Genomic DNA, 72,089 nt, shown 5'->3' with positions numbered 1-72,089 from the left:
CAATCAAATAGCAGTTACAGTATCCTCTGCCCAAGTATCTCAAGGCAGAGGAAGAAGCCGAGGCTGAAGCACCTACCGAGGAGTCCCTCGAAGCTATAGAGGTAGTCCTCGGAGACCCTCAGAAGGTCACCTACATTGGCTCATCTTGCACAGCCGAAGAGAAGGAAGCATTGATCAGGGTCATTCGGTGCAATTCGGATGTCTTTGCCTGGGATCACTCGGACATGGTGGGGATCGATTCTACGGTCTCATGCCATAGTTTGAGGGTTAACCCAGAATTCAGGCCAGTCAAGCAGAGTCACCGACGGTTCGCACCTGAACGGAATCGCATAATAGCCGAGGAAGTAAATAAACTATTATAAGCAGGATTCATTCGAGAGGTGCAATACCCACAATGGCTCTCAAATGTAGTAGTCGTTCAAAAGAAGAATGGGAAATGGAGGGTATGCGTAGATTATACCAACCTTAACAAAGCTTGCCCAAAAGATAGTTTCTCTCTACCCAAGATTGATCAAATGGTGGATGCTACGACAGGTTATGAGAGGCTCACATTCCTCGATGCATACTCCGGCTATAATCAGATTCCCATGAATCCTGAAGATGAGGAGAAAACCGCTTTCATCACAGAAACGGGCACTTACTGCTACAGAGTGATGCCCTTCGGTCTAAAGAATGCCGGAGCCACCTACCAACAACTTGTCAATAAAATTTTCAATAATCTACTGGGGAATACAGTTGAAGCCTATATCGATGATATGGTGGTCAAAAGTATACGGAAAGAGGACCACCCGAAGCACCTCCAAGAGGTCTTTGATACTCTCAAGAGGTACAATATGAAGCTGAACCCCACCAAGTTGTAATACCCCGTAATTTTAAAGAGTTTATTTAAATTTATTTTGTGTTAAGTTAATTCTCTAATGTGTAGATTTATTCACCTTTTAATTATATATGTTAAATTATTTAATTAATTTTATTTATTTGTGCATGTAATATTGATTTTTTTGTTCTATATATTATAATAATTAGTTTAGACATTTTATTGGTTATGTTTTAGATTAATTAATATTATTTAATTAAAGTATTTAATTTGTATTATATAATAATAATAATTATAATTATAATTATAATTATAATAATAATAATAGTATTAAATCAATGTAATGATGAAAAATTAAATATTAGGATAGAATTTCATTTACTATGGTAGAATGGTAGATCAAATAACTTGACTAAGATTTGCATTGCCTTAAAGCCATATAGGTGGGAATGTTGAAAGTTAATGTAAATTTAGATATTTGTATTATATATATTATATAAGTTGTATATATATATTAGTTAGCCAACTTACCCTTAAGGCAACTCACTTAAGTTAGAAAGCTTAAAAATTATAGAGAGCTATTTTATAAGAGTGAAAGGAAAAGAGAGAGAGAAAGAAGCTTGGACCGGTGTAGGCGATTTTACCCGACTACGCGCAACAGACGGATTTATTTTAAATCCATAAGGCAAGTTGTTATCTACTTTTCCCCTTTGAATTCATAAATTATTCATTTAATTTATTTCGGGTTTTTAGAGACTAGAAACCATGCTAGGAATTTCATTAAATTAATTTTTTAGTTTATTAAAATAATGATATTTTAATTATTAAAGAGGTTAGATAATTATTTATTAGCCTATGTAATTAAAATATAGCTAAAAATAATTATTTAATGCTTTAGGGATTTTTTTTAGAATTTTCTAAGACTTTTCGGGAATTTTTTGTAAATTCCGGCGAGACTCCGGCGAAGTTTCCGGCCACCGGCAGTGAGGAAGGTGACCGGAGTGATCCGGCGTGATACAGCGCACAAGGGTTACTATGCGCGTGCATCAGCAGCCGTTAGATTTAATAGCAATCAATAGATCAATTGCATGTAACGCAGAACATTGTATATCGATGTACACGCATCAACAGCCGTAGGATTAATTTAGGATCAGTAGATTAATCCAGTGCAGCATGCCCACGAAGAATCGGTACAACCGACCAACCAGCACACGCCACGTCCGCAGGAACCATTAGTGCGCGCGTGCACGCGCGTGGCTGATGCCAGACACGCGTGGAGGCGCGTGTGCGCGCGTGAGAGAGTGGAAAACATAGGGCTGCGCATGGGGGAGCTTAGGCGGCGCGTGGGGGCGCGTGAAGGGCCCTGTCAGCTGCTGGAAATTACCAGAATACCCCTAGAGCCTGTTTTGTAAATTCCAGAGCCTTAAACTTGGATTTTTAGGTACTGGGTTGGTATTTACGGGTTTAACGGGCCACAAAATTATTATTTCAATACCCGTTAATTATTCTTATGGCCAATTAGTCTTTTCTAAGCATTTATTTGCTCGTTTACAGTACGGATATTAATGTGTTTTATTTAACGACATTGTTAAATATAGATGGTGTTATTATTTTATTAAATGGTATTAATCATTGCTTTAAAATTAAATAATGTCATGGTTTTCGTCATATAAATTATCCATGTTATATTATGGGATGTTTATACTGTTAATCATATATAAACCATGATTATTATGCTGTGTGCATTTCAGAGAATAAATGGATTGTTTAAATTATGTCGCATTTATATTATATGGATGTGTTGCCCTATAGAACCATGTGAGCTGGCTAATAAGTTTCGACTCATTTATACCTTATGCATTCGTTGCTATAGACAGATGTGTGGCTGTCGGGGTATGTGGTTTAATATTATTGGCATGTGTTGCCTAATTGACATGCTCAGTATGTTTAGTAATATTATTGGCATGTGTTGCCTAATTTATATGCTCAGTATATTCATCAGTACTTTGAGAGGTGTTATCACTGTGTAGTTCGTTATAGTCTGTGTTGTCAGTACCATGCACCATGTATAATAGCTGATTTGTAGGGAAAGGCGACACTTAACCACCTAGTGTGAGTCTAAGTGATCACCGTCTATTCTGGTTGAGGTCATATTATACATTGGGTAGTTCCCTTAGGATGTATACAGATATAGTACTCGTCCGATTCATAATGATTAATTTATTTGATTCTCTGATTTGGATCATAGTAGAGAGGACTTGCTCGTGGGGTTGACCCACCATTGTTGTTATTTCAGGATATGGTCAGTACCCGTTCCAAGGTTGAGGTTAGCAGTGAGGGACCACCATCCGAACTCATCTACTCTTACGATCCAGTTCAGGGTAAAAGTTTTATGTATTACTTTAGTTTCAGCCTTTATTTACTTTTGACGTTGAACTCTCCGGTTTATATTTAGGGATCCTTGACATAGGATTTCCAAGTTGTAATAGAGTACTGTATTAAATAAAGGATGGATGGATGTTGTATTATTTAGTGTTCATTTCCTGTCTAAATTCTTTTATTATCATCATTTTGTATTTCATGCTTGTATATTGCCAATTGTTTTTGATATCCTTCGTTTTTCGTGTATAAGCCTGATCAACTTATGCGTGGAAAATGTTGGGGGTGTCACACAAGTGCTCCTTCGCCGTCTCGTCAGGACAGTTCCTCAGGCACATCGTAAATAAAAGAGGAATAGAAGTAAGCCCAGCTCAGGCAAAGGCACTCATACAGAACCAAGAGCCAAAAACCCGCAAGGAAGTGCAAGTTCTAACCGGCCGAATTGCGGTTCTCAGCCGGTTCATATCCCGATTATCTGATAAGTATAAACCTTTTTTTGATGCTATTCGATCCAAAAACAAAGATATGTGGGGACCTCAGCAGCAGGAAGCTCTCAATCAATTGAAAAGCTACATGACAAAACCCCCAATCCTTTCTGCTCTAACTCCCGGAGACACTCTCATCCTGTACTTGGCAGTATCAGTTGTAGCAACAAGCGCAGTGTTGATCAAAGAAGGAGGCAAGGTTCAGCACCCAATCTTTTACACAAGCAAAACGATGACGGATGCCAAGACACGGTACAGCAAGACGAAAAAGGTAATCCTGGCGTTAATTTATGCCAAGAGGAAACTTCGACATTACTTCGAGTCTCACAGCATAGTGGTACTTACAAATCACCCTATACGGGCTATCCTAGCTAAACTAGACTTGTCTGGTCGAATTACAAAATGGGCTATTGAATTTAGCTCTTTTGATATCACCTATGCACCGAAGGTATCTCACAAGGGGCAGTCAGTAACGGATTTCCCACTAGAGTATGAAGATCAATCTGAGGAACCGACACTTTAAGAGCCATACTGGGAGTTACGGGTTGATGGCTCTTCCAACCAGAAAAGGGCAGGGGCCGGGATTGACATCACAACACCCGAGGGTACCAAGCTGCAGCAGTCAATTTTGCTAGATTTCCCAGCTACTAATAACGAGGCCGAGTATGAGGCGTTACTTGTCGGACTTCGGCTAGCTAAACAGCTACAGGTATGGTGTTTAAAAGTTTTTAGTGACTCACAGCTTGTGATCAATCAAGTGACAGGGCACTATTATCCCAATGAGGAACGTATGAAGTCATACAAAGATGCTGTAGAGAGTGCCATCCCGGAGTTCGATCAAATCAAATTCCATCAGGTACCACGAGATGAAAATGCTGAAGCAGATCGATTGGCCGCACCCGCATCATCTTCAGACGAAGAGTTGATTCGGCTTGTTCCAATCGATGTTCTCGAAGAACCCAACATTAATCCCCGGCAAGAGGTGATGGTGATCCCGGAAGTTCCATGCGAGCCATGCTGGATTGATCCAATCGAGGCCTACCTCAAGGAGGGAGTTCTCCCAAATCAAAAAGCTGAGGCAAGGAAGCTTAGGCTTACCGCGGCTAAGTACTCAATCATCAATAACCAGTTGTACCGAAGGTCATTCTCCGGTCCTTATCTCAAGTGTTTAACCCCTACTGAGGCTCTCACAATTCTAAAATAAATTCATGAAGGAGATTGTGGAAATCACTCGGGAGGAAGATCCCTTGCACACAAAATTCTAACCCAAGGTTATTTTTGGCCATACTTGGCTCGGAATGCCGAAGAATACTCAAGAAGATGTGACAAGTGTCAGCGCCATGGTACAATAAAGCATCAACCTGCCGAAGGTTTGCACGCCATGGCTAATCCATGGCCGTTCGCCCAATGGGGGATTGATGTAGTAGGACCGTTACCCAAAACCATGGAAAAAAAGGAGCATGTGCTTCTGGCTACGGATTACTTCACCAAGTGGGTGGAAGCTGAAGCCTTCTCTAGCGTCACCCACGAAGAAGTAAAGCATTTCATTTGGAGTAACATTATTTGCCGGTTTGGGGTACCAAAAGTCATCGTAATAGACAATGGTAAGAACCTCGATAACAGAAGTACAAGAAAGTTCTTTAGCGAACATGGAATCCTGCAAAAATTGGCTGCAGTTAGTCATCCACAAGGCAATGGGCAAGCTGAAATAACTAATCGCACGATATTTGGGTGCTTAAAGAAAAAATTGGAGAAATTGAAGATAAAATGGTACGAGAATCTCCCTCAAGTGCTCTGGGCATATCGAACCACTCCAAGACGACCCACGGGAGAAAGCCCATTTGCTATGGCATATGGATCCGAAGCTGTCATTCCTACCGAGTCCATGATCCCAACCCTTCGGACATCCTTGGTACTGGAAGGGAACAATGAGCAACAACTCGAACATAGCCTTGATCTTGTGGACGAAAGGAGAGATGCAGCAGCAATTCGGCTCGCGGCATACCAACAGCAGGTGTGTAACAGTTATAACAAACGCGTCAGATTCAGGAGCTTTGTGGTAGGCGATTGGGTTTTGAAGCAAGAGACAGCTCAGGTAAAGAAACTGAAACCTAATTGGACCGGACCTTACAGGATTACCGAAGTAGTGGGGAAATGAGCATATCGTTTGGCCGAAGCTGGCGGACGTCCCATTGCGCGTCCTTGGAACGCAATACACCTTAAAAGGTATTTCCATTAGTTAAGTTTGTCAATTTTGCTGCAAATTCTTCACAAATAAGGCTGAGTATGTCCACAATCAGCCAAACTTTTCTTTATTTTGCTTCTATATTCAGTACAACTCTACTCTATTTATTTCTTTCTATAAAAATGGGGGTCATACTACTCTATGATTATGCAACTTTTATGCATGCGTCGCATTAGGCAATTTTTATGCATGCCAAGTCGCACTATGCAATTTTTATGCAATTAGAAGCAAGCTGCTAAAAAGCATTCGTCACAATGATTTTTAAGAAAAATAAATAAATAAACATGAGTTGTGGCCTATGCTTAAAACTTTCTATCCCATATTGACAAAAAAGTATGTGCTACATTCTGTTATATATGGGAATATTCAAATAGTTAATTACGGTGTAAGGAGGGCCCACTGGTATTTAAGGCTGTCAAGCTCGATACCAGAGGCATTCCTTACACCGACCTTTTTGACAAAATTTGTCTATATCCCACATCGGATAGAAATAGAAAAGAAATGCGGTTCATATATGCGTGGTCCACAACATTTGGTTGCCAAGAAGGGAGTATCAGTGGAGGAAGAAAGTCTCCAAAGTCAACATATAGGAAACTTCACAGCCACTGTTACTCGCTTTCTTGGCCTCTTATCATTTTTGAATCCTCGGCCTCATGATAAGTTGTTTGAGAAAAAATATAAACAAACTTCCCCTCAGGCTCAGCGCCGGGGAGTAGTTCATTCGCCTCGGACCCTAAGTGTCTGGTTCGGCAAAACCTCCCCTCAGGCTCAGCGCCGGGGAGTAATTCATTTAACCTCCCCTCTGGCTCAGCGCCGGGGAGTAGTTCATTCGCCTCGGACCTTGAGTGTCCGGCTCGGCAAAACCTCCCCTCTGGCTCAGCGCCGGGGAGTAATTCATTTAAACCTCCCCTCTGGCTCAGCGCCGGGGAGTAGGTCATTCGCCTTAGACCCTAGGTGTCTGGCTCCGCAAAAATCTCGCCTCGGACCCTGAGTGTTCGGCTCGGCAAAAATCTCGCCTCGGACCCTAAGTGTTCGGCTCGGCAAAAATCTTGCCTCGGACCCTAAGTGTCCGGCTCGGCAAAACCTCCCCTCCGGCTCCACGCCAGGGAGTGTTTAATTCGCCTCGGATCCTAAGTGTCCGAGACAGCTTCGGACCCTAAGCGTCCTATTCAGCACTATTCTTCCACGACTCAGTGCCGAGGGACAATTCGCCTCGAATCCTAAGTGTCCGAGACAGCTTCGGACCCTAAGTGTCCTATTCAGCAATATTCCTCCACACTCAGTGCCGAGGAATAATTCGCTTCAGACCTCTGGTGCCCGGATCAGAACTCTTTCCTCCGGACTCCAAGTGTTTAATACCCTGTGGATGTGGATATATCATAAGTTCATCATTATCCACCCCATATCAGGAACACACGAGAAGGAAAGAGTATGTATACGTCTACTGCAGGCAAGTCAAAGGCAAGGAGAGTTCACTTAGCAATTAAATCATTGTTTATATGAATCATCCTGAGATATCAACTAAACTGTTAAAAGGATCTCCTTCTTCCCACCATCCTTGCTTTTTCTCGGATAGCATAAATCCGAAGTATAAAGACAATGTGTTTTGTTTGTCATAAAAACATTACCAGTCAGAAAAATATGAACAGTATCAAAAGCATACAGCAAAAACAAATCAGGTATTGAAAGCCTAAAGCAAAAAATTATATTCATTATCCCAAACATACTGTCAATAAAAACAAAATACATGGTTCTACTTCCTTTTCGGATCGAAGGGAGTAGATTCAAAAGCATCCACTACAGTAGGACTTGGGGTAGGAGGAATTGAAGCCGCAGGGGCAGAAGAGCTAGGAGTACCCTTCAGGTGCGCCTTCACCATCTCGGCAAAGCGGATTTCAACTTCCAAAACCTCTGGCCCTTCATCATATGGGAAGTGCACCCCCACCTGCTTGTCAAAAGCGTCCGGATCCATCGTCCTAGGGCCTGAGCCCTGATTATAGCCAGACCGGAACGCTTAGCACTAGCTAGGTGTGCCAAACAGGAGTAGCGCCCCTGCATTTGCTTCCCCCCCTTGAAGCAAGTAGTAAGAGCCTCGGTCAGGCGTTGAACTTCGGCCTAAAGAGAGTCCACCTTAGCCTCAGAGGCAGCCAACTGCCTCTTATACACATCCTTGGCTTCAGAAGCTATCTACAGATTGGTAGAGGCAGTGGTGGCTCTTTTCTCCGCATTGTCAAGATCCTTTTCCAGCTTCTTGATGGAGAGGGATTTGGCTTCAGCAGTGGCGCAGAGGGCCATGGTGTGGTATAGACTCTGTATAACAGAGGAACAAATATGAGCATAAATGGAAACATAAGCAAGCAAGAGTAACATAATTCTGAAGGAGCAATGCGAACCTCTATAGCCCGGACCGGGACAGAGGGGAGTAGTTTTTCCAACCCCATTTGGCTGATGGCTTCCTCGTCCTTTGGGAGCCACATCCCTCGAGCCACCGCCAGTGCAGCTGAAGGGTCTGTGATCACAGAATCCCCTGAATGCAGGACTGACTTGTCAGCCCTGGTGAAGGAAGGAGTCCAAGGAGCCCCAGTCTCAGCCAGAACAAATGCCCTGACTTCATTTTCAGGTTCGGCCTCTCCAGCCTTTTTCCCTCTGCTTTTAGAAGGGACCTTGCCCTTGCCAGAGGATGGGGGGTTGAGGCGAGATTTCTTCATTGGTGGTTCCTCAGCCTCCACCTCACCCTCAGTAGATCTAATAACGACCAAGGGTTGGGCATCTTCAGCTTTCTTTTTTGAAGCCTCAGCCCTCTGTATCTCCTCCTCAGTCATGGAGAAACTGTCAAAGGATGGTAGAGACAGATCCATGAGGTCTGCAGCAACAGCACTGGAGGCAATATCCTTGAGGTTTGAAGAAGTTAGCAAGTCCTCGATAGGCGAGGGGTCACTCTAGACTCGTTCCTCAAGAAAAGAAAGTCTGTTCCTTGCTGCGGAGGATGGGAATGTAGCTGAAAAAACACCAAGAAACTCATAAGTACGGCGAAACATTAAGACTTGGCAAGGAAAACAGCCAGAACACTTGGTATGAAGGGAGGTTAAGTATTCTATACCTAATTTCCCGAACTTGCGCGGGATGGGGAGCGTAATTGATTGGGGCACGAACCATTTTCCTTTAACTATAACCATCCTTTCTTTCCACTTCTTTTCGGATGAAGGAAGGTTCGTGCATATCCTCTGATAAAGGGGAGAGGTAAAAAAGAAGCGACCAGGCTCGGTCCCATGCTTAGATATACTGTAAGTAAGCAGAAGGTCGGCAAAGGTCAAATCCAGAGCCTCTAATTTTCGGCGCACCAACAGTGCCGAAAGGATGCGAAAGAAATTAGGATTTACCTGAAGGGGGGCAAGACCTAACTTGTTGAAAACTAAATGATAGAAGGGATGAAGAGGGAACCGGAGGGCGTTAAGATGCCCTACCGAAAGAAGCAATTCACTCTCTTCAATTCCCTCGCCGGAGGTAAAATCGGCACCCTCGGGATATTCTGCAATTTCTACTCCCTCAGGAATATCAAATTCTTCCATTACCGAAGCAATAGAGAACTTGATGCGGCGAATAGAGATGATTGTTTTCCTCTCTTCATGAGTAAGAACATAATCAGAGCCTAAGGTGGATGTCTCGGCTGGAAGGGGGGAAGTACCTAATTGATTCAACGAAAGACGATCTGTAGAAACCCTAGGAGGGGGAGCCCTAATGCGAACGGGGGAAGATGAAGGTGTGGATTCAGAATCCCCAATGTCTATACGTTCGAGAGTAGATGAAGTACTCATAATGAAAGATTGAAGAGAAAGATGCGAAAAAAAACTAACCTGACAAAGCGATTGAATGAAGAACGCAGAAGTGCAGCAAGGGCGAATGTAACTCTAGCAAAATCTTGTATGACGGAGTAATAATGAAAGATCTCGAACCGTTTCTGAAGCAAAGTAAAAAACCGGTTTCAATTCCCTCTTTAATAGGAGCCGTCACTCAATTAAAAATGAAATTTGGGGCAAAGTGTGGAGGGAAAAAAACTTCCTCCAATAAAAAGCGCACACGTCATCACTACACATATCTACATTCCAAGGACATATAAGGCCCATCATGCTCAAGCCCAAATTGAGGGTATTTATAGCCCAAGCCCATTGTTATTTGTCCTCCAACCTCCATCAAGGCCGAATCAAGAGGTCATCAGCCCAACTTGTTAATATTTAACATCCAGTCCGTTACTCAAGCCCAGCCGGATCAAAATATGTTCAGCCCAGTTATTCAAGAATGCACAAGTCCTACCAGTTGAAGGATTTACCGTAGAAGGAAAATTCTGAGATAGGAAGTTCTGTACAAGGCAAGTTCTATGTATGGAAAATTAGACAATGGAAAGAACTCTATTAGTAAAGAATGTTTATATAGAAAGAATTGGAGGGCAAACAACGCGAGTCCTACCATAATTTTACAATCTTTTGTATATAAATAGAGGCTTAAACCTCCAATAAAGGGATCAAGCAATTCTACGCTTCTCTATACACTATTCTTATTTATTCTTATTATTTTTGAGTGAGTTATTTGATTTTTCTCAATTATTATTGGTTGAGCGAAATTTTGCACCTACAATATAGAACTTGTATTTTCCCAACACTTCTTTCTCTCGGTATTTCTAAGTCATCAACCAATAATTATGAACATAGACGTGGCGGCGTCCCTATGCCATAAGTGGGGTTGAGTTTTAGAGTCTTGAACATTTGTGTAAAGATAAAAAGGACTCTGATTGACATCTACATGCCATGAGTAAAGTTCTGAGTCTTTTATATTTGTGGACAGAATTGTGAACTGTAAAGTGAGAGAATTCTACAACATTAAAGAGTTAATTAGTAGGAATTTTTAAAAGAGAGAATATTCTAAAAGAGTAGCATGTTTTGTAAAGAATCTAAATATCTATGTAATTTGAAAAAAAATTCTAAAGAGAGTAGTTCTTAATCATTAATTGTGATGAATACAATAAGACGATATCTATATGTAAGTAGTGCCAAAGGATCCATTAGGGAGGAGGCATCTATTTGAGGAGTGGAGGTCTAACAAATCATTAATAATAAATCCATTATTTTCTCTATCTTTTCAAGCAACTGCTGACAAAGATTTTGTTACTCTAAATATAAATATAATGTCTTCATGCACACTAATGTGGTGAGTTATGTAATTGATTCTGTCTTCAAATAGTTGAAATCATTTTCGACAATTTAGCATTAAATGGCAAATCCAGATACCAAATTCATCATTTGCTGAATGATATAAGTAAAAATTTCTGAAAAGTTTTCAATATAATGAAAAATGAATGTGAGAAAATATTATTACATTTCAATACAAAGTATATGTTCACTAAATTGTTTAATTTTAGTAATTAAAGGCCATACCACATCTGAATATATACTCTATATTTGTCATGGAACAACAGCTCTCTGTTGAGATGAAAATTGCTCACGATTAATAAAAAAAAATTGTAAAAAATTCATTTTTAATTGAAATATGACAAACTAAAATTCTTTAAAACAGTTTTTAGAATAAAGAATTATTACAATGCTGAAATTAAACAGTATGATGAACTTTGGCCATGGTGGTAATTAATTTATATGGCCAATAAAATTTTGAGGCCTTGGTTTTTAGAAAATGAACTCATGAATTGACAAAACTAAAAAGTTTCGTAATTTTTTAATGTCGGAAAGTTGGTCAAATAAATATATAGACTAGTTGAAGGGGTGCTTTATATTGCAGTAAAGATTTCCAATGCCTTTGGAGCTAAAAAAAAATTAGCTGGTTTGTCCAAGGACTAGGTAGTAGAAGACTTTTCTAAACACTTGTTAGCTCTTTTACGCCACTTGCATAAATTCCATTGTCAGACCATATCAACCATGATTGGTCAGCAGAAACTTCTTAATTATTAAGGTTTACATCTCATTATTAATAACGACTTATGAAGGTGGTTGTGGAAAACAACATAACTATCTGTGTACCATATGATCCCACCCTAGGCGAGTTCCTAAGTTTGAATCGTTCTAAACCAACTCATTGACCACGCAATGAAGTTCCAAATCTTTTGGTGTCCTAATTTCTATTTTCCAATATTTGAAAATTCAAATTCAATTTTAAAATTCAATGCAGATCTAGGTATATTAATTCTCGAAAGGGTGATGATATTCAGGTTCCAAAAATGGCCTCTGGCGCTCCAAATCTTGTTCTCGCAAAAATAAAATGACAAAAAAGCCACTTATTTGTTTTCACCCCACTCTCCGTATCAGCTCCTCTCTCTCCCTCGATGCATCTTCTATTTCCCAAACAAAACCTAACGGATTGATCTATATTCATCAATAATTTATTTTCCTCACTCTCCTTCCACATGTATGGGCAATTATACCACTTTCCTCTCTTTCAATCCGACATTGTCATATATATCCGGTGTTTGAAAATTTTGTGTGTTGAACGACGTTTTCCACTACTAATACTACTACAATTTTTTTACACTAACAACAAACACACTTATACGCTTACTTTTACTCCTATGACAACTTAAAGCCTCAACCTTCTATTTAAAGAATTGATAAGCGAAATTTCAACACGTACGAGAATCTCTACGTGCTAGCAATTTGAAACACTATAAAATTGAGAGCTGAGTTCTACAGCCCATTTCATTTATCTCGTGCCAAAAAAATTGATTTCACTCTCAAAAAGGGTGAGGAGTCCTCTCTATGTGACACTGTACTAATTCTATTTATTCTATGGTGGGCATTGTTTTTAGCAGGCGGATGGACTAAGAGAGAGGAAAAATAGAGTCTAGAGACGATGGTGGAAAGGGTAGATTGTGGAGGAGGAGAGAGTAGAGAGATATATATATATATATATATATGAAGTAATCAATTAGCTCTAATTTGGTTAGGTTGAGACATCTCTGTAATTGGATTGTCTTCAAATGGGCGATAGGGGTATTTTTGTCATTTCAATTTTACAAGAATAAGGTGACAGTCAGAAAAGAAGCTAAGCATGTGCGTAAAACCCTTTTCACATTTAACCAGATGAGGAGAAAAGGCCAAACTGAGATAGCAGCTATAAGTTCATAACAAATGAACTTGAATAACAATTATAACGTGACAACATAACTTAGTTTTACGATGTTTGTATGTGTGGATCCCAGGACGTCCGATATAAAGTTCCTTTAAATTACTTTATTTTAGTCAATTTTATTATTATATGTCAATATTTAATAGGCTAATGATACCAAACATATTATCATTACAACAAGTGTAATTAAGTTTTTTGTCCTTTTGAAGCCAGGAAGGACACTTGAGCACAAATGTGAACAAACAAATGTGCGAGGGGTTGCTAGTGTGTTTTTTGACAATATAAATAATAATAACAATAATAATGTTAGTGTTTTACTATTATTTTTGTTTTATGAGATAAAAAATGTTAGAAATTAAATTAATAAATACATGGAGTCGAAGCTTGACCCTTTAAATTCTACGAAAAACATTAATTCACTGAATTACGAGGAGATTTTCATAATAACGTTCGTACGTGTTCTTCAAAAGTACAAACTAGTATTCAAAGTCTACAATTTTTTTAACTTTAGATCTTCAGTAATGTGACAATTAGTGTGATTGATGGGTAGTTTTAGTAGTTGCTGACCTTATCTGCCCCTCCACCACGTTGACCCTCCCAGACCTTTATATTATAGTACAAACCTTATGTCACTATAAGCGGCTTCTTTACTCTGCAAATACATCGTAATAAAATGGTTGAAGTTTGGTTAACCTTTCTCTTTGTTTTGGCTTAAACTATTGGCTCACTAAACTTCCCTTCCCTATGATGTTGATGCGTTACTACTCCGGATCCTCTACCTGCAAGTGTTTTACTTTACCGAGTGGTACTCATCACTTTCACGTATGCGCAATCACACGTCAATATGGTCAGTGATAGAGTTAAAAAATTTTGTGAGCGGGGCGGTCTTTTAATTTGTGAAAACAAGGGTCTATTTTTATATCAATATAGTTTTTTCCATTAAAAAAAAAAAAAAAAAAAAAAATTCAATGGGGGAGAATTGTAATTTTAGTAGAGGTATCTTCATAAATTCTAAAAAATTTGAAGTTAAAATGCAAAAATAAATATTAATCTAGTGGGGCAAATTGTAATTTTGTGAGGGTATCTTCATAAATTTTAAAAAATTTGAGGTATAAAATGATAATATAAAAAAATTCAGTAGGAGTGAATTGTAATTTTGTGAAGGCATCTTCATAAATTTTAAAAAATTTGAGATATAAAATAAAAATATAAAAAATTTAATGGAGGCACTGGTCCTATGGTAGGTCCGTGCCTAGATGTGGTGTGCATTGATTGTTGGATGTGGTATAGTACTGGTCATGTAACACATCTAATGAAATATATATATATATATATATATATATATATATATATATAAATTTATGATATAATTAAAAAAAATAGATAAATAAACTACTTTAAGGTGTCCTTTATATTGCAGTACTTAGAGATTTTCATTGCCTTTTGAGCTAAGAAATGAGCTGGTTTGTCCAATGGACTAGGGTATATAAGAGAATGCTCATATAATAAACTGGTTGGCACTTTTACACCATCAACCTCACTTGCATGATTTCATTCCCAAATCACATCAACTAAGAGTAATCAACATAAACTACTTAATTATCAAGGTTACATCTGCTTGTTTATAATGACTTTTTGCTTAATTGACTAGGCAAAGGTGGTTGTGGAAAGCATTGATATATATATATATATATATATGTGCGCGCGTGCCCGAGCTAAAATAATGTTATTAAGTCGTGAGTTCTTCTTTATAACGTTGGATTAAATAATTTATTAAATAATTAATTTAACTTAACCATGTCTCAATCTCAAAAATAAATAAAAAGAACTCAACTCTTACCACTACATACTAGAGAGATATTGCTATCATTATATAATTATAATATTTATTTGCATTAATATAATTTTTTTTAGACAATAAATTATTTCATGGTCTTAACATTATTAGTCCCTATCTAATTATAAAACTACACATAAATAAATGTGTTAACCTTATGTCATTCTTGATTTTCTATTTATATATTATTTCGTAAATGAACTGAACCAAAATGAACAAGACTAATAATCTCATAACTATGTAATAATACATAAACTTACCATAAAGTCCACCAATCGTGATGGTCCCCCACAAATTTATTTGTGCCTTTGTCACAATATTGCGAGTCAACACCAAATATATACTTTTCTTTTTTATTACACAAAGACCATGTGGTGGTGGTATTTGTGGCTTTCACTACAAAAATCAGAGGAAAGGTGTTGCCTCTTTCCACCCGGAAGAATTAACAGCAATTTTGTCAATTAGTAGATGATATTTTTTTATAATTTGTTTTTATTTCTTTTTTGTAAGAAATTATATATTCGTTATAACGGATGACATTTATAAGGGGTGGAAGAGAAAAACTTAAATATTTTTATTTTTAGTGTAACAATGATATATTTTTATTTTTAGCATATCAGTGATATATAGTATCACACGTTAATTAAGCACAAACATGATATTCAAATCTATTTATTTTGTCCTTAACTTTAACTTTTAAAATTTTTATCTATAATAGATAAGTTCAAAAGTGAATTTCATCCACTATATCAAATAGATGAAAATCTTTAACCATACAAATAATTTTGAAAATTCGATTTAAAAATTATTTTTCAATCATGAATGCATCTGTTTTGGTTGTTGCATTTATTAATGCTTAATATTATATCATAATTTAGGTTTTTCACATTTGTGTTTTCATTGGAGGTATCATCCTTTCCATTTCTTGTTTTTCACAAATAGTGACAAGATATAGATTTAAAGATGGTTGTCAAGCATAAAATGCAGATTTGGGTTTAATAAAAGACCCATTATAAAAAACCAAAACAGTATTATATTTATTTATTTATTTTAATCCACGGTATTAACAAAGATTGACTGTTGACGGTAGGTTAAACTGATATCTTATAAATATATAATATATATTGCGTATAGGTTCTCACAAGCTATACTAAAAGTCTAAACAAATACTGCCAAAAATAACTATATAACGGAATTTTAGTAACAGTCAGGAGTTAAAGTCATTTAAAATTGAAAGAAAATTTTGGGAATAAAATTGAAAGAGATGGTTACAAAGTGGAAATAGATCCTCCCCATTGATTTCATTATGGCTTTTTTTTTTTTTTTTGCTTTTTTTTTTTTTTACAAAGAAAGAAAATTAAAACAAAAGAAGAGAGCTGGAAATTGAAAAGAAGTGAATTCTTTGTGTTTTTTTTTTCCCTGTACCCTATACTCAAATAACAAAACATTTTAATATTATTTTCATTTTTTTCTTTCTCTTTTTTGTTTTTTACGCGTCTCGTACGCGTACATAATAAAGATAAAAAAAAAATATTTACTTCTCCAATAATACATAACCACGTGGCACAAAAAAATTAGTCCCCCATCCTCTCATTGGTGAACGGTTAAAAACCCTTCCCCAAAAGCTCAAACCCCCAGTTCCACTCTCTTTCTATATAGTATTCAATATTCGTATATATGTATAATAAGTATAATATTTATATATATAGACTCTCTCACACACAAACACAGAGTCACGCATTATTATTACTTGTGCACAACGAATCTCTCTGAAACAGAGAGAAGAAGAACAAGCGTTTACCCAGATCAACGCTCAAGAACATGAGTTACTACAACCAGCAACAACCTCCCGTCGGTGTCCCTCCCCCTCAAGGTAACTCACCCTCTGATCTTGGATTTCTGTGTGTGTTTTGATCGGCCTGATATTTAATTTGAATTGGGTTTATTGGTTTTCGTTCTTGAATGTTGTTCGATTGGATCTGATGGAATTCGATTTTGTTTTCTTGGTTTTGTAGGTTACCCTCCAGAAGGGTACCCGAAGGACGCCTACCCTCCACCAGGGTACCCTCCGCAAGGGTACCCTCCCCAGGGCTACCCTCCTCAAGGGTACCCTCCACAGTACGCCCCTCAGTACGGTCAGCCTCCCCCTCAACAGCAACAACAACAGGGCAGCACTGGGTTCATGGAAGGATGGTATGAACTAATCTACTTTCTCTCTCTAGAATTGCTTCCCACAGATCTGTATTTACACATTTTAGAATTGTATGGTTTCTGTGTCAAATCATCAGTAGGTCTTAGGAGATTTGATTTTATATGATGACTTGGATCTGTACGTTCTGAGTTTTTTTTTTCCGAGATCCTGACGAGTGGAATGAACCCGTTTGCCGGCGCACGCCACGGTGGCGTACGGCACTGGAACGCCGTCAAGAACGATGCAGGGTACGGCTGTTTTGGTTGAGTTTCCGGAAATACCCTTGTATTGGTACGGCGTTAGGTTTGGTTAGGAGGATATTTTGGTCATCTAATTTGGGCCGGATATATAGGGTAGATCTCCGATATTTTTTAGGTTCCTAATTTTTTTTCAATAAATTAGTCTTTTTGAGGTTATTTATTTGAAGAAAATAATTTAATTGTTAGGAAATTTTGTTTGATTGACAGTTTTGCAAAATTAATTACTCCAATAGTATATTTTTGGGGGATTTGTTATTATTTTATTATGTTTTAGGGTTTGTTGAAAATTAACTTTCAATTAGAGAAGTTCTTGGTTACTCTTGGCCTTTCAATTATTGGTTCGTTTTGATGAGGAGATGTGTTTATTTTATTTTTTTAGAATTCCTAAAAATTAACTTCCAATTAGAGAACAAATCATGTTTTTGGTCACCCTTTGACCTTTCAATTATTGGTTTGTTTTGACGAGGAAATGTGTTTATTTATTTTTTAAAAAGTTCCTTAAAATTTACTTCCACGTAGTGATATGTTCTTGGTCACTCTTGACTATTCAATTATTGATTCGTTTAGATGAGAAAATGTGTTATTGCTAGTAAGGGATGTGTTGTCAATCCAATTTTATCTATTGGATGAGTTTGATCTTGTGATTGCCGACCGAAGCATTGAGAATCACTATGGCTTTGTATGATTCTGGTTTTGTAAAACAATTTTCAAACATTATTAAATTCAATCATGGGAATTTGATATTTGAACCGATAATTTAGGCCTAAAAGATATCTAAGGGCACAAAAGCCGCCCTGCCGGCCTTGAAGTAGTAGCCGTGTTCTTATAAGATTCGTTTCGTTCGTCTCGTTCGTCGTTTTTTTTTTCTTCTCTTCGATGATGATGATGTGCTAATTGAATAATCCGAATACCAATGCAGTTTGGCTGCTCTATGCTGTTGCTGCCTCCTTGACGCATGCTTCTGATGAGCATCCTCTGAAGTGAGCAAGTTTGGTTGATGATGATCCAAAAGGGCAATGCAAATATTGATTTCTCAGGAAGTAACACATTGAAAGGGTTTCTTTCTGGAGTTTCATTTTCTCATTTTACCTTTCTTAAATAATTGAACAATATTTTACTTTGAAATGTACCCTTTGACTTCTCTTCCTTTGTCATTTTAGGTATGTAAATTTGTGAGTCTCTCTTTCTGTTCTATGGAAAATTGGAAAATTAAGCATTTGGTGGACAGCTTTTATTGTCTTTTTATAATTTCAAAATTGATTGTGTGTTTTGTTGTTAATGGTGTCATTAATGAGTTGGATATGGTTAACATTTTGGTCATAAAAGGCTGGAGAGAAAGTGGATTATATTCTCTTTTCCTTTTTGTCTGCCATTAAAATAAGGGTTGGAGTATTCCTTACGTTTAGTGGTGGTGATATGCTTTTTTTTTTTTCTGGCACTTCGTTTCAAAGTTTGCTTTCCTTAGCATTCTTTTATTTTTTTAATATTAGGGTTACTTACCTAAACTTTGTCAATATTCTCACCCACATGTAAGGATGATAATTTGATCCGTCCCGCAGTTACTCGTCCCGTCTCATTTTTTGGCGATTTTGGGGACAGTTTAACTTATTTGGGCGGAAATAATTTGATGTAATAAAAATTCATGTGTTCATTAGTATATATATTAAGTATCTTATATAACAATATTAAAGTAACAAATGAATTTTATTAGAAGGAAGGTTGTAATGGTGAAGAACCGAAGATGAGGGTAAAAAAAAAAAAACAAATCTATTTTAATAATAAATTATAGGCTTAAACGGGGCAAGGTGGGTACCCGTGAGAGTAAAAATATTAAACGGTTGCGGGGATTGGATGGAAAGTCCTTCCGTTTTTGCGGTTTTAGTCGGGGACGTGGGCGAAGGACGGCATACTAGTCCAAACCCGCTCCGTGGCGTCACACCACTTTCTCCCTCACACACACAGGTGTTGTTTGATTAATTTTTAATTTAATTATTCAAAATTTTAAGAGTTGAATTCTAAGTGATGAAGTACTGTATTTTTAAAATAATAAATTTTATATATATATATATATATTTTGTAGTTTTAAGTGTGTAGCAATCGTGAAACCTAAAGTGAATGTCATTTAAAACCTATGTGAGACACCCGAAAGTTGAATCTATGCTTTTTAAATAAATAAACTACAGTAATATTACATGATTTTAGGACCATTGGTTCAATACGTAGGTGATTGGCCTGGGATCAATGATTCAGATATAGGGTGTAATTTTTAGTAAGTTTGTGGGTAGATTGAAAAGGCAATGGTGGTTGAAAAGGCAAATTATGCTAAAAGTGGAGAAAGCATAAGCATAGCCCTATTTTGGGTTCACACACCATCTCTAGTCTTCTTAATCCTAACATTTAACCTAATGTCCATTAATAAAAGGTATACATAGAAGTGGAGAGTCATGATAGAAAGAAATGTTGGGAAATAGTGCAGACACTTCATAGTTGAGCAATAACATCCCTTCATGCGGTGGCAAAGGTAGTGGTTTGTGTTCCCCCAAACATCACTGTAGTTTTTGGTAAGGAGAAGCATCAGTGGGACAGTCACCCAAGGTGATGAAGATGCATGGTCCTTTTCTTGATTATGATATGGTTTCAAGATAAATGGTCCCGAATTGTTGATTTCAGATCAATCATAAAGGAACACATAAGCAAATGTGTCAGTTTTATGTCAATATCAATCAACTTTTTACTTATGTGTTACTTCGTGATCGATCAAAACTATTAATCTCAGAATCATGTAATAATTTCTCGTCTCGTAATGCATGAATCTTGTCTTTTCTTCTTGGAAGAATATTTTCCATTGGCAATTTCAGAAAGTTGAAGGAAGGAGCAATGAAGAAGCCAGCTTAATTCTCTTGTTGAATCATGGAACAAAGTAATGGTCAAGTGGTTTTGCTTAAGGTGGGTGTCTATGACTTGGTCTTGGTCTTTGTATTTACCCTAGAGGGTCAAGACATTGTCACAAAATTGAATAATTAATTATATTTGAAGTTCTATTTGGCCTGCAAAAGCAATAAATATGAGAATAAAATTATTCTCTCAATGGATGATGTTTGTTAGGTGGTGTTGTTTCACCATGTTAGTTGTGCTCTCCTTCCTAATCTAATTGGTTGCTCAAATTGTGTTTCACATGGTTGACATCCTTTTGTTTTTTAAGTCAATGTTTGTGTTTTCGCAATATAAAATATGGATAAATGATATTTATATATTGTTCACACCAAGTACGTTGAGGTTGAAGTAGGTTTAGCATGCTCAGCGTAGTTGGATGTTTGGACGGATCTTTGACGCCCAGCAGTGTACCGATTGTGGATTACGAGTTATATACATAAGACTATAATATAGAAGTTATACAGTGTACCGATTGTGGATTACGAGTTATATACATAAGACTATAATATAGAAGTTATATAATATTTAACCGATGTAAGGTATGTTATTCTAATAATATATGATTTTATATTATATAACTTACGTGTCCTTTAATAAATTTGAAAATTTTATAACTTAAATTTTAAGTAAGAACTTTTTTATACTTGTTTGAATTTGAAGTAAAATGGAGATCAAGTTGAGGTCCTAGTTTGAACCGTTGACCTCTTGATCTGCAATTAAATGCTCTACCACATAGCTAAGGACCCATGTTGTCTAAATAGGATGTCGAGGTTCAAATTATCATAGGGACATATAAAGTGAGTGTATTTATCGTCAATTATATATATATATCTATTAATTATAAATCAAGGGATGAGTCATTGGCTCCGTCCCAATTTAATTATCATTCCTTCCTTTTTTGGCCGTTCTAAAATAATTGATCGAGTTGAAAAGTTAAAAGAAGATAAATGCATATTTTCATATATACCTTTTAAGTTTTTTTAAAAAAATAACATTTTAAATATGAACGATGCATTAATTAGATATCCCCTTAAAAAGTCTCACTCCTATACTATTTTTATGGGAAGAGGAAAAATATAAATATATTTCAATAAAGCAAAATTAAAATCAAGTTGAGGGCCCTACCGGGGTCGAACCGGTGACCTCTTGATCTGCAGTCAAATGCTCTACCACTGAGCTAAGGACCCGTGCTGTCTAAATAGGAGGTCGAGATTCAAGTTATCATAGGGACATATGGAATGTATGAGTATATTTCTTGTCAATTTATATATATATATATATATATATATATATATATATATATATATTATAAATCAAGGGATGAGTCATTCACTCCATTCCAATTTAATTATCATTCTTTCCTTGTTTGGCCGGCCCAAAATAATTGTCTCAGTTGAAAAGTCAAAAGAACATAAATGCATCTTTCCATATATACCCTTTAAATTTTCAAAAAAAATAACATTTTAAAAGGGGACAAATGGAATGGCCATCTTTCCATATATACCCTTTAAATTTTTTAAAAAATAACATTTTAAAAGGGGACAAATGGGATGGCAATGGAGCGGGGATCTCATTCCCCGTCTGTTTAATTTTTTCACCCCCATAACGGCCACAAAACCCCATCCCTGCTCCATTTACATAATTGATTTCCCAAAATTGTCTCAAACGCCCCGCGAGGTGGGAATTTTTGCCATACCTAATATATATACTTAACCTATTTTAGTAATTTATCATAATGTGTAATGATAATTAATAAATTAATAGTATATTCGGGGAGCGGCAACCATCCCTCTAAACCGCCCCAAAACCCGTCGGATTTTTCAAAGCAATTCCTATCCCCGCTCCCATTTACATAATTGGTTCTCTGAAACCGTCCCCAAATTGGTGGGGATTTTTTGAAATCCCTAGGACAATGCATTAATTGAATATCTCCTTAAAAAGTCTTACTCTCATACTATTTTTATTGGAAGAGAAAACGTATACATGTATTTCAATAAAGCAAAATGGAAATCAAGTTGAGGGCTCTGCTAGGTTTGAACCAGAGGAGCTCTTAATCTACTGTCAAATGCTCTACTACTGAGCTAAGGACCCATGTTGTATAAATACAAATAGGATAGGTTTAAGTTATCATAGGGACATATTGGTATATGAGTGTATATATATATGTTTAATTGACAAGAAATACACTCATATACCAATTTGTCCCTATATATATATATATATTATAAATAAAGGTTGAGTCATTCACTCTGTCCCAATTTAATTATTCTTCTTTCCTTTTTTGACCGTCCCAAAATAATTGTCTTAGTTAAAAAGTCAAATTTAGATAAATACAACTTTCCATATTTCCCTTCAAGTTTTTAAAAAATTATTCCCTTCAACTTTCCATATATTCACTTCAACTTTCCATATATTCCCTTCGATTTAATTATTCTTCTTTCCTTTCAAGTTTTCAAAAAATTAACATTTTAAAAACGATCAATGCATTAATTGGATATTCCCTTAAAAAGTCTTACTTCCATACTATTTTTATGGGGAGAGGAAAAGTATACACATATTTCAATAAAGCAAAATGAAGGAAAATGGAAATTAAGTTGAGGGCCCCACTGAGTTCGAACCGGTGACCTCTTGATCTGCAGTCAAATGCTCTACCACTGAGCTAAGGACCCGTGTTATCTAAAAAGAAGGTCGAGATTCAAGTTATCATAGGAACATGTGGGGTGTATGAATATATTTCTTGTTAACTAAAATATAGGGTAAAGTGCAATAAACCCCTCCAACTATAGTCCTATGAACAAATAACCCTCTTAAATTATTAAAGATGCATTTAACCCCCCTCAACTTAGGGGTTTGGTGGCAATTTACCCAATTCGACTATTGGCAAATTTTTTGGCCGTTAAATTGTGTCCTGAGTACCATATTTAAATTAAATGACCATTCAACCCTTATCATACAAAAATACCATACTACCTTTATATTATAAAAGATTGTTACCCACTTAACCAAAAATCCCTAATTCCTTAACTCAGTTTATGGATATTTCTATCCTCTTCACCGAATTTTGTCTCTCTTCTCCATCTCCATTGAAGACCAAAAAGCAGAGCTTTATCCCTACACCAAACCGAGAGTGGCGTCTACACCATGAACAACCCACATCTTGCATCAAATCCGATCAACACCAATATATTCATATATTGCTTGTCGAAACTCAAAGAACCAAGTACTCACCTGCAATTTCTAGTTTTGTTCTCACCATCGAAGCATGGATGCCATCAATGGATTGGAGTGGGATGATTTGGTCATTGGCATGGCAGATGGTTGTATTTAAGGCCAAGAAATAACTTTTCAAAGAGAGGGAGAAAAATGCTGGTTAAGAGGCGATGGAGGTTGAGAGAGAGAGAGATGGTGCATCACCTCCTTGATAATCTCATAATTTTAGACCTCTTTGGAAACCGATTGACCGGTGCAATTCCCTCCGACATAAGTAAATTGAGTTACACTATAGTCAACTTCTCTGCTAAACAAATCTCCGACGTAATTCTCACTTTTTTCATCAGCTTTATCCCTCATGTATATATATACATATATATATATATAGAGAGAGAGAGAGAGAGAGACAGTACCACACCCTTCGCAAAATTAAAAGACTGAACGATAATATATATATATATATATATATATAGACAAAGAGATATAAAGGATTGAAAGGGAATATTGTAAGTTCAGTGAGAGATCGAGCAAGATGGCCTGAAAAGGAGTTGGGATTTTTTTTGGAAAGAGAAATCAGGCAATGTTTGTGTGGGTTTGGGTCTACAGTAATAAAAATGGCAATATGGTCTTTAAGCTTCCAAAGGTTGAATGAGAGGGGTAAAATAGACTTTTCCAATTTTCGGGGAGAGGAGATAACCGGAAAAACCTTCTCTATCCTAAGACTATACAAAGACCATAGTTGAGGGGGGTTATTTGTAATTAAGGGGGGTTAGTTGCACTTAGGGTATAGCTGAAGGGGGTTTACTGTACTTTATCCTTATATATATATATATATATATCAAGGGGTGAGTCATTCTCTAGTTCCAATTTAATTATCATTCTTTCCTGTTTTTTTTTTTTTTACCATCCCAAAATAATTATTCGAGTTGAAAAGTCAAAAGAACATATATACTGTTTAAGTTTTTTTTTTTTTAAAGTAACATCTTAAAAAGGAACAATGCATTAATTAGATATCTCCTTAAAAAGTCTTACTTCCATACTATTTTTATGGAAAGAGGAAAAGTATACATATTTTTCAATAACGAAAAATGAAACTCAAGTTGAGGGCCCTATCAAGTTTGAACCGGTGACCTCTTGATCGCAGTCAAATGCTCTACCACTTAGCTAAGGACCCGTGTTGTCTAAATAAGGGGTCCAAGTTTAAGAGGTCCGAGTTCAAGTTATCATAGGGATATATGGGGTGTATGAGTGTATTTTTTGTTAATTAATATATATATATATATATATATATATATATATATATGAGTGTATTTTTTGTTAATTAAAATATATATTTTTTGTTAATTAAAATATATATATACAATATATATATATATATATATATATATATATTAATTAACAAAAAATACACTCATACACCCCATATGTCCCTATGATAACTTGAACTTGGACCTCTTAATATATATATATATATATAATCAAGGGGTGAGTCATTCGCTTCGTTCCAATTTATTATCCTCCTTTCCTTTTTTGGTCGTCCCAAATAATTGTCTTAATTGAAAAGTCAAAAGAACATAAATGCATCTTTTCATATATAACCTTTAAGTTTTAAAAAAAAAAAAAAAAAAAAAAAAAAAAAAAAAAAAAAAAAAAAACATTTTAAAGGAGACTATGCATTAATCGGATATTCCCTTAAAAAGTCTTACTCCCATATTATTTTTATTTGGAGAGGAAAAGTATACATATATTTCAACAAAGAAAAATGAAAATCAAGTTGAGGGCTCTTTCGGTTTGAACCAAATGCAAAGAGACTATAGCATAGTAGATATAAAATAGAGGCGAGAGAGTACAATGTAGAGATTTTGAACCATGACAAAATGTAAAAAGTGTGTTTATATACTTTTGTAATTAGTTTCAGAAAATTGGTAGCCAACCCTAATAGTTTAAAATAGTTAGTATTTTTTAAATTATACAAAATTAAGTAGTGAGATTTTAAAATTTTCCATTTAGTTATCCTTTTCTCCTTTTTTGACGGTCCCAAAATAATTTTCTAATTTAAAAATTCAAAAGAAGATAAAAGCATCTTTCTATACATACCCTAAGTTTTAAAAAGTCTCACTCCCATACTATTTTTATGGGAAGAGGAAAAGTATACATATATTTCAATTTTGGAAAATGGAAGTCAAGTTGAGCCCCTACCAAGTATGAACCGGTGACCTCTTGATCTACGGTCAAATGCTCTACCACTGAGCTATGAGCTAAGGACCCATGTTGTTTAAATATGATTTTTTTCATAAAAAAAAATCATATTATGTGTTTGGAAACACCAAATTAACGCCACTAAATTTCCTTCTACTTTAGTTCTTTAATGCCAATTCAGTGCTTTCGAATAGGGTAAAGTGCAAATATATATATATATATATATATATATATATATATATTGAAGATGCAAGAAATTCATTCCCTCTTTCTCTCTCTAGAATTCTTACACTTCAACCAAAAAAGATCCCCCTCTCTTTCCATTCCTTCCCTTATTTATAGATATTTACAAGATATTTACAAATATTGACTGATTGCTGGATCTGGGCCTGTTCTTCCATAAGTCCTGGTCACCTTTGATGGGCTTACTCGCGTTCGGCCCATATGGCAGTGTCTTTATATGGGCTGAACCAGCTGTACGGACCGGATGTAGTGCTTGCAAGTCAGATCCGGCCCATGTCGTCCTGGGCCTCCTCAACTGCCCCCATAATTGCCCCTTATTTAATAAGGGGTAATTATTGATGGCGTCTCATCATGACGTTGACGGCTCGAGAGAATCACGTGGGGGAACGGACGGTCAGATCCAGAATCAATGTTCCGGGGCTTGAGGAATTTCTCGCATTCCCGACGCTTCGACCCTCGGGCCCCCCTCGCCTTTATAAGGCTCTAGAATACCACTTCACGTCCTTTTACCGTCTCCATCATCAGTCAAATCTCTCCCTTTCTAGAACGGTGCTAAGCTTTTTCTGGTGAAATCCTTCAAGAGTCATTCTTCCAGCGATCTTGCAGTCCTCTGAGGTTAGTTTTGTTCCTTTCTTACTTTCGGCAGGCTTCCATTTACCCCCTTTTTAGATCCTTCAAGCACTTCCACCATGGTTGTAGATCTGGATGTTCTTCGTATGAGACTTAGGCTTCCTGATAACATCGAAGTTAGGGTTTGCCCTCAGGATGTTAACATTATGACCAGTGCCGGCCTCCTGCCCGGCGAAGTCTTATTCACGAACCTTCAATTGAATGTTGTTAGGTTCCCTCTGCACCCTTTCTTTAGTTATGTCTTCAATAGATTGGGGATATCCCCCCTGCAGGTCAACCCCAACTTCTTTAGAATCATATCCGTTATGCTCTTGTTGATGCGTGACAGAAATCTGGACCTTGACCTCATAGACCTTCTTCTGTGCTATAAGGTCAGTAAGATCCGTACTAACGAACCCTTCTACCACCTCTACCCGTTCGAGAAGATGTCCATATGTACGGACACAATAAAATCTGAAAAGGGTTGGAGGGATAGCGTCGTGGGCATTAGTGGGGCTTGGTCTTCGCCGGCTGCAGAGGGTTACCTAATCCCGAGCGCCTTTGGTGTCTGTTCTGTCTCCTCCTATAAGAAATTCAAATCTCATAAACATGATTGCCCCTGTGAAACATGCGTTCCCCGTTTTTGTACTTTCTTATGCCGTTCCTTAGGAATACCTTGTGATGACTTGAGCTACAGTGTTTGCAGGGATAGGAGTAATTACTTGAAGAAATACGTTCTGAACGATATTCCTTCCTGCTCAGATCTCCTCACTTCAGACAACCTCTTAGCGCTCTCATCACTCGGCTACAACATGAGCAGGCTTCAGATTCCTTCTTTTGGTAGGAAGAAAAATACTCCCCCAGCCACTCCTGCTGCTGGGGCGACCTCCTCTCCAGCGTCAGCCTCTTCCTCAGCCACCATCTCTGACACTGTCCCGAGCACAGTGGCTATTAACTCTGTTGTCAGCACCCCTGCTGCCAACCAGAGCGCGTCTCCCCAAACTACCTCAGCTCCTGCTGCTGCGGGGGGCGTTCGGGACAAAGAACGAGGCAAAAGGCCTCATCCCGACAGTGAAGCCGATCCTGAGGAGGAGCCTCTCATAAGAAGGACCCGGGTCTCCGGGCCGGGTGCTCTCTTGTACCGTGCGATCAGAGCTCCTGCTCCCTCTGGGCCTACTGCAGCTGGTGGCTCCGCTTCTGCTTCAGGCCCCCCTTCTATCCCCACCTTACCGCCATGGGCCCCTCGGTACACCCGAACGGATGGGACGTTCGTGAAACCGAACGAGACCATGCTGAAGGATGGCCAGACCGCCATGGCGTACTATAGGAGCATGTGGACTCCGAAAGACCTTGAGGCGGTAAAGGGCCTATCCCAGAAGGATGTGTTCAGCCGCTTTCCCCAATCTGCTATGGAGGTGACTTTTATTTTCCAACTCATGAATTCTCTCATATTATTTGATCTTGCCTTCGCCCGACCTGACTATTGGCTTAACCGTTTTTAATGTGCACCTATGCAGACATTGTTCGGAATGATGGCCATGCAGAAGCAGGTGGAGATGGGGAACGCCAGGGCTCGTAAGTTTTATGATAGCCTGGAAGTGGCTAATAAAGAAAACGACCTCCTCGCCATGAAGAATACCGAGGTACTGGCTCGGCTTGACAAAATTGAACAAGAGAGAGATGTCCTAAAGAAGGAGAATGACTCCCTTCAGGATGAGAATGACGCCCTCCAGCTTGAAAAGAGCGTCTGGCAGACTGAGCGTGAATCAATTAGAGAAGAAAAGGCAGAACTCCAGCGCCTTCTGGCTGACGAACAGTCTGCTCGGATGGCTTTTGAGAAAAGAGCTCTGGACGAGCGTACCGCTCTGATCGATGCGATCAGCAAAGTGAGCGGTGGGATGCTGGCTCTTCACGCTCGGTTCTCAAGGGTCGGTGCTCTTAGGTATGCTCAAGGATTCCGGGAAAGTTTCGCCGACCGAGTTCCGGATGAGGGACAGACCAGTTCCACTCCAGATGAGGTCGACAAAGATCTAGGGATCGAACCTCTGGGGGTCTATGTCGACCCAGAGCCCACCGAAGCGGAGCGCATATTCGATGAGTGCCAGGACATTGCTTCCTCAAGGATCATCACAGCTCCTCCTACTGCTCTGCCTCTGACCGCTCCTCAATCGTCAACCGTGGTACCTTCCACAGCCACTGCTGACGCTGAGCCCCAGCCGAACGATTCAGTCATTCATCTTGATTCCCCACCTCGTGAAGGTGAGACGGCTGATGGGGCCGAGGAGGCGGGTCGGCACGACCAGGATGCTGTTGGTACTGAGGCGTCTAGCTAGGGCTCCTTTGGACTCTTCCATTCCATATCTTTTTATAACGATGGACATCTCACTTTTGTAAACTCAATGCTCAATATCAATGAAATGACAGAACTTCTTTTTCCCTATGTGTTGTGCTCTATTCAACTTATTTTCAATACATACATATCTTTTCTCTCTTTTCTTTTATATTAGCTTTGCCGTGTGTTTGTTTATGGCAAGTGCCTGGCGCTCGGCTAGAATGCCACTTGCCACTTGGCTTTAAATTTTTAGCAAGTGTCTGGCGTTCGGCTTATGGTGCCAGCTGCCACTTATCTTGCTTAAGTGCCTGGTGCTCGGCTAGAATGCCACTTGCCACATGGCTTCAAATTTTTAGCAAGTGTCTGGCGTTCGGCTTATAGTGCCAGCTGCCACTTATCTTGCTTAAGTGCCTGGCGCTCGGCTAGAATGCCACTTGCCACTTGGCTTTAAATTTTTAGCAAGTGTCTGGCGTTCGGCTTATAGTGCCAGTTGCCACTTATCTTGCTTAAGTGCCTGGCGCTCGGCTAGAATGCCACTTGCCACTTGGCTTTAAATTTTTAGCAAGTGTCTGGCGTTCAGCTTATAGTGCCAGCTGCCACTTATCTTGCTTAAGTGCCTGGCGCTCGGCTAGAATGCCACTTGCCACTTGGCTTTAAATTTTTAGCAAGTGTCTGGCGTTCGGCTTATAGTGCCAGTTGCCACTTATCTTGCTTAAGTGCCTGGCGCTCGGCTAGAATGCCACTTGCCACTTGGCTTTAAATTTTTAGCAAGTGTCTGGCGTTCGGCTTATAGTGCCAGCTGCCACTTATCTTGCTTAAGTGCCTGGCGCTCGGCTAGAATGCCACTTGCCACTTGGCTTTAAATTTTTAGCAGGCCGTTGGAAAAGAAGGTTATTTTTTTTGTAAATTTCAGTAACTTGCTCATTCATACGTATTTGATTGACAACAAACAACATCCAATTAAAGCCGAAACTTAGCTTTTATTGGTAGTACCTCTTCAGAGACGTGGCGTTCCAGGGCTTGCTGACCAACCTTCCCGCCATGGTTTCCAACGTATATGCCCCCTTGCCTATGACTTCTGCAATTCTGTATGGGCCTTCCCAGGGTGGCATCATTTTTTTGACCATCCCCACCTTTCTTTTCAGAACCAGATCGCCAGGGGCAAAATCCCTGTGTTTTACTCTTTTGTTGTGACTATTCGCCAATACTTGCTGATACGATGCTAACCTTATAGCCGCTGCGTCCCTCCTTTCGTCTATCATATCGAGGTTCAATCTTAACATCTTGTCGTTCTGATCTCAACTCCATGCTAAGCTTCTGATAGTGGGGACCAAATGCTCAACTGGTATAACTGCCTTGGTACCATACGCCATTGCAAACAGGCTCTCCCCAGTCGGCCGCCTTGGGGTGGTTCTGTAAGCCCATAGAACGTTCGGGAGTTCATCCAACCATTTCCCTTTATGATCCTCCAGCTTCTTCTTAATGCAGGCGAAAATGGTTCTGTTTGTGATTTCTGCTTGTCCATTGGCCTGAGGATGACTTACTGCAGCCAACTTCTGGTTGATTCCATACTCCTCCAGCAGCTTTCTTACTTGCCTGCTGTCGAGGTTTGTGCCATTGTCCATGACTATTGATCTGGGAACACCAAAACGGCAGATAATATTGTTCCAAATAAATCGTCTCACATGAGTCTGAGTCACGCTAGGATATGGTTCTGCTTCCACCCATTTAGTGAAGTAATCCGTGGCCAGTAACACATACTTGTTCTGAGCTCTTGCAGTTGGCAGAGGACCGACCACATCCATCCCCCATTGCGCGAAAGGCCATGGCGAGGCCATTACGTGCAATTCCTCAGGTGGTTGGTGGATCAATGGTCCATATCGTTGGCATTTATCGCACCTTCGAGAGAACTCCTCCGCATCTCTTGACATGTTTGGCCAGAAATACCCTTATGTCATTGCCTTATGCGCTAACGATCGCCCCCCAGAATGATTGCCACACACACCCTCATGAATAGCTCGCAATACCTGCTGCGCCTCCGCGGGGGTGACACACTTCAAGTATGGGCCAGAGTAGGACCTTCTGTACAGCTGGCTACGCACGATGGCGTACTTTGCAGCATTCTTTTTGAGTCTCCTAGCTTCATCCTTCTGCATAGGCAAAACGCCATCTCGAATATAGGTGATGATGGGGTCAATCCAACTCGGTTCATACGGTATGACGTTGACTTGCCAAGGGTCAGAGTCCAAGGGTTCTTCGAAAATAGATGGCTGGGTCAGTATTCCTACTGGAATCACCCTCGCCAATGTTTCACCGCAACTCGAAGCACTATATGCTAACCGGTCCGCATCTGCATTCTGTTCCCTCGGCAGCTGTATGAATTCAATCTTTGCAAAGTCCTTGGCTTTATGCAGAACGGCAGAACGATATGCCCCCATCGTGTCATCCTTGGTCGCGTACTCACCATTTACCTGCCGAACAATCAGCTGCGAGTCACTATACACAGTCAAACTTTTGATCTGTAGCTCTCTGGCCAACTTTAATCCATTTAGCAACGCCTCGTATTCCGCTTCATTATTGGTGGCTCGGAACTCAAGTCTGAGTGCTTGGCTCAAGGAAGTACCCTCTGGGGTTTGCAGTTTGATCCCAATTCCATCCCCCATCTGGTTAGAGGAGCCATCCACAAAAAGTTTCCAAGAGCCACATCTAAGGTCTTCTTCCGTATCTTCGGCATCACATTCTAGCAGGAAATCGGCCACCGCTTGCCCTTTAACAGCTGTTCTCGGCTCATACGTTATGTCAAATGAACTCAACTCTATGGCCCACTTTGTCATTCTGCCCGAGAGCTCTGGCTTGTGCATAAGCGTTCTGATTGGGAAAGTTGTTAGAACAACTATGGGGTGGGATTCGAAATAATGCCTCAACTTTCTTTTTGCATTAACCAGTGCAAGTACCACCCGTTTGGCCTTTGAGTATCTTTTTTCTGCCTCTGTCAGTGTTTTGCTTACATAAAATACCGGGTATTGCACCCCTTCCTTGCAACGAATCAGAACGGCACTCGTCGCGACACCAGATACTCCAAGATATAGAAATAACTTTTCTTCCGGATCTGGGGCTGACAGGACTGGTGGATTCTGCATATATTCCTTCAAATGAGTCAATGCTTGTCGTTGCTCATCCCCCCAGACCTGCCTTCCATGGCTCCGAATCATGTCAAAGAACGGTTTGCAGTGATCTGACAACTTTGAAATAAATCGACTTAATGCAGCTATTCGTCCTGTGAGGGCTTGCACCTCTCTGATCGTCTTTGGCTCGGCATTCTTAATCAAGGCCTCTGCTTGAGCGGGGTTAACTTCGATGCCTCTGCGGTTGACCACGTGTCCCAGAAACTGTCCGGAACTCACACCGAACGAGCACTTGGTTGGATTGAGCCTCATCCCATATCGCTTCAGTACATCAACTACATCTTGCAGATGCTTCAGATGATCATCCTTCTTCCTACTCTTTACCACCATATCATCAATATAGGCTTCCACAATCTTACCCATTTGATTCTTAAAAATTTTGCTAACAAGTCTTTGATAAGTTGCTCCCGCATTCTTTAGTCCGAAAGGCATAACTTTGTAGCAGTATGTTCCTCGCTCGGTGACAAAAGAAGTTTTTTCTTCATCTGCGGGGTCCATAGGGATCTGATTATAACCTGAATAAGCGTCCAGAAAGGTTAAACGCTCATACCCGGTGGTGGCATCCACCATTTGATCAATCTTAGGCAGTGGGAAGCTGTCCTTCGGACAGGCTTTGTTCAAATTGGTGAAATCAATGCATACTCGCCATTTCCCATTCTTCTTCTGCACGACAACGATGTTGGACAACCAATTAGGGTAGTGCACTTCTCTGATAAATCCCGCATCAAGCAGCCTATCGACCTCTTCCGCTATGATTTGATTACGTTCTGGAGCAAATCTTCGCTGCTTCTGTTTCACTGGTTTGAAATTGGGATTGACATTCAGGGAATGACAGGATACGGAGGGACTAATTCCAGGCATGTTTAGGTGACTCCATGCAAATACGTCGGCATTGTGGGACAAGAAATCCACTAGCTCTTGTTGCTCTTCTCTGGTCAGTCTTATACCTACTCTGGTAGTTCGTTCTGGCTTGGACTGATCGATCTGCACATCCAGAAGGGGCTCCCCGGTCAAGTCGACTGACTCCTCCACCCTGTTCTGCTCGAGCGGAGGTTCCTGTAATTGCTATCTGGGGCTTGCCGAACGGACGGGCGCCTTCCCTTTCCCAGCATGCTTTAATGTGACGGAATAACACTCTTTGGCTGCGACCTGATTCCCCCGAATGTCTATCACTTTATCTCCATCGGGTCCGAGGCACCTCATGACCTGATGCAGAGTTGAGGGTACACCTTGGACTCTGTGAATCCATCCTCTTCCCATCAGGAGATTATACGAGGGGTGAATTTCTACAACCACAAAAGTTTCCATAAGAGCTCGTTCTGCAGCTTGAACTTCCACTTCCACCATCCCGACGGGCTCCACCCTCTTCCCATCGAACCCTAACAAGGGATTTCCAGTGGGCTTGAGCCTCTCTGGTTTAATCTCGAGCCTATCAAATGTGTCCCTCGGCATGACATTCGCACTGCTCCCAGGATCGATCAGAACTCTACGCACTAAGCAATCCGCCACTGTTAAACTGACTACCAACGGGTCTTCATGGGGCAGTTGAACACGCTGCAAGTCTGTCCAGTCGAACTTTATCTGCATCGACGGGCTCTGCTGGTGTAGAGTATTCACACTGCTGACCCTTTTCTTCATCTGCGCCTGCCGCAGGCGCGCCCGGAGTAACTCATCTGACTCTTCACTAGGCTCGGGTCGACTATGGATAGCATTGATTATACGAACTGGTTGTGAATTGTGGGAGCTTTGTTTATGACTCCTTTTTATTTGTTCCAGCGGTCGATTCTGCTCTATCGCCGAACCTTGAACATAACTCGCGAACTCCCCCCTAGCTATCAGCATCTCCACCTGCCTCCTCAGGTTCCTGCATTCATTAGTTTGATGACCGAAATCGGAATGGAAAGCACAATGTTTAGTTTGATCCCTCTGTTCGAGGGGTTGCCTAATTGGCAGTGGTGGATGAAACTTATCTTTGTTCTCCTGATACAGCCTCGCCAGAGTGACCTTCAGCGGAGTAATCAGCTCTTCCTCCCTGGACCTTTTTTCTGCCTTCCAAGAGGTCTGACGTTGCGACTGAGCCTGCTTCTGCTTGATCTTTGCCTTGGACTTTTCCTCGGTTGACACGAGCGACGCTGTCCGAGCATTAGCTGCCTCCTCTTCTTCTAGGCGCACAAAGCCATCGGCTCTTTCATTGAGTTCATCCATAGTAGTCGGCGTGTTCACTACCAGACTGGTGTGAAACGGAGTTCCACGTGTCATGGCTAACTTGAAGGCTTGCACTGCTGTAGAAGGGTGGCATTCGATCACCATACTCTTAGTGAGATTAAACCTGGTAAGAAAAGCCTGGAGACGTTCATCTTTGTGCTGCCTCATCGTGAATAGACTCGAGATGTCCTTCGGCGGGCGCTTGTTCCCATAGTACTGGCTTATGAACCGATCGCACAGGTTTCTGAAGCTACCAATAGAGCTCCTAGGCAAGTTTTTGAACCAGCTGAGCGCCGGTCCGGCCAGGCTTGTAGGGAAACATTTGCACATTAAAGAGTCGTTTTCCGTATTCAGGGCCATTTTCAACTGGATATGGTACACATGATCGATCGGATCGGTTGTTCCGTCAAACAGAATAAAGACTGGCATAGCAAACTTCCTTGGATGCGGGGCATTCAAGATCTCGTCGGTGAATGGTGAATCAACCGTCTGAGCTGCGGATCGGAGAGCTTCATTCTCCCTCTGGAGTCCAGCGGTAGCTCTGTGAGTTACGGTTCTGCCCTCCGAACCGCGATGAGTGATAGTAGCCATGGATAGCCGGTAAGACGGATCGAACGACCGTTCGTCTATGAACTCTCTTTGCCAAGGCGACGCTACTCGACGGCGATCAACCTCTATCACTTCCTCTCGGTCGAACCTTTCCCGATGCGGATCAACGTGAGTTGATCCTTCGTGATCTTCAACTCGACGAACATTTGGCGGCAAATTGTCCATCATCCTTTCATCACGGTGGTGAGCTGACTGATTGTTCTCGTCCTGTTCGCCTTGACGCGCGATATTAGATTGAACACCTCATTCACCGACCGGAAGTGGATGCGAAACCGCAGGTATTTGCCGATGTTGCATTCCAGCTTTCAATTCTGCATTCTCTTTTTTGAGTGCCTCAATCAAGTTCATCAACTCCTCAAGCTTTGTTTGCTGGACAGCCTCCATCGGATTGGAGCTTTCACCTATCATTATTCCTGAACGGAGTAAAGGCATTAATCTCAAGTTCGCGAGTAGATCTGAGCTTCGTGAGTGGGAATTTTTCAGATCTGGTTTCGAATTCTCCGAATTTCGCTCACCGTTTACGAGATCTGAATTGTCTGAACTCTAAATCCGTCAGATCCCGCCACAATCGAACAACTCGCCGTTGCGTAGATCTGAAGCCACTTCTGCCAAAGCTTCAAGAATTGTAATTCCTCCCGAGTAGGTCACAATCGCTCAGATCTGGATCCAAATCCCAAAGATCGAGTCTCGATCAACCGAATTGGTCTGAATCCACTCGATATTCCTCATTGATCAACCAAACTTCTATACGATTCCCACAGACGGCGCCAATTGAAGATGCAAGAAATTCATTCCCTCTTTCTCTCTCTAGAATTCTTACACTTCAACCAAAAAAGATCCCCCTCTCTTTCCATTCCTTCCCTTATTTATAGATATTTACAAGATATTTACAAATATTGACTGATTGCTGGATCTGGGCCTGTTCTTCCATAAGTCCTGGTCACCTTTGATGGGCTTACTCGCATTCGGCCCATATGGCAGTGTCTTTATATGGGCTGAACCAGCTGTACGGACCGGATGTAGTGCTTGCAAGTCAGATCCGGCCCATGTCGTCCTGGGCCTCCTCATATATATATATATATATATATATTTATCACTATGCTATACAAATAATATGCAAATACCTTCTAGTGTTCAAAGAATTATTTACATTTTTCAAATTGAACAAATAAAGACATTTTGTCAATTTGAAGACTAAAATATCTAAATATCCTTAAGATAAAATAAAAATTAAAAACACAATTATTTAAGTTTTTAAGGGCATTTTGGGATTTTTATTTAAAAAATGGTTAAAAATTAAAATTGATGGTCAACAGATATTAGAGGGCAATTTGTACATATTTTCAAATGTTAGGGATTTATATGCACATACTAAAACCTATGAGTGTTTTTTTGCACATTTTATATATAGAAGGAAGTTTTTGCAATTTACCATTTCAAATATAACTAAACTACGGGAGTTGGGATTCTTGGAAAGCATGAAAGCATGAATACGGATACGACATAATACGGGTAAGATGATATGACAAAAAAAGATAAACTTGCATCCCTACTCATCACTTAATATTTTTTTAACTTTTCCTAACAATTTAACTGTAATATTATTTTTTTAAAACTTACATTTTAAGGTTCAAAACTTATTATTTAAAATGTGTTTTAAAGTATCTCAGGAACGTCAAATACCAAATACATGGTTGAAATATCGGAGAATCATCGAATATGTGGTCAAAATATCTGAGAAGTATCGAATATGTGATCTGTTGATGCGTAAATCTTCACGACTAAGAACGACGGCGTTTACCTGCAAAACAAAGGGACGTCACTTCGAATGGCACCGGTGAAGTGCCAGCTAAGGACCCTCCGATAATCAAGTTAGTACTTGTAATCGTATCACATAATAACTATATATCTTTTGTTTAGGAGTTTTTTCTCATACCTTCTTTAACGGTTTGGTGCCCTATTTATGGCTGTCGATTAGAATCCAATTGGTTCCACCGATGTCGATGGTTGATCTTATCTTTCGCTTGTGCGAGATCATAGGAGATTTGTTGCCAGATTTGTCGGGGATATGAATAATCCTTTTGACCTCCTCCAATTATGATAGGATTATTCTTACCCTGTTGAACCACGATAATGAAATATAATCAATTTTATCGAGGGTAGGGTAGGTTTATATTTTTCCCTATCAGTTGCCCCCCATTCCCAAGCTTGCACGTCTAGCTTTGGGAATGTAAATTTTATTTTATTATTTTTTTTTTAACCCCTGTGAACAGTACCCGCGGGGTACTATTCATGCGAATAGTAACTCAGGATTTAATATATTTTTTTTCCAACCCCTGTGAACAGTACCCGCGAGTACTATTCCCGCGAGTACTATTCATGCCAATAGTAACTTAGGATTTAATTTTTTTTTTTTCTTCAACCCCTGTGAACAGTACCCACGGGTACTATTCATGTGAATAGTAACTCGAGATTTTTTTTTTTTTTTTCAACCCCCGTGAACAGTACCCGCGGGGTACTATTCCCGTGGGTACTATTCATGTGAATAGTAACTCGGGATTTTTTTTTTCAACCCTTGTGAACAGTACTCGTGGGGTACTATTCCTGTAAGTACTATTCATGTGAATAGTAACTCGGGATTTTTTTTTTTTTTTTCAACCCCTGTGAACAGTACTCGCGGGTTACTATTCCTGCAGGTACTATTCATGTGAATAGTAACTCGGGAATTTTTTTTTTATTTATTTTATACCTGGGGTACTATTCCCTTGGATACTATTTTTGGTATCCTTAGGTATTCTGCCCCAGGATACTATTTTTAGTACCCTTGGGTACTATTTCTAGAACCCTTGGGTACTTCGCCTCTGGGTACTCTGCCCCTGGGTACTATTTTTAGTACCCTCGGGTATTCTACCCTTGAGTACTCTTTCCCTTGGTAAGGGAATAAATTGTACGAGCTTCACTCAGGTCGTTACTCCTTTAATAAGGAAATTAAATTTTACGAGCTTCACCTAGCTCGTCCCCTTTAATAAAGAATTTTTATTGAATATCCCTTTATAGTACAAGGATGTTAATTACGGGATTTATTCAGCTCGGGTCCTTGTAGTACAGGACATTTATTTACTATCCCTTATAGTACGGGGATATTCGATTACGGGATTCATTCAGCCCAGGTCCTTGTAGTACAGGATACTTATTTACTATCCCTTATAGTACAGGGATATTGATTACGGGATTCATTCAGCCCGGGTCCTTGTAGTACAGGACACCTATTTACTATCCCTTATAGTACGGGGATATTTGATTACGGGAATCATTCAACCCATCCCTTTAGCAAGGGAATAAACTTTACGAGCTTTATTCAACTCGTCCCTTTAATAAAGGTATTAATTACCACATAAGTATAACACGTGAGGGGGAGGATCGTTTTTTGACCTGACCTTTGTAGGTTAAGTTCTGATCTCTGATGACCATACTTTTGTCAGTTAGGCCCTAGTCTTGGTCTCTGATAACCAAACTTGGGGTAACCGGGCACTGATCTTGGATGACCGAGCCTTTGTAGACTCTGGGCAATCAATTCTTAGTCTTGGTTGACTAGGCCTTGGTTTTGGATAACCAAGCCTTGATTTATAATAACCAAGGGTTGTACCCTTCCCATCGTATAAAGACTAGAAACTCGACTAGCTCGATGTACCAAGGTACGATCAATCTTCTAAACCTTGTCATCATATGTAGATCGGCGATTGATATCGTATGATCCACTATTCTGCCCCCCATGTTGGGATCTTGGGTGATAACCCATTCTATAGACGTTTATGCAACGGATGGGGTGTCTGGTGCTGCAACAATTTACAGTTGTCTAAAAATATTGGATTGGGTTAGAAGTAATTACTAAAAATTAACCTGCAATGGATTATCAATCCAAAATTCTGCATAATCTGAAGTCGATAGGCTATTCTTGCAAGGGAAGAGAGGTGACGACTGTCGTCTAGTAAGTAGAGGCTTAGTGTCCAGCGACTGGCTTGATGCCTGGTGGATAGAGGCGTGGTACCCAACGGCTAACAGATGACGGTCTGGTGGTCAGTACCTCGTTGGGTCCAATGATCGCCCTTAACTTAGGAACCTGCTTGGGAATACAGACCTCATTGGACATGGGATCTTGAGGGACATTGGACCTTCTTGGACCTGAAGGTCTCGATACATTCTTGGGTGTAGAAGGCCACCCTGATTGTATGAATGGACGGAGTAGTGAAACTCCGTTGTTAGAGACATCTTCAGTAGTAGAAGCTTTACTAATAGGTAGAGACATCCTTGTTGGTGGTGATCTTCTTGATGGGTGGAGACCTACCCATTTATGTAGGTACAGAAAGATCAGACCTTAGTCTTCAACGATCTGGCCTTGGTAATTGGCTGCTGCCCGATATGAGATAGAGTCTAGTCTTAGATGACCAAACCTCAATAGTGAAGGGACCAAGCATCGCTAGATGGAAAACACCATATTGGACTGCCTGGGTCGACGTGCCAAATTTTGAAAAGTGGCATCACGTAACCCACTGTTTTGCCCCCAGTATGATAGACGAGTAATCAAGATGTAGAGTCTCGTCCTTATATAAGAACATGGAAACCCGTTGTCAACTGATGACTTTGGGAAGGTTTCCATGATCAAAAACTTTCGTTTTGCCGTCCGAGCCAAGTCGCATCGGGATTATTATTTCTTCAGAGAACTAACCGTTCCCACAGACGGCGCCAACTGCTGATGCGTAAATCCTCACGACTCGGAACGACGGCGTTTACCTGCAAAACAAAGGGACGTCACTTCGAATGGCACCGGTGGGGTGCCAGCCAAGGACCCTCCGATGATCAAGTTAGTACTTGTAATCATATCACATAATAACTATGTATCTTTTGTTTAGGAGTTTTTTCTCATACATTCTTTAACGGTTTGGTGCCCTATTTATGGCTGTCGATTAGAATCCAATTGGTTCCGCCGATGTCGATGGTTGATCTTTTCTTCCGCTTGTGCGAGATCATAGGAGATTTGTTGCCAGATTTGTCGGGGATATGAATAATCCTTTTGACCTCCTCCAATTATGATAGGATTATTCTTACCCTCTTGAACCACGATAATGAAATATAATCAATCTTATCGAGGGTATGGTAGGTTTATATTTTTCTCTATCATGATCGAAGTATCATATACATATTAAGAATTAAAACATATATTTTAAAATTAAGAATACATTATGTTTAAGAAATATCAAACACTTAACCGCAAGTATACAAAAGTATCGATATTCGATATGGCTATGGTATGATAGGTCGCCCTTATAGATATATCATGTGTTTCCAGATTAGGGGTAGAGATTGCAAATATGACTCCAATCTGTTAGCCAAGAAAACCCACCCATGATTGAGTGAATATAAATGATATATTTAAAAATGACTCCAATCTGTTAGCCAAGAAAACCCACCCATGATTGAGTGAATTTAAATGATTATTTAAAAATGCGAGTTGAAAATGGTTTTGTTAAGATAAAGTTGGATACTAAACCGTAAAAAGTAGAGGGTCCAAAGCTACCCAAGAGTATTATGGAAGTTTTTTTTTATCTCACTAAAAATAAATTCAACCGGATAAATAAAGGTTGAGTCTGGATACAAAAATCTACATAACCTGCCCATATAGTAACAGCATAAATACTTCTACGAGAGCAGATATACTACTATCGGATCAGATACATATCAGATACCAATACTTTTCAAAGAGTAATGATGGAAAAACCGAAAAGAAATCACCGAATTAACACCGAATTTGATATGGTTGGCTATACTAATCACGTATTAAATAATTATTTTTTAGAAACAATTTAAGTAGATGCAGTGGACAAAAACACGTTAGATCTGAAACTTATTCAGAAAATCATTCGGTGACTTTATCATTCGGTGATTCTATCATTTTCTGTTCTCAAATACTCCCTAATAGTGTCTGATACTTCTTAAAAGTGTGCATAATTTTAAAACATATTTTTTAATTTATAACATGTATTCAATACTTTTTAAATACTTTATGACACATTTTTTAACAAGTTTTAAATATTAAAATGTAATTTTTTTAAAGTAATAAGATAATATCATTTTTTAAAAAAATTGAAATTTTATTAAGTAATGATTAGGATTTAGGAATGCTTGTTTAATTTGTTATGAAACGATCTCTTTTATTATATTATGGGCAAAGTACATATCTCTTATATTATATTAAGGGCAAAGTACACAAACCCCACTTCACTTGACTTGTAGACTTTTCTAATAAACCCCATGTTTATTTATTTATTTATTTTTTCACTAAAGACTATTTGAGAGGTAAAAAGAGTAAATACTTAGACTAAAATGCCCTTTTATTTGAATTCTAAGTTGTCCGAACTTAAAAAATTCATATATCATAATCTATACACTTGTAAATAATATATGCACTCCATAACCAGGGAGAAATAGACAATCTAAAAATTACTCCAAGAATCTTATTTTATTTTTTAAAAATAAAATATTCAGAATATTTGTAAGAAAATTTATAGACTTATTTATTTACATATGGAGCATAACATATACAAAAATTAACCCCAAGGAGGGTTTTTCTGTACTTTGTCCTTAGATTAATAATTGTATTTAGATTCATAATATTTTTGAAAGTTAATTAAAATTGTATTTTTATATATATTCACTTTTTTTGAGGGTTTTATTGAAAAAGGCTACAACTTAAGGGTTTTTTTTTTTTTTTTTTTCACTATATTAATAATTGCATTTAGATTCAAAATATTCCTGAAAATTAATTAAAAAATGTATTTATATATATATCCACTTTTTTAACCCTCTCGTATTTTTTTATTTTTTATTTTTATTAATTTTTTTTTATAAAAAAATTGTAGTATCAGGGTGTCCGTATCGTATCGTATCTTCCTAATACAAGACGCTTCTCTCTCCATCTTCTCTCTGCAAATAATAATTACTCTTTAAACATCTTCGATCTTCGAATATCAACATCTTTCTCTCACTTCTTTGCTCTTCGTTCTTCAAATTCGCTGTTTTTGATATTTTCCAGGTAAACCACAGAGCCACAGATCTTCTCTCTCATGCCAACAAGATAATAAGCATTCAGGTTCTCTCTCTTTCATTTTCTTTTATGGGGATTTAGTCAAAAGACACACTTCCTAGAACATGTTAAATTTAAGGGTTATATATGCATATGCATATATTTATATATATATATATACACACATTACTGATGTATACCAAAAGGAAAACGGGGTGAACAAAATCTATACAAGTATGAATCTTTCTATTTCTGGGTACATTGCAATTGATTAGGTCAGAGTATAGGAAAAATTCAAGGAGTTGTCTATGTGAGTTCTGAAGATGGAACTTATGGAAGTAGTATAAATTGCTAAATTACTTCTGTACATTGGAATTTATTTGTTTGTTGATGTGGTTGGTGAATTTGGTCTATTTATTTGATTCTCTTACACATGATTCAATGAGTCCCTCAGCAACATTTGACATTTTGAGTTCATTAAATGTGTTTATAATTTTTCCAATTTTCTATTAATTTATGTACATGCATTAGTTTTGATTTGATGAATGCTAACAGGAATAGTTTTGACAAAGACATTATGTAGTTGGACCTTTATTTATACCTTCATTTATAGACCATGTTAAGTAGGTTACTAATGTGGTAATACATGGAAGGAACTGTGTCGTCTAGTGGTTTAGTGACATTGCCATAGTTGCATGTCATCCATTACTTTGATTCTACCTTAAATTGTTTGTCAATTTATGAATATATCTGATGTTAAGTTTTGGGCACAATTTTTGGCATTATATCACTGCCATTCGAAATCTAAAATTAACTAATTGATAAAGAATGAAAATAATATTGTAAAAAATACTTGTTTACCGCAAGGTGATGGTTGGATATTGTGTTACTTTGATCGTTGTAGGCCATTGATGGTTTTGATATATTGGGATTTTGTGTGTCTTTTACCAGAGTATGAAGGTTTGATTTTATGTCTAAATGAAATGCCAAGTTTATTTCCTATAATTCGTCTTTGTGGCTTTTGTTGGAGGGTATGTTTCAATGGTTATGTGAAAAATTATTTCCTGTCTGAGATTCTATATTAGGTGCATAAATTTGCTGCTATTTAGAATGTGCCTTTTGTCTTTTCTGAAGTCAATATTGAATCTGAATTTAACAAACTAGCCTTTGAGTGACAAATTTTAATTGCTTGTGGATGGTTGTCTTATGAAATAAATTTTAACCATATTAGGTGCATTGATCTCCTGTTTGTGAATTTGCCTTTTGTTTTTTTTTTTTTTTTTTTCCCTAGTTGGTACTCACACACACATGCCTCCACTGAGGCTTGAACCCCTGACCTCTCTTTTGAGAAGTAGGGGCTTGGTACTACTAGGCCACTGGCCTGTTGGTATTTGTCTTTTGTTTAACCAAATTGTTTGTGAATGTCCCTTTTAATGTAATTCCCAACTTTTTAAAGTTGTTGCATTTTTCCTAACAATAGGTGCTTAATATACCATTTCATCTTGAAAAATAATGATTAATGTAGCAACTTTTTTGTTCCTAGAAGTTTACTGGATGGTCAGAATTATTGTTTGAAGATTGATCTTCTGCCAAAATCCCTTTTTAATTGAAGTTAAAGTCCAATTTTGATATATGAAGTTGTCGAAAATACTTTTTTACCAGGGAGATTCTATATGAGAATGCAAGTGTTACATTAAGATTATCTATCCTTATAAATTAGATATGAATAAATAAATGTATGTATGATTTATGTCTATCCTTCTATATAGTTGTGAGAGGTCAAATTGCTGGATTTAAGTTTATTGGCTTCTTCCCTTAGTGGCATAAGATTCACAAAGACCACAAACTTGGAAAGAATACAAGGTCGAATAATTTACTAGATCATTTGATCGTCTTATTTTATGGTAAGGGGGTACTGATCATATAAAATAACCAGCAATCAAACAACAACAAGAAATAAATGTTCTAAAATGCCAATCAAACTGAACCCAAGTACATTTTCTATATGCAGACAGCAAAGTGGCCATTTTTTGTTTGGTTTAAGATGTAGCATTATGATCCACCATATGCTTTACTTGCTAAAAAAAATGAAAAAGTTCCACCAACTCTTTCAGATTAGGATAACAATTGATTCTGTGACAACGTTTCTGGATGTGTCCTGTGATCATTCTTGTTATTAACTTTTCTTTCCTAAAGAAAAAGAAAGTTCTGTTGAATTATTCAATGCTATTTGTTTTGTTAATAATCATTTATGTCCCTGTAACACTTTAGAGAAAATGCCCATATTCTGTGAATCCGAAATTTGTAATTTACTACCACGGTCTCTTTTACTGTCTTAAATTTTTACTGCTATTGAGCAATATAGACTTTGCCTATTCTTGCTTCATTTCCTCAGCAATTGGGATACATAATTCCTAACAATACAACCAGACTAGGTCTCATACTTCCGTCATATTTTTAAATAGCAATAGTATCTAAGTTGTTATCAAAATCCACTGAGAGGGAATGGGAAAGAAAATTAACGTTTTATGTTGTATGATGATTACTTGGAACGTAAGAATTATTCTAATGCTTTTACATGGGATCTCCTGCAAAGGAAGTTATATCATTCATTATTTTATCATTTAAAATTTTAATGCTAGCCAATTATCTTTCAAAGCTAATAAGAACTTCTTGGTTCTTGCATAGATGCCCAATGATGTTGAAAATCCCAGAGATGGCGAGGCCCATAAAGGCTCAGATGTCGTTTCTTCTTCTAGCGAATCCCAAGTGACATGGTATAGTAGCTTAGTTCAACAAGCATCAGTCTATGGTATAGCTGGCGGATACTGCATTTCGGCATCATTGCTCTCCATCATCAACAAATGGGCTGTCATGAAATTTCCTTACCCAGGGGCACTAACTGCTCTGCAGTACTTCACAAGCGCAGCTGGGGTCCTCATCTGTGGGTGGCTCAAGTTAATAGAACGCGATCAATTAGATCTTTTGACAATGTGGCGGTTCCTACGAGCAGCAGTTATATTCTACCTCTCTCTTTTCACCAACAGTGAGCTACTTCACCATGCTAATGTTGACACCTTCATTGTCTTTCGTTCAGCGGTTCCCATATTTGTCGCACTAGGAGAGACTTTATACTTGCACCAGCCATGGCTGACAATGAGGATGTGGATCTCACTTGCCGCCATCTTTGGTGGTAGTGTGCTTTATGTTATAACAGATTATCAGTTCACTCTCATGGCTTATAGCTGGGCCTTGGCATACCTTATAAGCATGTCCATATATTTTGTCTACATTAAACATGTGGTCATGACCATTGATCTGAATACATGGGGTCTTGTGTTGTACAACAATCTTGAGGCTCTGATGCTGTTTCCATTTGAGCTGCTTATTATGGGAGAGTTGAAGAAGATAAAACATGAAATTTCGGATGAGTCAGATTGGTACTCATTTCAGGTGATTTTGCCAGTTGGGTTAGCATGTCTATTTGGTTTAGCCATCTCTTTCTTTGGGTTTTCTTGCCGCAAGGCAATTTCTGCAACAGGATTTACTGTTCTTGGCATAGTGAACAAGGTATTGACAGTTGTCATTAATCTGGTTGTTTGGGACAAGTATTCAACATTTGTGGGCACGGTAGGGCTTTTGATTTGCATGACAGGTGGGATTATGTACCAGCAATCTACAAGCAACAAGTCTAAGGCTGTTAAAGAAGTAAATGCACAGGGGAATGAGGAGGAACAACAGGAGCTACTTGAAATGCAAAGCAACAAACAAAGCAGTAGCGATGAGAAGCATGCTACAGATTCAGGAGAGGGAAAATGAGAGGTCAGAAAGAAATCCTCTCACATTTGCTTCTCAGTTTTCTTAATAGTGATAAAGACTAGGTGCGACAATTTTTCGCGTCTCACCAGTCTGGAAAACCTATTTGAACACAATATCCATGACTGGAATCTGGGGAGGGGTCAGGTCCGAATTGGCTTCTTGGCCGGATGCCCAATGTTATTCTTTTTCTTCTAATATATGTTATAATTGATTTTTTTCTCTTTCTTTTTTTTTTTTTTTTTTTTTTTAATCTCTACCAGCCCTGGTCAACCTTTGAAGAATGTTTTAGGAGTTTTTTCATTCATTTCATGTAATTTTTTAAAAAACATTTCAATGATCCATATAGTTGAGGTAGTTATTTGGTTGGTCCAGCTTTACCGGTTCATAAATTGTTTCTAGAAATGATGAAATGTTTACTTTTTCTTTTAACTTTGAGAATTTCATTCATCAATCTAGTAATCCAGATGTTGCATGGTTAGATAGAGTATGCATCTGAGATTATGGCATGATAGCTATGCACAGGTGAATTGATCACAAAAATTATTCACTGCATCACTAGAACTCAAATGAGGTGGTTGAGACCATAATTCCTTTATATTTATATTGGGTTATGGAGGTCTATGTTCACTCCATCTATATTCCTTTTCTCTGTATATGATTTGCTTCTCTAGTTGATTGAGTTTTTCAGCAGGGAACACTCTTGTCACTCTTAAAATTTATTTATTTTCCTTTTCTAGTCCACCTACAACATTTGATTTCCCTCCTATCGGACCTATCCTTGCAATTTTCCAAAAATCTGAGCCCATAATTCACGACCAGAAACTCATGATTGAAAAATCTAACCTCATTGCTGATTTTATGCAAGGCGTTACTTTTTATGCTTTGAGATGAAAATGTGGGTGGAAGGTAAGTAGGAAAGATGGATGAGGCATCTCTAGAACAGAAAGATGTCATTTTCGTTCTTTGTTTGTTTACTTAGAAAGAATTAATAGAAGGAGGTGAAACTTTTCATTGTTTGGGAAGAGGAAAAAGGAGATTTTTTATTTATTCTTACCATTACACATAAATATAATTTGGCAAAAATGGTATAATGTTATTTCACATTATATATAGTAATTATTATTCTTTTTCCTCCTCTCTTCCATCCAATTTTGGATGGATGGTAAATAGTGAGTTAGGAGCTATGTTTCATCCATCCACCCATCCACCCATCCTTCCCATCCCTCCAACTCTCCCTTGAAACAAAATGGCGGGGCCAAGTTTCAGGGAGACTGGAAGCTTTTAAGTCGGCGAACAGGTTTATATCTGATCCTCTTGCCACTTAATTGCCAAAATTTTTTTTTTTTTCTGTATGGGTTAGAGGAGACTGCTTATAATATCCTTTTGTTGCTTCTTTTACCTCTCTTTTTTTCACCCTGCAGGTGGCATGCCCATAAATAAAGTCTGGAGACTAGACTAAATATGCATCACTGATTAGCGGGTGCAGTCAGTTCTAATTTATCAGTGTATTTTAATTCTAGAGATGGGAATAGACCTTATATAATTTGATGTAAATTAGAGTATATTAATTAATAGAGACAGGATCTAGAAATTTTTGCAGCATTTGCTTACATGATGGAAGATAATGGTATGATATAACTTGCATTTCAGATAGTCATTGATAATTAGCTGTGTTTATTAGCATCAAGGATCCTCTATTTCTTACAATTTTGGTGTACCTTTTTCATTCTACTTAAATAGTTGAATTACATATTTTTTGCCACACAAGGAAGAGTTTATAAATTTTCAAAGTGAAACCTTGAATTGCTTATCGTTATGTTAATCTTAGTTGCTTAGAGTAGCATGCTAGAGCTTAAGTCCTATTCCAATATTGTTATTGAAAACAAATGCTTTAATATGTTTTGTTGATGAAAGTGCAGATAAGTGTGTGCTGGGACCGAATTTCATGAAGATGACCTTAATATTGTATATTTTATCGTGTGAACCAATCAGTCTCTGACATGAAATTATGCGCTTATATATTAATATTTTTAAATAACTAATTTCTAATTTTAGCACTCAGATAATATTCTTTTGTCAAGTGTTAATTATCTCTGGAGACATCTTCAAACATTTATATATGGATACCATAACATATAAGTGTATCATGCTCATTCAAGGAATCAGCACTGTGGTGCACTGGTGCTACCTTCATGTACTGATTTTTGAGAGTTTTTCTAGGAATTGCTCACAATACCTTGTTAAGTTAAATTAATCCAAATTTTAGATTTTATAGTCTGAAATGCATGGAATTAGCCACGTATTTTTCCTTGGACTGAAAATCATATATGGATGGTAAATAGGAGCTATGCTTCATCCATCCTCCCATCCCTCCGACTCTCCCTTGTAACAAAATGCCAGGGCCAAGTTTCAGAGAGACTGGAAGCCTTAAGTCGGTGAACAGGTATATCATAATTACCATAATTATTTTTCTGTATGCGTTAGAGGAGACTGCTTATATATCCATTTGTTGCTTCTTTTACCACAACTTTTTTTACCCCGCAGGTGGCATGCCCATAAATAAGGTATGCAGACTAAACTAAATATGCATCACTGATTAGCTGGTGCCGTCAGTTCTAATTTATCAGTGTAATTTTCTTTTAACTCTAGAGATAGGAATAGACCTTATATAATTTGATTTAAAATAGTATATTGATTAATAGAGACAGGGCCTAGGAATTTTCGCAGCATTTGCTTACATGATGGAAGAGAATGGTATGATATAATTTGCATTTCAGAGAGTTATTGATAATTAGCTTTGTTTATTAGTATCAAGTATCCTCTATTTATTATGATTTTGGTGGACCCTTTTCATTTGACTTAAATATTTGAATTACATATTTGTTCGCCACGCAAAGAAGAGTTTATAAATTTTCAAAGTGAAACCTTGAATTACTTATAGTTATGTTAATCACTTAATCTTAGTTGCTTAGAGGAGCATGCTAGAGCTCAAGTCCAATTCCAATATTGTTATTGAAAGCAAATGCTTTTATATGTTTTGTTGATGAAAGTGCAGATAAGTGTGTGATGGGACCGAATTTCATGAAGATGACCTTAATATTGTATATTTTATCGTGTGAACCAATCAGTCCCTGACATGAAAGTGTGCGTTTTTTTTATTTATTAATTTTTTTTAAATAACTAATTTCTAATTAGCACTTGGATAATATTCTTTTGTTAAGTGATACTACGTAATTATCTCTGGAGACATCTTCAAACATTTATATATGGATACCCGAACATATAAGTGTATCATGCTCATTGAAGGAATCAGTACTGTGGTTTCATGTACTGATCTTTGAGAGTTTTTGTAGCAATTGCTCACAATATGTTGTTACATTACTAATCCAAATTTTAGATTTTATTGTCTGAAATGCATGGAATTAGCCACATATTTTTCCTTGGACTGAAAATCGTATAGAATTGACAGGCACTGTTGCATCAGATAACCCTACAGAGACTTGCCCTACCTTTTTCTCCTCTTGTAGTCCTCTATTTTTTTTTTTTTTTTTTTAATGCTAATAATGTGATGTAGGACCAAAATGCTCTAATACTAAACTGATGAAGAATGTAATAAGACCAGAAAGAAAACAGGGGATGAGGAGATAGATGATGATGTGTGGCTAGAAGAAGAGGTGAGCAGACAGACGAAGGGAATGAGAGAGTGAATAAATAGGCCAACAGACAGAGGCATTAGAGGAAACCCAAGAACAAAGGGGAAGAAGAACGGAAAACAGAAATCTGAAAATCACTGTTACATGCTGCATTTTATAGGCAAACCTTAAACGAAAATAAAATAATATGCCCAATAAATACTAAAGTAACCCTAACAATAAATCCCTACGCCTACGGCTGATGTAGGTGTGGAAACCCTCACAGTATCCCCCATAAGGAATCAGCACTTTGGTTTTCTTTAGTGTTTCTTCATGTTCTTAAGCAGGGCAGTATTGCATTGATTGATTTGTGTTTCTGTTTCTATATATTAAAAATGCATTGTTTGCAGAACACCCTAACTCATACACAAACTGCAGCAGTTCGTTCCATCAACGGCATCTAAAGGTAGAAAATATGCATTACAGAAGGCTTCTGGTTCTCATAGTTCCGGTTCAGTTGCAAGGAATGAGCCTAACGAAGTCGTAAGCTCAAAAACTGTGCAAGAATCTGGTACTGGTTATGATGCAAAATTGGTGGAAGTGATAAACTCTGTGATGGTCCTTCTGTAAAATGGGAAGATACTGGTTAGAAAGTACAAAAGGCTTTCTTTTGTATATCATTTTAGTTCCCTTCACTTGTCTTTTTTTACTTTTCAAAAAAAGGTACAATTTACTGGTCATAATTTGCTTTTAGCCAGCTTTGAAAGGCAAAACAAGCTTTACTGGGCATGGTAATCCTGCCAACTCAAGGAGAAGACCAGTTTACTGGCTTTCGAAAAAAACCAGCTATGAGTAATGTCCTGGAAAATGTTTACCTTCAAAGAACTATGTCATTGCTGTATTAGAGAACTTTATTAGTGAAAAGACTCCATGATTTTATGTTTCAGGTTTGCTAAGTAAAGTGGTCATATGGTCAGTAGCTGTTCTGGTCACATAAGTTTGATTATGCAAATCTGCATATATAGATTTGTTATCTCCCTGCATTAATTAGCTACTTAATGTCATGTTGAGTACTTGTCATTGATTGCAAATGTGTATTTGTTTTAGTTTATTTGTGGTGATGCTATGCAGGATTCCCATGAATGTTTTAGCTTTGGATGCAAATGAACCATGTTGTGCCAAGGATGTTCAGTTGAAATTAAAGGTGTTCATGCATGGGGCTCAAAATCAAGTTCAGATTATTAGCAGCTGCTCATGGGATCTCTAGCTGATTATGTATTTCTTCTTTGTCAGATTATTAGCAGCTGCTCTTGGTGTTGTAGTTAGATTGAAACAAGCCGAATATTGAATCTTGTATTCTATCTTGTTGCGGTGGTTACTAAAATTCTACACGAGTCCTTAAAAGTTTAGAAATATTGTCAACTATTCTAGGCCAACTTTAACATTGCCGCATGTGAGATAACTTTGACAATTCAGTACAAATTCCATCTCAGGTAAAGGTTATTCATGTTATTCATTCCATCTCAGATGATATGTTATTCATTTGCAGTTAAAAAAATGGTTTCTATATTGAATGTGTACACTAAATCAAAAACAATAAAATCTTGAATAAACCTTCACAGTATACAAAATAGAAAACAGAACCTAAGCTGAATCAAGTGGTTGGCATCTTGAAACGGCAAAGCGGACAACTTCAACCACGACCACGAAAGAATCGAATCGGAAAGAGAGAACCGATCCTTGGGATCGATAAATTGTGACTTCACAAAAATTCAGATAGCAAGAGAACCGATACTTCTGGAAAGAGAATCGGGAAGGGGTTAGGGTTTAGTTCCTTAAACGAATTCTTCCTTTCCTTCAACGAATTCCTAATTTCACAAGGAAAGTACTATTTCTAGGGCAACAAGGGGGATTACAAAGGGGAAAGGAGAGACAAGGCAACGCAACGCGGCGAGCGGCTATAACAGTTTAAAATTAGATTAGGGTTTTCTTTTTTTCCCTTTTTTTCTTTTTTTTTTTTTTTTGAAAATAGGCTTGGATCTTTAGGGAATATGGGCCATTTTTAGTTGGACTCTTAATTTTGACTACAGTAGTCTTTCTTTACATGGGCGCTTATGTGTTTTAATAGTAGGCAAAGTGCAAATATATATATATATATATATATATATATATATATATATATATATATGCTATATACAAAAATGTTCAAATATTCTTTGGTGTTCAAAAAAAATTACTACTTCTTTTATATTTTTCAATTTGTGCAAATAAGGACAATTCCTCAATTTCAAAACTGAAATACCTCAAATGCCTTTAGGATAAAATAAAATAAATATATAAAAAATAATAATTTAAAATTTAAATTTAAAATAATAAAAATAAGGCTTTTTAATGGCAACCCCATATTTTATTTATTTTTATTTTTATTTTCATTTTTTCAATATATATATATATATATATATATATATATATATATATATATCTAAAATTCCCTTAAGAGTATTTTGGGGTTCTAGAAAAAATTTGGTCAAAATTGTTGATTTGGGGTAATTTCCATAAATTTTTAAAATACAGGATATATGCACTTTTTTTATATGTAATAATAGGGTATATTATTTCAAAAACTAACTTGTTTACGCATATGGATTGGACAAAAATTCTTTACATTATGTTAGACTAAAAACTTATTTAAATTATTAGGGGTTAGGGTTTGGTAGTACCCAGCTTTATTAAACAAATTCTTCCTTTTCTTAAACAAATTCCTACTATCACAAGGAAAAGAAGAACCCAAACAGAGTAAGCAAACGCCTTAGATCACCCATTAAAAGTTTTGAAATTAGATTAGGGTTTTGTTTTTTCTTTTTCTTTTTCATTTTTATTTTTTGAAAATGGACTTTGATCTTTAGAGCATCCCTAATGCAAAATGTTATATTTCTATACCAAATTTATATTTTAAAAGGAGGTACAGTGTCAAAATTCTATATTTTAATAATTCTGCTCCAATGGTACATTTCATCCAAAATGTTATATTTAAATTAGAACTAACAAGAAAAGTATAAAATTATGAGAGGTCTTTTGTGAGCTACTATATTTGGCATTGGAGTGCCTTAATTTCATTCGCTTGCTATATTTTGAGTTTGAAAGGAGCATCTCCAAAGCAAAATGCTATATTTTCATGCCAAATCTATATTTTGAGAGGAGCTACAATGTCAAAATGCTATATTTTTGCAATTCTGCTCCAATGGTGCATTTCATCCAAAATGTTACTTTTTGACACAACAACTATTCCATGTTTTGAAAGTTTATTGGAGTGCCTTATTTTCATTTTAGCAACTTTTAACAATCTCAAAATATGAGAGGTATTTTGAGAGCCCATTGGAATACTTTATTTTCATCCACTTGCTATATTTTGAGTTTGAGAGGCCATTTGAGAGCTGCTATATTTGGCAATACGTTTGACAATCTCAAAATATGAGAGATCTTTTGAGAGGCCATTAGAGTGCCTTATTTTCATCCACTTGCTATATTTTGAGTTTAAGAGGCCATTTGAGAGGACATTGGAGATGCTTTCTACTATATTTGACAATACTTTTGACAGTTTCAAAATATGAGAGGTCTTTCGAGTGTTCATTAGAGTACTTTATTTTCATCCACTTGCTATATTTTGAATTTGAGAGGCCATTGGAGATGCTCTTAGGGAATATGGCCCATTTTTTTGTTGGACTCTTAATTTTGACAATAGTAATGTTTTTTACATAAGCTTATGTGTTTTATTATTATTATATACATTTTTTTTCTTTGACACTATTATTATTATTATTATATACATTTTTCCTTTTTCTTTTGCCGGACGGCGGTCAATTGGCTATAAGCATGTATTGAACCTTGGTGTGGTGGTTAGAGTATTAAATCTTGTACAAGTTAGTTTCATATTAGCCTCTCTTTGATTAAAAAGTATATTACATTTTTTTTTTTTTTTGGGAGGGTTTAAGAAATTATATATGCTCTCAACCAATTATTCAAATATTTTAACAAATAATTGTACAATTATCAATAAATAAACAATAGCATAAACAGTAATTATGTCTAAAAAAATAAACAAGAAGCCAAAAGAGGAAACCTTCATTATATACCAAAATAAATATTTATGTAAAGGGGATAAAGTAACTCTTATCAAGAGCACTTTATCAAGCCTTCCCACTTATTTTCTTTCTTTGTTCCAAATTCCATGCTCCGTTGCTGATAGAATTGAACAAATTCAAAGGAATTTCCTTTGGGGAGGAAGGGGAGATGAGTTCAAGTATCATCTTGTTAGATGGGAGCAAGTTTGCAAACCTATAATGTTGGGGGGTCTTGGTATTAGACGATTGATCCCTTTTAATAAAGCTCTTCTGGGTAAGTGGTTATGGAGATACGAGAAGGAAAAACATCGTCCTTGGCGCAGATTAGTGTCTTGCAGGTATGGGGAAGATGTTAGCGGTTGGACTACACGTCCGGTTTCTATTGCGGGAGGAGTTAGGGCTTGGAAATCCATTCGACAAGGATGGGATGCCTTTTCCTCTCATATCAGATTCAGAGTTTAGGATGGTAGTTGCGTTCACTTTTGGGATGATCTTTGGTGTGGGAACCAGCCTTTATGTCGTACATTTCCCAGGTTATATAGTATTGCAGTTGATAAACATGCCATAGTTACTAACTGTTATCATCTTGATAATAGTGGGATTACGTGGAATGTTCATTTTCGGCGTTCATTTCAGGATTGGGAGTTGGAAGAGGTAAGCATTTTTTTTGGATCAATTGTATCAGCAAGAAGGAATTGGCAGGGGTTTTGACAATTTGATTTGGATTCCCTCCTCTCACGGGCATTTTGCAGTAAGGTCCTTGTTTTTATGTCTGTCTAATTTTGCATCCTATGATTTTCCTTGGAAGACTATTTGGTGCTCCATGATTCCTACTAGGGTGGCATTTTTTGTATGGACTGCTGTTTGGGGAAAGATTCTGACGATCGATAATCTAAGGAAAAGGGAAAATTTTCTTGTTAATTGATGTTGTTTATGTAAGTAGGATAGAGAGTCAGTTGATCATCTCCTACTGCATTGCTCTGCAGTGCACGATTGCTGGAATCTCATTCTTGGTCTATTTGGCATGTGTTGGGTAATGCCACGTTCTACTAGGGAGCTAATTCATACTTGGAGAGGTTGTCGTGTGAGTAGGAGCGTTCGTGCTTATTGGAGATCTGAACCACATTGTATTTGGTGGTGTATCTAGAAGGAGCGAAATAGTAGAATGTTTGAAGGGAAGGAGTCGTCTACAGCGACACTGAAACTTTTTATTATTCGCTCTCTTTTTTGTTATGTGAACAGAAGTTTGTGTTCCTCTTCTGTTGATTTAATTTCTTTTTTGGATTCTTTGGGGCCTTAAACCCCATTTCCTTTGTCTACGGGACGCGTTCCCCTATTGAACGCCCTTTTTAATTTATTATTACTTGTCAAAAAAAAAAAAAAATCAATGGATACAAAACTGGTAGATAGAGTTTCATACATAGAAATAAAACCTAGCTAAATCAAGTGGTTGGAATCTTGAAACGGTGAAGCTATGGGGCTTGTTCGATATACAAGGAACTACAACAAATTTTGGAGTTTCATACATAGAAATAAAACCTACCCGGATTTCACATGACCAACTAGTAAGAGTCTGGCAAAACCATTTTTTTTTTTTTTTAATAAGTGGGAGTCTGGCAAAACCATGGGGCTTGTTCTCTGTTTAACTAGTTAAATTTGATAGTTTTTCTGGAACTCAAGGGCCAAGCTGAGCCAGGGTGATAATTTCAATAAAATTAGTCTCTTCAAATCAGGAAGCTTGTGAAGTTTTGTTAATGTTGATTTCTGGTTTGCTCTTTGTTTCAACAGCCTCGGTAAGCTGGTTTTTCCCTGTGAGCGAGTTGGTGCGCGCGTGTGATCTACAAGGAACTACAACAAATTTTGGCAATGATATGCATTAAATGAGAGATTTCATTACTGTGATTTTCAGGAAATTAACAAATGATGGAGTTTGTCTATTTGGCGTTTTAAGTTCATATACTATTGCTTCATTCTTTGTCTAGATCAAGTAATTTTCTTTTTCTTTTTCTTTTGCTCTTTCTTCCTTGGGACTGTATTGAACCTTGGTGTTGTGTTTAGATTGAAACAAGCCGAGTATTGAATCTTGTATTCTATCTTGTTGTGGTGCTTACTAAAATTTTAAAAGTTTAAAAATATTGTCAACTATTCTAGGCCTTAAACTTTAACATTGCAGCATGTGAGATAGGTTTGACAATTCACTACAAATTCCATCTTAGGCATGTTATTCATTCCATCTCAGATAATAATAGGTTATTCATGTTATGTACAAGTGGTCATGATGAAGTTTTAGCACAACCAAAAAATGGTTTCTATATTGAATGAGTACACTAAATCAAAAACAATAAAATCTTGAATAAACCTTCACAGTATACAAAATAGAAAACAGAACCTAAGCTGAATCAAGTGGTTGGCATCTTGAAACGGCAAAGCGGACAGGAGTGGTTGGTCTTAAGCCACTTAGTAATGCAATCTCCATGATAGACGTGAGAGCAGGGCATGCGAGTGATGGATTCTTCATCACAGAATTTCTCGAGACAAATTGTGCAAGAGTGATAAAATGTCATCTTCCCCAAGGCGTCGATGGATGATTGATTTGCGGGTACAAGTTTCAACGCGACGTACTCGTCCATGGACTCCTGTATAGCCCAAGCCATTGATCCATTCAAACCCTGAGTGTTAGTCATGGACGCTTGTAGAATCCGAACCAGTGGCCAATCATCATTATGATCAATTTCATCAAAATCGGACTCACCCTCGCCGTCAACATCCACAGGATCCTCCTCATCAGAGGATGTGTGGATTAGTATTTTAGTAATAACTACGGGTGTGGCATTGTCTGGAATATCACTTCTATGGTGGTGGAAGGCGCGCGATAAAGAGAGAGCATCGTGATACATCCGGTCATCACCGGTAACTCCCATGCGGAACACGAAGAAATTAAAAAATCTGCGCGACAAGTCATCAGATTCCATGACACACGACGGCATAGGGTACACACGTATTGTGGTAGTGCGATTGACTTCCACCATATCACTGTTGTATCTATAGTTATGTCGATCTACTCTCAAGCAAACCATATCAGATGCTTCATATGGAATTTGCAATTTTGTGTAAAAAGATCGCCCTATGGACCATTGTTGCCTTCTTCTGTTCACCATCTTCAACCACGACCACAAGTGAATCGAACCGAAAAGAGAGAACCGAATCTTGGGATCGATAAATTGTGACTTCACAAAAATTCAGATAGCAAGAGAACTGATACTTCTGGTAAGAGAACCGGGAAGGGGTTAGGGTTTTCTTTTTTCACAAGGAAAATTGGTACTTTTTCTAGGGCAACAACGGGGCTTACAAAGGGGAGGGGAGAGGAAAGGAAAGGCATGGCGGCGCGATCACAGAAGAAAGTCTCATCCTTTAAAAGATTTGAAATTAGATTAGGGTTGTATTTTATTATTAAGTAAAGTGCAAAAAATAAATAAATAAATAAATAAAATAAAAAATCTGCTATATACAAAAATGTCCAAATATTCTTTGGTGTTCAAAAATTACCACATATTCTTTGGTGTTCAAAAAATTACTATGTATTTTACATTTTTCAATTTATGCCAATACGAATAATCCCTAAATTTGAAAACTGAAATACCTAAAATGTCTTTAGAACTAAATAAAAATAAATATAATAATAATAATAATTTTAAATTTACAACAATAAAAAATAAGGCATTTTAATAACAACCCTATATTTATTTATTTTTATTTTTAATTTTTCAAAAAAAAATTTATCTAAAATTACCTTAAGAGTATTTTGGGGTTCTAGAAAAAATTTGGGCAAAATTGTTGATCAGGGGTAATTTGCTTAAATTTTCAAAATACAAGATATATCCACTTTTTTTTTTTAGATATATATATTTACATGTATGGACTGGACTAAAATTCTTTATGTTATGTTAGAGCATCTCCAATGCTAAAAGCCATTTTCGCATGCCAAATCTATATTTTGAAAGGTGTTACAGTGTCAAAATGTTACATTTTAGCAATTCTGTTTCAATGGTGCATTTCATACAAAATGCTATTTTTTGACACAACCACCATTATTTTTCAACTACTATTCCAACCATTCATATTTGCATCAGTAATATTAATATTAAGCATATTCCAAGTCAAGTTGTAGACATTAGAAGGAAACTAAAATTAAACCTAATTAAAAAGAAGCAAAAATTTAAAATATTTGGTCAAAAAAGGAACAATATATATATATATATATATATATATATATATATATATATATATATATATATATATATATATAAATTTATATATTTGATTATATTATTATATTTTTTTTTTCTTTTTTAGAAATTCATAAATATATATATGTATATTATATATATATGATTATATTATTATTAAAAATATATATATATTTTTTTAGGGCAAATCATTTCAGCCTTCCCAATCGCCTTAATCTCTATTCTCTCGTTCTCAACTCTGAAATTGCACCCTTTCTCTCTTTCTGTGCAACTGCAAACTATAAAATCAACAAGAATTAGAAGTTCAAAACCCATATCTTTCAATTTTCATCACCCGCTGCTCTAGTTCAGGTTCATCATTCGCAAGCTACAGTTGTTGTCTCTCAACTCTTAAGCTTGCCCCCCTCTCTTTGTAACTCGCAAACTTGCCCTAAATCGCAATTGGAAGAGACAAAGATATGATCTAACAGCCCGGAACCGTCAAGATCGAGATCGAGGTCCATCAGTAACTCTCGTTTCGTCATCGATTTTCTTCCTCTGGTTCAGATCGAATGATTTTCCGGGAACTTTTCCTCTTTATATTGCAACAGACAAGGAGAGAGAGATGCGAGTTTCAGATTGTGATTCCAAACGGCATCGTATTGGGAAATGAGAGACTTGGCAAACATGTGAGAGGAGATTTGAGAATTTCAAAATTTGAGAGCTCAAATGAGAGCCCATTGGAGAGGGCTTTATTTACCCAACTCTCATATTTTGAGTTTGAGAGCTTAAATGAGAGAGCATTAGAGATGCTCTAAGAGGTCTGTTTTCAAGTTTCCTTTTTTTATCGTTTTCCCTTCCTTTCCCTTCCCTACCTAAATCCATCAAAAAGATTCAGCTACTTTGTGGCAACCTTGTGGGTGAATGTGTGTGAGCATGTGCAGGTGGTATCAGTAGGCTACCACACTGGGTGAGTTACAAGTGTACAATCCTACATCACCTGGGTATAGATGGGGCAAGTGCTATATATAGATTCAACATCCTTATATGATACAACACATTTTAAAGTCGTGATGGCTGTGAACCCACCAAAACTCCGAAGTTAAGCCTGCTTAACCTAGAGTAGTACCAGGATATATGGGTGACCCTCTAGGAAGTCTTTGGTCCAGGGGAGCCAAAAGCGGATAGTATTATGTCTGGCTAGGATAAAGGTTGTTACAAATGGGATCAGAGCCTAACCCAGTCGAAAGTGTGGCCAACGGGGACGTTGAACCCTAAAGGGGGTAATTGTGGCGACCTTGTGGGCGGGTGTATGTGAACGCGTGCAGGTGGTACCAGTAGGTTACCACACAAGACGAGTTACAAGTGCACAATCTCACATCGCTTGGGTATGAATGGGGCAAGTGTTATATGTAAATTCAACACCCTTCAAGGAAGGTGATTGTGGTGACCTTGTGGGCGGGAGCGTGTGCAGGTGGCACCAGTAGGCTACCACACTGAGCGAGCTACTGTTGCACAATTCCACATCACCTGGGTGTGGATGGGGCAAGTGTTATATACAGATTCAACACCCTTTTATGACATAACGCGTTTTAAATCCGTGATGATCGTGAACCCACCAAAACTCCACAGTTAAGCGTACTTAACTTAAAAGTAGTACCAGGATGGGTGACCTCCTGAAAAGTCTCTGATCCAGAAGAGTCAAAAATGAATAATATTGTGATTGGCTAGGGTCAGGGGCAGAGCCAGGATTTCATTCCAATGGGGGCATAGTATATTTGATAGGAGAAAAAAAAATTAAAGGCAGAAATAGAATTTTCACATCAAAAAAAAAAAAAAAACATAGCAAAGTCACTATTTTCAAAGGAAAATATAGAATTAGTATCTAGTTTAGTATCTATAATCATTTTTTTAAAAAAAAAAAAAGTCACTATTTTCAAAAGACAAAAAATGAATTACCTGGCAAGGTGAGATACAGATACTGGATGAACTAGGAGTCCAGGAACCATTCCAAAGCAATCATACCCATTCTCTAAGTCCCAAGCACATAGTAAATCTTGACAACCAAAGCAAACAAGATTGTATTTTATTATCTTTATCTTAAACTAAGATGGAAACTAAATGTTCTTCAATAATGTGAATTGAAAATACCCATAAAAGAATTTATTTGTTTATCTAAAGAACTAAACAGGAAACAAGTTGATATGATATTTAAATAAAAAGAACTTAAGTAGAATACTTGACACATATAAGATCCAAAATATTGATTGATTAAATTTCATTGAATACAATTACAACTGCCCTCGACGGCTTTTCATCTTTTGAAAGCGTTGAATGATAGGTTCATTATCTATGCCCCTAAATATTTCTTTTTCAATATACACAACCAAGCTATCATTCATAAATTGATCTTCCATCCGATTACGCAATTCATTCTTTACAATATTTATAGCAGAAAATGCCCTTTCCACCGTGGCAGTCGCGACTGGTAAGATTAATGCTAATGTCACAAGTAGATACACCAATGGATACACCTTGTCTTTTTTTGTTTCAACCATTTTTTTTACAAGAGCGGAAATCCCTTTCAATCCTTCAAACCTGATATTAGAGTGCATATCAAGAATATAAGTTTCAAGTTGACTACTAAGTTCTATGAGCTTGGCTGCAGAAAATTCTTTTGGATAGTATTCAGCAAAGCGAGTGATCTTTTGCTCGTCAAAAGCAAAGAATGCATCATCTGGACATAGACATGCCACACAAAGAAGTAACTCAGTATTGGCCTCATTGAAACGATTATTTAGCTCTTGAAGTTGCATATCTATGACAGAATAAAACAACTCAACACGATAGTAATTCAAGTTTGTCATTTCTTGCGCATTACGTCATCGTTGTCCTTGAGTAATGAACATATCATCCATGTTGGGAACATCAATCTCATGTCTCTCACAAAAGGAAGAAACTTCATCAAGCAAAGAATCCCATCCATCATCCCTCATCATTTGTAATCGTTGCTTACATACTTTGACAAGCTCCATGGCATTCACGATATCTTGATCTTTTCTTTGTAGTGCTTTGGATAATTCATTTATCATGCCCAACAATGTCTTCATCAAATGGAGATTAAATACAAAATTAAAGGATTGTATTAACCCAAGTAGAGTAGATGCTTCGCCTCTTTGATCAAATTTCAATCCATCCTTTTCGATAAACTCAAGAACAACAATTACAGATAAGAACAATGTAATCAAGCTAATTATAGTACCATAATGTGAGCCTTAACGGGTGTCTCCTGCACATACAAGAGAAGTGCTCTGATTTAGGCCTTGCCCACTTGTGAGCTCGCCATTGCTAAGTCCATCAATAACTTTAGCAATTTGTTTCTCACGAAGCATATCACGACGTTTACATGAGGCTCTAACTACATTCACCACATTAGCAACAAATACGAAAAAAAGTGGAAATCTGGCCATGATTCTTTGCCACGGCAACAAGAGCCAACTGAAGTTGGTAAGCAAAACAATGAACATAAAAAGCAAATTTATTCTCTTTCAGAATAAGCGTTTTGAGACCGTTGAACTCACCTTACATATTGCTAGCCCCATTATAGCCTTATCCACGCAATCTAGAAATGCTCAATCCATGTGTAGAAAATACATTATCAATCGCCATCTTGAGTGAGAGAGTAGTTGTATCAGTCTGATGTACCATACCAATAAAACGTTCAATCACACTTTCATTCTTCACGTAACGTAACACAATAGCCATTTGCTCATTTATCAATACATCACGAGACTCGTCAATTAAAATAGAAAAACATCCATCTCCAATATCTCTGATAATAAAATTGACAACCTCTGTTGCAATGGCATTTACAATCTCTTTTTGAATTTCAGGTGATGTTAACTTCAGATTTTCAGGAGCATTTTCCAATACAACGGCTCTAGCTTCCTCATTGTGACGAGCATGAAATCTCAAAAGTGTGAGGAAGTTCCCTTGATTGTTTGAATCTTCAGATTCATCGTGGCCACGAAAGGCAAGTCCTTGGTGTAAAAGATATCGGATACATTCAATTGATGCAGTCAAACGAGTCCGATATTCATTTCTAGGTTGGTGCGACTGCTTGCATAAAATTGTTTGAATGTGTTGTTTTTAGTTCACTAAAGCTTCACCAAGCTTAGTTGTAGGCACTATTGGGACCTCCAACATAAGTTTGAAATTTTCTTTCTTCTTCCAATTTGAAAACCCCTCACCCACAAAAGATTCATGTAACGACCCGCTCCACCACATGGTATGATATTGTCCGCTTTGGGCCTGAGCCCGCACGGCTTTGTTCTTGGGCTTCACCCCAAAAGGCCTCATACCAATTGGAAGTGACACACTTACATATAAGCGCTTCACCTTTCCTCTACCCAGGCGATGTGGGACTGTGCACCCGTAACTCGCCAGTGTGGTAGCCTGACAGTGTCTCTCGCACCCGCCCACGGCACACCCGCCCACAAGGTCATCACAATCCACCCTCATTGGAGGCCCGACGTCCCCGTCGGCACACTTCCGGCTGGGTCAGGCTCTGATACCATTTGTAACAACCCACTCCACCACATGGTATGATATTGTCCGCTTTGGGCCTGAGCCCGCACGGTTTTGCTCTCGGGTTTCACCCCAAAAGGCCTCATACCAATTGGAGATGATGCACTTACATATAAGCACTTCACCTTTCCTCTACCCAGGCGATATGGGACTTGTACACCCGTAACTAGCCAGTGTGGTAGCCTGACAGTGTCTCTTGCACCCGCGCACGGCACACCCGCCCATAAGGTCATCACAATTCACCTCCTGTTTGTTCTCCAATATCCGGCTTGAAAAGATAACAACATAGGCAAAACGCTGCATCTTTGGTTATACTATATTCTAGCCAATTAGAATATTTACTAAACCAAGCAGGCTTAAAACGGCGTGATGCTTTCCCAAAACTCGTATAGGGAAAACGATGTGTCTTGGATTGACAAGGACCCTTAAGATAATATGCTCTACGAATGTCATCTCGAATATTAGGATGATAATCCAAGATTCGAGTTCGTAATCCTGGATCCGCTGGAAGATTTTCTAAGTTGATGTCGGAACGACTTTGCTTCAATATTCAATCATCATCTCTCCCTATAAGAGGTGGCCGAGCTACCAACCCTGATTTTCTTTTATAATATTTCTCCATAACTGTTTAAAATATATTTTAAAAAAATGCTTATTTACATATAATAATTAAGATGGACATTTCAATCTTATTAATTTTATTTAAACTACTCATTCTTTTCATTTAGAATGTATTAGGAAAGATTGGAAAGTAAGTGTTAACTAGTAACTACACAATAAAAATTTAGAAAAAATTGCCCAATTTAAGTGACAATGATTTAACCCAACCTTAATATCATGATCAAAATTATAAAATTTAAAAAAATCCAAAAGACATAATAAATAAAAAATAAAAAACTCCCAGAAAAATATTTGAAAATTTAATAAAAGGTTGTGCTGCATAACAAAATTAAAAAACTAACTTATAATTACTCAATTTATCTATCATATTGATCAAACAAGTAAGATAAAAACTAAAATAGATCATCCTTAGAACAAGATAGAACAAGAAATTAATCTGGATCATGGCAAGGGAGACCAACAAACAAAACCAAACAGCACCCCCCTTGTGGGTATGCAGTCGTGCGAGAGATGGTGAAGGAAAACGCGGTAAGCCTTGGGGTTTAAGGTTAGGGCAATGAAAAGTGATTCGGAATTAGGGTCTTTGGGGTTATGGTGTAAGTCAGGTCTACACTAAAATCTACAACAACCAATAACAGAGACTGGTAAGAATTGGATTTTTCTTTTCTCTTTTTTTTTTCAGCACTATCAAATTAAATTGTTAAGCCCCAGTTAAGTGCATATTTAAATGATTAATTAAGCACGACTTGGTTAACAAGTTTAATTAGGTTAAAAAAAAAAAACTAATTTAAATGATCCAAGCCCCATTACTCGAAAAACAAAAAATCAAGTCCAGAACAAAAAAAAAAAAAAAAAAAAAAAAAAAAAAAAAACACTGTTTTCAATATCAATTATCAAACAGCCCAGGTTTGAGTACCTAAGATTATAGATGTGAATCTGATTCATGTTAAAAAATAATAATAAAAATAAAAAAATAAAAAAAAATATCAAAAACAAAAATTACTAGGGTGAGAATTTTTACATATTGGATTGGGAACTTGTTTTATTTGACCCATCACAAGCTTTTTCTTGGAAATCCACGTGCATGCACACTACTTGTCTTATTTTTAACATTATATTATGCAATGTTCATCAAGTAAAACATGTCTAGTTCTTTGTTTCCTACCAATAATTTGCACGGACTAGAATAAAGCCCCTTGTTAAACCAAAAATTTCATGCAGCCATTGAAAGCGATACTAGAATACAAACATGGGTTATTTTCTTTAATGTGTCTTATTTCGATCTGTAGCTACTACACTATATATGTTCCTCCATGCTCAATATACTTGTGGTCTAGAAGATGATACTCGATAGTCGTGATAATTTTTTCATGATACACATCAAATAATAATTATAAAATAAATAAAAAATAATGCATGGATTGAAATGAATTTATTTTTTAGACTGTGGATCCACTTATTTTCATATAATTTTAAAGCAATAAACCTATAAATTTGGTTGGACTACTCCATTAATATTCTACATATAAAATCAAATGAGACTTGATGGGATTGTATTGTAATTGATTAATTTCATGATAAATTTTTGTGACATGAATGTCTACAATTACATGTTACGTCAATTTTATGAATAATTGTATAAGTACTTGCATGTGTAGGATGGGTGGGATTATATTCCATCATATATTTGATTAATGGACAACAAAAAGTTAGGTGGTAGATGCAACAATTAACTTACCTGAAAACAAAAGATGAACCCATAATTAAGGAAAATATATTTTACGAGCTTCACTTAGCTCGCTCTTTAAAATGGAAAGTATATTTTACAAGTTGATTTTGACCCCTTTTAATATGGAGGGTAATTGATATGGAGGACAACAATTACGAGCTTCATTCAGTTCAGGCCCTTATAGTACGGAGCAGAAACACATAAAAAATTGTTCTCTTTAAATCATGTGAGGTTGTGTAGACATATATTTTGATATACGCGTAATGCATGAAACTTACCCGATTAACAGCGATGATGAAACAACATTCGCGCAGTCCGATATGATACCGTTTTCTTGCAAGGAAGAGAGGAGAAGATCGATGAACCTTGACGGCACCGGTGTGGTGCCTGCCAAGAGCTCTCCGACGATCCAATTAGTCACGGAGGTCTAAAGAGAAAGCAGGGATTAATAATAGTTTTTACGTCGTACCTTCTTTAATGGCTTGATACCCTATTTATGGCTGTCGATTGGAATCAAAATCGTTCCGCTGATATCGATGGTTGACCTGATCTTCCGCTTGTGCAAAATCATAGAAGATTTATTACCAGATTTGTCGGGATATGATTTAATCATTTTGACCTCCTCTAGTTATAGTAGGATTATTCTTACTTGCTGAACCACGTCAGATTTGATTTCATTATCCTTGATAATAAAATCTAATCAATTTTATCGAGGGTAGAATAGGTTTATATTTTTCCCTATCAGTTGCCCCCCATTCCCAAGCTTGCACGTCTAGTTTTGGGAATGTAATAAATAATAATAATACTCTTTTTTTTTTTTTTTTTTTTTTTTTTTTTTTTCACCCGAGGGAACAGACCCTCGGGTACTGTGCATGAACAGTACCCCCGCGGGTACTATTCCTGCAGGCACTATTCATGTGAATAGTAACTCAGGGTTTTTTTTTTTTTTTTGTTACCCAAGGGAACAGTACTTTTCCTTTTATAAGGGAATAAATTATACAAGTTTCGTCCCTTTAGTAAAGGAATTGAACTTTACGAGTTTTACCCAGCTCACCTCTTTAATAAAGGATTTTTATTTACCATCCCTTATTGTAAAGGGATATTAATTATGGGATTCATCCAACCCAGGTCATTGTAGTCCAGGACATTCATTTATTATCCTTATATTACAGGAATATGGATTACGGGATTCATTTAACCCGGGTCCTGATAATACAAGATACTTATCCCCTATAGTCCAGGGATATGGATGACGGGATTCATTCAACTCGGGTCCTTGTAATACAGGACACTCATTTACTATTCCCTTATAGTACGGGGATACGGATTACGGGATTCATTCAGCCCGGGTCCTTGTAATACAGGACACTCATTTACTATCCCTTATAGTACGGGGATACGGATTACGGGATTCATTCAGCCCGGGTCCTTGTAATACAGGACTCTCATTTACTATCCCTTATAGTACGGGGATACTGCACTTATAAACTAAAAGGAAGTTTATTAAAGACCATCATTATTAAAAACAAAATAACACGTGATGGAGCTACCCTCCATTTAAACTGATTAACTAAGATGCCCCCAGTCTTTATTGTGAATGACTTGATAAGGCTAATTCCAGCCGCGAGAAAATTTCTAGTCGGTATACTCATCTGAGTCATTCTCATGATATGTGTTGTCACTCTGGCTAAAGAACGATTTCTTATATTTGGTATTATTTTCATCCCTAGCGAGAGGGGCTGGCCTCTTCTTGTCCTCTCCTTCCACTCATGGTGTCTTCAGCGTTGATGTGTTTTTGCGCTCTGACTAGCAACTCTATCATGCTGGTGGGAGGTTCTTTTGATAAGGAGAACAAGAATCTGGAGGTTTGGAGTCCTCCTATGAAAGCGGTCAAAGCTACCTTGTCGTCCGCCTCTTCTACCTGTAACATCTTTGCGTTGAATCGGGTGATGTATTCCCGAATCGACTCTTCCTTTTGTTGCTCCACAGTAAACAGGTAGGTAGCCGGCCTCCTATGCCTCTGACCTGCAATGAAGTGGCTCACAAACTGCTTACTCAATTCTTCGAAGGTGTTGATGGTTCCTGGCTTCAACTTGTTGAACCAAACTCTCGCTGATCCCTTAAGTGTAGTGGGAAAAGCTCGGCACATGATTTCATCTGGCACAACGTGTAACTGCATAAGAGCTTGAAAAGTTTCTAGGTGATCGAGGGGATCTTTGGTCCCATCGAAGCTTTCGAACAAGGGCATCCTGAACTTGCTAGGTAGTGGACATTTCATAACGGCGGGGCTGAAAGGCAAGTTGGTTCTTTGTACCAGGTCGTCTACGGTGGCAGGACCTTTCCCTTTCATAGCCTGCATTACATCTTCCATTTTCCCTTTGAGATCCTTGATCTGCAAGTCGAGATGGGTAACTTTCTTTGTCTTTTCCTTAAGACAGAAGGCTATGCTTTCAGAAGGTCGGGAACTCCATAAGAGAGATAGGTGAACCACCTCTCTATGTCGGGTTCCCACCTGGCTTTGTTCCACTTCAGTCTCATTTTGGGGGGAATGATTATCCCTCTCTTCAAGATTTTCATTACCTCCGTTTGGACCTGAGATATCTTGTCCTGGAAAGTTTTGTTGAGCCGGTGGAACAAGGTGTTGCAAGAGCGTTGCATTTTGTTGGATCAACTGGTTCATACCCTGACTCAGAGTTTGAACCTGTAGTTCCAACGCTGCAAGCCGTGCCTAGTCGTTTGGGACGTCTAGGTTTTCACCCGACTCTACCCTTTGACCAGATCCCTGCGACGGTATTCCTTCGGTAACCATACCGGACTGCAAACGTATATACCCAACGAGTAATTAATTGATTCAAGGGAATCGTAGTTCCCACAGACGGCGCCAACTGTTGAGGCTGAAATTCGCGCAGTCCGATATGATACCGTTTTCTTGCAAGGAAGAGAGGAGAAGATCGATGAACCTTGACGGCACCGGTGTGGTGCCTGCCAAGAGCTCTCCGACGATCCAATTAGTCAAGGAGGTCTAAAGAAAAAGTAGGGATTAATAATAGTTTTTACGTCGTACCTTCTTTAATGGCTTGATGCCCTATTTATGGCTGTCGATTGGAATCAAAATCGTTCCGCTGATATCGATGGTTGACCTGATCTTCCGCTTGTGTAAAATCATAGAAGATTTATTACCAGATTTGTCGGGATATGATTTAATCCTTTTGACCTCCTCTAGTTATAGTAAAATTATTCTTACTTGCTGAACCACGTCAGATTTGATTTCATTATCCTTGATAATGAAATCTAATCAATTTTATCGAGGGTAGGATAGGTTTATATTTTTTCCTATCAACTTTGATTTAACCATCCATCCCATCTACCAGTTCATTTCCCACTTAGCAGTCAATTAAGGTTTCATTTCACATATATCATCAAAAAATAATGGACCATTTAACATTCAATGAAACAATCATTAATTAGTTGACTGATTGATCTAAAAAATGATTGGAATATCGGATGCCTCATGTAGTCACATGCTTACAATAAGTTCACTTGTTAGCAAGTGTTTCTACCCAGGAGGGTTGGAGGAAAAAAATTTAGAGTTCTTCACGAGGCATCTCAGTTATTATTATATGACTTTTATTTTTACTTTAAAAGGAGAGGGAATACTTTCCAATCCATAAACTTTTCATTGTACCTGAGAGAATCCAAGTTTTTAAAAGCAGAAATTAAAAAAAGAAATAAAACAAAAGGGCGTTGGATGGCGACATTTAGTTCTTAAAGTGAATCCTAATTATAATAAGATTAGTGAATAATTAATGCTGAAACATTTTTATCATTATCTTAGCAGTTTAAGTCATGACGAATATCATTGTCTAAAGCAATCATGTTTCAGGCTAAAAATAAAAATAAAATCATATTCCAGGCCGGTACAACCATGAGTCCAAGAAATACAACACAAATTAATATATAGTCAATAGCTAGAAGGGTCTAGGGAGGTTCAGTAACTCATACAGTACTATTTAATATTTTTCCAAGTTGGGTTGATAAAAGTTGTTACATATATGTCCAATTCTTCTATAGTTACAGACCCATGTACTTTCTTTTTGTCCACAATGTATGAGAATATAAATACTATATCCATTTCATATTAGTTGTAATATGGGATATATATAGCATATAATATAAGTACATTAAAGGAATATGATTAAAAATGACTTTATGTGATTCAAAAAAAAATACAATAATGAGTCAAAATTTTTAAAGAGAACATCTAATATTGAACAAAGGAGTAGTATTTAAGTTGATGGGTAGTGTAGAGCCTGATAGATATTGTACACTAAATCCCAACTCTACGAGGGTATTTATTCATTCTGAAATCTCTATATCCGCTGTTGTTTTTTGACCATCATAGTGAAAATTCCTACAACTCTTGAATGTAACCCTAATTTTAGGTGAACCAAGTAAATTTGTATGTTTTTGTTATATGTGTATTTGATTTATTTCTTGCGTTTTCTGTTTCGACTAAACACAATATGAGTCCACAAAGTCCCATTCTATCTTATTGATAATTACTAGGATAAATTACAATAACAAGTGACCTTCAATAAGGCTCCTCAAAATTACACATACCCTTCCCAGGACTTCAAAAATTATACTTTCACTTAAAATGAAACTTGGTAATAGTTACTTTTCTCCATTAATAATCAAGGTTGGTCAAAGAGGGAAATTAATGTCAAGTGATGGACATATGTTTAAATTTCAATATTATCCCCATTTTATACACATTTACTATAATTTGGAATCCATTGGAATCCATATTATGCAAGGAGACATTGCTTTTGCTACTTCGAATTGAAAGATGATATAAAATCAATTTATTTCTGGTATCATATCCGTAGTTAGTAGCTTCAGTTTCGTATAGGATGGATATCGTTACTATTATCAATATTAATATCATCAATATGAAAATCTTTAGACTTGTAATTAAGGAATTTGTTCAAAAATACAGTACTAAAAGAAACATGGGAGTCTGTCGTTGTATATTTGACCAAGTAAGATCGTTCTGTTCCTATAGAGCCTATCACTAAATTACCCCTAGAATAATATTACACCAACTGTTAAACCATTAAAGAGACGTGATTGATAGAGTAGGTAGGTTAATTTTTATTTTAATTTTTTGTAAAGAAAGATAGAGTTCACTTTTACCGAACATCATTATCTTTTCTTAACCACCCCTCGTTCAACCAACATCAAATATAGGACTTTCTTTTGAGCCGAAAAATCATACAGGTTGAGAAAAGTTACGCAAAATGAACATTTAGAACCTCAAAGTACAGTAATATGTCCCCCACTTTTAATATAGTAATGAACAAATTTCAAATATTTTTATTTAGTATATTCATAACTGCCCTCGACGATTTTTTCATATTCTAAAAGCGTTGAATAATAACATTATTGTCAACAGTACTAAATATGTCTCTCTCAATATACACAACCATAATATCATTCATTCTTTAGTCTTCCTTTCATTGCTGTTTCAAAATTGAGTTCATTCAAATAAATATACTAAAAAAAAATTCATATTCAATTAATCAAAAATAAGATATGAAACTTTTTTTTTTTTTTTCCTAGTTGGTACTTTATACACACTTGTTTCTTCTGAGATTTGAACCCCCACTGCCCGTTGGTTATAACATAGTTACTTAAATCTAACTATTCTAATTCTACTATATTACATATGTAAAAAAAATAAAAATAAAATTACATGATAACCAATTTCATTCCAAAAAATTCTATGGTAACAAACATTCTTAATAACTATTATGTCGGACTGTCAATCTACTCATAATAAAAATTCATTCATATTAAAAATAAAATAAATAAAATAAAAAGCATGATATGAAGATAACTAACTTTATAAGTTAAAACCAGATACAATTTGATAATAGAGTAAGTGAATATGTGATTTCATTAAAAGAACAATTACACAAACTAAATTTTGAAAGAAGAAGCCGTAAAATAATTTCGATAGTAATAACTAATATTTTTTCTAATTAAAATTATAATATCAAATAATAATTTTAAATTTAGATTATAAAAAATATATATATCAGATTACCTGCAATATTTGTTTGTATTTTGTGAAGTAAACAGCGTATTTGTTTGTGATAAAGTCAAAAGTGTGAAAGAATATCTTATTTTTTTGAGGAAAGTAGGAAATAAAAGGGGAAAAAAAATATAATATTTTTTTGAAAGATTATATTCTTTTTTTTTTTCTTTTTTATAAAACCGTGAATGGTCTTTTGGTTATATATATAGTATATATATGTGCACTGTCAAGTTTTAGTGGAGACAATTATACAAATATAAATATCTTTCCATATAAAATTAAATTTTTTTTAAAAAAAACTAAAAGTTCAGTGGGGGCAGCTGCCCCCACTTGTCCCTGTGTGGCTACTGAATATGTCCACCACTTTTAATATACTAATGAACAAATTTCAATACAAAATAATAGAAAATGCAACAAAGATGTGAAGTTGTTGTAATTAGGTGTAATATGTTGTATATCACATTGTTTTTGCATGTGTATTGTTTCATCTTCAACGTAGTGTGATAGGATCAATTTATAAGTGATATTGAATCCTAAGTCTATAACAGTTTGGACCGAATCAGTTTTGAGCAAGGATAGTTCAATCCGCTCGGCCTTGTTATGAACACGTGCATGATTATTAGGTTTCATATATCTTTGAAATATTATGTACTTATTTGTTATTTTTGTGTTATTTGATGTAATTATAACTAAGGACATGATTATCCTTTTTATGCATCTTAATTTGGAAAGTTTATCAATTTTTTACTATTATTATATGAGTTATGAGATTTTCTCAAGTAATGATAAATTTTCAAGATAAATAAAACTACTGGCATGTTGTAACAAACTCCTTGAATTACAGAAAAAAAAAATCTCTAAACTATTGATTTGTTGCATTTCGGTAGCTAATTTGGTTGAAAATATTAAAAGACAAATTTACGTAATTTTGAAACTTATACCCTAAACTTGATGGACGTGACAAATGATAATTTCAGATACCAATCAAATATTGCCACAACAAAATTACATTATCTTCAACTGTTTCTTCTCCCACACTTCCTCTTAAAAATCTTCCATTGATCTGTAATTTACACAAACACACAAGTTATAAATACACGCACAAAAAGAATTTTTCACAAGTGAGTATACATATGTGTATATATATGGACATAAGGGTGTGTTTAGGGGGTGTTTAAAGAGTCTTTGCGTTTGACCATTACAATAAGGGATATTAGTGTCTTTTTATGCTCACAAAAGTATTATAGTCATTAAAATTATAAGATATGTCATGTGCCATCCATTACAATAAGGGATATTAGTGTC

General features: G+C 37.1%; 2 protein-coding genes and 2 non-coding genes across 4 annotated transcripts; 2 read left to right on the top strand and 2 right to left on the bottom strand.

The window, feature by feature from the left end:
* The first annotated feature begins 16,542 nt into the window (after positions 1-16,542).
* On the top strand, positions 16,543-18,621 carry LOC132300100 (cysteine-rich and transmembrane domain-containing protein WIH2-like). The gene is made up of 3 exons (XM_059797047.1): positions 16,543-16,764; positions 16,907-17,084; positions 18,262-18,621. Exons 1-3 carry the CDS (start codon positions 16,713-16,715, stop codon positions 18,305-18,307), a joined length of 276 nt encoding a protein of 91 aa, XP_059653030.1. The 5' UTR covers positions 16,543-16,712; the 3' UTR covers positions 18,308-18,621.
* Positions 18,622-21,391: 2,770 nt separating this feature from the next.
* TRNAC-GCA (transfer RNA cysteine (anticodon GCA)) lies at positions 21,392-21,463 on the bottom strand. The gene has a single exon. It is a non-coding gene; the product is annotated as a tRNA-Cys (tRNA).
* A 1,410-nt stretch (positions 21,464-22,873) lies between these two features.
* On the bottom strand, positions 22,874-22,945 carry TRNAC-GCA (transfer RNA cysteine (anticodon GCA)). Its single transcript has one exon. It is a non-coding gene; the product is annotated as a tRNA-Cys (tRNA).
* Positions 22,946-41,488: 18,543 nt separating this feature from the next.
* Positions 41,489-49,319, top strand: LOC132300099 (GDP-mannose transporter GONST3-like). Its single transcript, XM_059797046.1, has 2 exons — positions 41,489-42,015; positions 44,638-49,319. Exon 2 carries the CDS (start codon positions 44,638-44,640, stop codon positions 45,766-45,768), a length of 1,131 nt encoding a protein of 376 aa, XP_059653029.1. The 5' UTR covers positions 41,489-42,015; the 3' UTR covers positions 45,769-49,319.
* Positions 49,320-72,089: the final 22,770 nt, after the last annotated feature.

Source organism: Cornus florida, unplaced genomic scaffold (assembly GCF_030987335.1).
Source record: "Cornus florida cultivar Cherokee Brave unplaced genomic scaffold, ASM3098733v1 CherokeeBrave_3.0.0_Hap2_Chr03, whole genome shotgun sequence".
NCBI lineage: Eukaryota > Viridiplantae > Streptophyta > Magnoliopsida > Cornales > Cornaceae > Cornus > Cornus florida.
The sequence above is the reverse complement of the archived record's forward strand: the minus strand, read 5'-3'. Positions and strand labels throughout refer to the sequence as shown.

Excerpts from the sequence above, each read along its gene's own strand:
- LOC132300099 (XM_059797046.1), top strand. The coding sequence starts at position 44,638 with ATGCCCAATGATGTTGAAAATCCCAGAGATGGCGAGGCCCATAAAGGC.
- LOC132300100 (XM_059797047.1), top strand. The coding sequence starts at position 16,713 with ATGAGTTACTACAACCAGCAACAACCTCCCGTCGGTGTCCCTCCCCCT. Across the intron at positions 16,765-16,906 it reads CGGTGTCCCTCCCCCTCAAG|GTTACCCTCCAGAAGGGTAC; the intron begins GTAACTCACCCT and ends TTGGTTTTGTAG. Across the intron at positions 17,085-18,261 it reads ACTGGGTTCATGGAAGGATG|TTTGGCTGCTCTATGCTGTT; the intron begins GTATGAACTAAT and ends ATACCAATGCAG.